Consider the following 72,089-nt stretch of genomic DNA (forward strand, 5'->3'; position numbering starts at 1 on the left):
AAAACTAATTTTTAAGTTTTCAGGGATTTTTCTAGTTAGAATTTAAAAACTGAACACTAATTTTTAAAACATAATCAATTTTGTCAAAAAAACTACATTTTTGATGTATTCTCATGCTGCAGGATTTTCAAAGATATTTGATTTTTTTTACATAAATCATGATCGTATACCAGCGGTAAGATTTGAACCCTTGCCTCCGAAGAGACTGGTGGCTAACACCAGCACCTTGGACCACTCGGCCACGCTGCTTCTCATAACTATATATGTGAATCCGGGTTACAGCAGTAGCTAGCAACCTAGTAAGAGACGATTTGTCCAATGTTAAGAAATATAAAACCCAGAACTCGTAAAAATAGAGTCAGATCAAAACAAAAGTACATCATTAGAACCACCTGGTCTGAAATTTATAATAAGGAATCCGGGTTGCAGCGGTAGCTAGCAACCTTGGAAGAGACGATCACGTCCAATGTTAAGAAACATAAGAACCCCTAACTCCTAAAAAAAAGAGTCAGATAAAAACAAGAAGTACCCAATTAGAACCGCCTTGCTCGAAAACCCTATAAAGGAAACTTACCGCCCTTTGGCTTGAATAACAAAGAAAATTACAGTAGAGAGCGAACCTTAGCCCATAATAAAATAATTTTAAAAGAAGATCATTAGAAGAACAAACCATTGCATACGTTGGACTTAGTTAGCTGCCTGATTCTTTGAGAGTCGTCTCTTACTACTTCAAAGAAGAAAAAGCAGTAGGCTGTTTCCTGTTTGTAGTCAGGTTATATTAAATCGGGGTTACAGCGGTAGCTAGCATCCAAGTAAGAGACGATCACGTCCAATGTTAAGAAATATAAAAACCCCTAAATTCTAAAAAAAGGGTCAGATCGAAACAAAAAGTACACCATTAGGACCGCCTTGTCCGAAACCCCTATAAGGGAAACTTACCGCCCTTTGGCTTGAATAACAAAGAAAAAATATTGGCTTGAAAATCAAGATACAATAAAGAACGACACCTAGCCCATGTTAACTGAAACATAAATAGGGATTAAATAATTTCCATCAGTATCAAGGCTGTAGAGATGGCTAAGACCTAGATCCGGGTTGCAGCGGTAGTTTACATTAAAAGACGATCATTGGAATAACAAACAATTGCATGCAATGGAATTAGTTAGCTACTTGATTGTTTGAGGTTCGTCTCTTACTATTTCAAAGAAGAAAAAGCCGTAGGCTTTTTCCTGTTTGCAATCAGTTTATTATCCGGGCTGCAGAGGTAGCTAGTTACATTAAGGAACTATCTGTAGCCCATAGTAATTGAAAAAAAGGGATAATGATGTAGATGATTATTTTAATCATATTTGTTAATCCGGGTTGCAGAGGTAGCTAGCAACCAAGTAAGAGAAGATCAAGTCCTATGTTAAGAAACATAATAACCAATAACTCCTAAAAATATCTGGATTGCAGTGGTAGGTAGCAAAAAAGTAAGAGAAGATCACGTCCTATGTTAAGATGTCCTATGTCCGGGTTGCAGCGGTAGCTAGCAACCTAGTAAGAGACGATCACGTCCAATGTTAAGAAATATAAAAACCCCTAACTCCTAAAAAAAGAGTCAGATCAAAACAAAAAGTACACCATTAGAACCGCCTTGTCCGAAACCCCCTATAAAGGAAACTTGCCGCCCTTTGGCTTGAATAACAAAGAAAATATATTTGCTTGAAAATCAAGAAAACTGACTTCAACCACGTTATTCTCCACAAATGGGATTTTTTTTTCTTTCTTTCTTCTTTTCCACAGATAGCTTGGCACTGGAACATCGTAGAGAGTTGTTCAATGACTCATTTTAAAGGAAATCTCTAGATCTAGTGCTATTTGTGCTCAATTTTTTTTTAATTAATTATTTTTTACGAAAAACTTAATTTTTTATATACAATATTGATCAATGACGTCATAGTCGTTGGATTTAGTTAGTATTACATAAAGGCTCGATCATCGAATTTAAGCTGAAACTAAGTAAAGGACAATTATGCCTCCATATATTCACAGTGATGTATAAGATTTCCCATTACATCTGTTAACTGTTCCACAGTTGCCGGTCCATACCTTGGAAGCTTTTCACTAAACATGCAACATTTCTTTTGGATATTTACTATGAAGTTTTGCGAAAGCATCTCTAGCTGATCCGGGTTGCAGCGGTAGCTAGCAACCTAGTAAGAGACGATCACGTCCAATGTTAAGAAATATAAAAACCCCTGGATGATAAAAAAAAAGAGTCAGATCAAAACAAAAAGTACACCATTAGAACCGCCTTGTCCGAAATCCCTATAAAGGAAACTTACCGTCCTTTGGCTTGAATAATTACATAAAGGCTCGATCATCGAATTTAAGCTGAAACTAAGTAAAGGACAATTATGCCTCCATATATTCACAGTGATGTATATGATTTCCCATTACATCTGTAAACTGTTCCACAGTTGCCGGTCCATACCTTGGAAGCTTTTCACTAAACATGCAACATTTCTTTTGGATATTACTATGAAGTTTTGCGAAAGCATCTGTAGCTGACTTTTCAACAAAATCTATTCTTTCAGAGATAATTAATTGTTTTTTACGAAAACTTAATTTTTTATATACAATATTGATCAATGACGTCATAGTCGTTGGATGTAGTTAGTATTACATAAAGGCTCGATCATCGAATTTAAGCTGAAACTAAGTAAAGGACAATTATGCCTCCATATATTCACAGTGATGTATAAGATTTCCCATTATATCTGTAAACTGTTCCACAGTTGCCGGTCCATACCTTGGAAGCTTTTCACTAAACATGCAACATTTCTTTTGGATATTACTATGAAGTTTTGCGAAAGCATCTCTAGCTGACTTTTCAACAAAATTTATTCTTTCAGAGATAATTTTAATCTTTAATTTTGAATATTTTTCGTAATCCCGGTAAAACATTCATAAAATTTTTCTCAATTTACAAAGATCAGCCTGTGCGTTCTTTGCAGCTTGTGTAAACTGCAAAAACATCCATGGTATTCGAGCAATAGTTTGAATATTTCAATACAAGCTAGAAAAATACCTTAAAATGCTAAAATTAGTTTTATTTTTGGTTAGGTTCTAACTACCCGATGTGGGATTGACTATGTATTTTCAGACCAAAAAATTCCATTTTTTATATATTTTATTTTTCAGTTTAGAATCACTAAAGTTATTATGTAAACTGCAAAAATATTTGTGATATCTGAGCAATAATTTTAATCTTTTCATTCAAACTAACAAAATACCTGAAAATTTAAAAATTAGTTTTATTTTTTGTTAGGTTATGGATACTCGATACGAGTTATAAGAAGTGTTAATTAGATAAAAATATTATTTCTTGTTTTGTAAGAAGATGCCTTCTAAGCGAGTTATACGTAATTTAAAAAAACAGTACTATACAAAAAACGGAGACAACATCTTGAAAAGAGAAAAGCAAAGGTATTCAACTGACAAGGTGTATCGAGATGCGAAAATTGATAGTGACAAACAGCGTTATTATAATGATGTAGTTTATAGACATGCGAAAATTGTGACAGCCAATTACATAAAGGCTCGATCATCGAATTTAACCTGAAACTAAGTAAAGGACAATTATGCCTCCATATATTCACAGTGATGTATAAGATATCCCATTACATGATCATGCCCCACAGTAAAAACTAAAATAACCCATAACTCATAAAAATAGAGTCAGATCATTACATTAAAACAGGATCATTTGAATAACAAACCATTGCATACATTGGACTCATTTAGCTACTTGACTGTTTGAGGTAAGTCTCTTACTTTTTCAAAGAAGAAAAAGCCATAGGCTTTTTCCTGTTTGTAATCATATAGTGTAGAACATTACTACTTAACTATAGTATAAATTTACATTAAAAGACGATCACTGAAATAACAAACCATTCCATACATTGGACTTAGTTAGCTACTTGATTGTTTGATTTTCGTCTCTTACTATTTAAAAGAAGAAAAAGCCATAGGCTTTTTCCTGTTTGCATTTATAGTTAAAAAACGAACTCAAGTCCAAAGAAACTGAACCCTGTGGTTCATTCATATTATCTTCATTATTTTAGCTAGAATGTAAATAAACAAGTTTCTTTCTTAAATTTTAAAATGAAAAGATAGTGCTTTTATTTCAGCATATTAAAAGTTCTCCCCGACGGGGAATCGAACCCCCTTCTCCCAGGACACAAGTGGCCATGCTTACCATTCGAAGACTTATAAAATTATAATGAAGAACAAACTCTTGCCTGTACTAACTATACAGTTATATAAACGATCGGTATAGTTAATTCTAAATTAAAAAACGCTCCACCGAGATTTGAACTCAGATTAAAGGATTTAAAGTCCTAAGTGCTAACCATTGCACCATGATCTGGATTGCAGCGGGAGCGGTAGCATTCAGTTCAGAATCGCTAATGTTATTGTGTAAGCTGCAAAAACATTTACGGTGCTTGAGCAAAAGTTTTAATGTTTTAATTCAAACTAGAATCCGGGTTGCAGCGGTAGCTAGCAACCTAGTAAGAGACGATCACGTCCAATGTTAAGAAATATAAAAACCCCTAACTCCTAGAAAAATAGTCAGATCAAAACAAAAAGTACACCAATAGAACCGCCTTGTCGGAAACCCTTATAAAGGAAACTTACCACCCTTTGGCTTGAATAACAAAGAAAATATATTGGCTTGAAAATCAAGAAAATTGACTTTAACCACGTTATTCTGCACAAACGGGATATTTTTTTTCTTTCTTTTGTTTTCAGAGATAGCTTGGCACTGGAACATCGTAGAGAGTTGTTCAATGGCTCATTTTAAAGGAAATCTCTAGATCTAACGCCTTTTGCACTTAATTTTTTTTATTAATTATTTTTCACGAAAAACTTAATTTTGTATATACAATATTGATCAATGACGTCATAGTCGTTGGATGTAGTATATAAAGGCTCGATCATCGAATTTAAGCTGAAACTAAGTAAAGGACAATTATGCCTCCATATATTCACAGTGATGTATAAGATTTCCCATTACATCTGCAAACTGTTCCACAGTTGCCGGTCCATACCTTGGAAGCTTTTCACTGAACATGCAACATTTCTTTTGGATATTACTATGAAGTTTTGCGAATCCGGGTTGCAGCGGTAGCTAGCAACCTAGTAAGAGACGATCACGTCCAATGTTAAGAAATATAAAAACCCATAGCTCCTAAAAAAAGAGTCAGATCAAAACAAAAAGTACACCATTAGAACCGCCTTGTCCGAAACCCCTGCATAGTAAAATTTCTGTCCCTTGGATTGAACAGCAAGGGAAATATATTGGCTTTAAAATCAAGAAAAGTGGCAGCTATTACAACATTCTGCCCAAACGGGATATTTTTTTCTTTTTTTTTTCTTTTCTTTTTTTCTTTTTTTTTATACAGATATAGCTTGGCACTGGAACATCGTGGAGGGTTGTTAAATAGCTAATTTTAAAGGAAATTAATTTGATTAAAAATATATATTAACTAAAATAAATTATTTCTAAAAGAGAATAAATTTTTCCACCAAAAACTGCATTTTGATGTCTTTTCACACTGCAGTCCTTCAAACATAATCGTATACCAGCGGTAAGAATTGAACCCACGCCTCTGAAGAGACTGGTGGCTAACACCAGTGCCTTGGACCACTCGGCCAGGCTGCCTCTCATAAATAAATATATATGTGAATTTGGGTTGCAGCAGTAGCTAGCAACCTAGTAATAGACGATCAGTCCAATGCTAAGAAATATAAAAACCCAAAACTCCTAAAAATAGAGTCAGATCAAAACAAAAGTACATCATTAGAAATACCTTGTCTGAAACCCTACTAGATAAATAATGAACGTCATCATAGTTTTATATTAGAGTTATGACGTGAATAGAGTGACGTCATAATTAGTATATAAGGAAAGTCAAAACTGAAAATTCTTTCATTCTTGATTAGAATAATGGTTAGATCAAAGCAGGCTATACGCAAGTTGAATAAAGAGTACTAAACAAACAACAGATATATTAACTTTAAAATAAAAAAGCAAAGGTATTCAACCGACCAGGTGTATCGAGAAGTAATAATTGAGAGAGCAAAACAAAGGTATTCAACCGACCAGGCGTATCGAGAAGTAATAATTGAGAGAGCAAAACAAAACAGCAAGATGTGTTATCACAATGATGAAGATTATAGACATGCAAAAATTGAGACAGCCAAACAAAAGATCAAGGAACGGTATGGTAATGATGAACATTACAGAGAAGCAAGAATTGAGCAGGCTAAACAAAAGATCAGGGAGCGTTATCACAATGATCAACTTTATAGAGAATCAACAATTGAGCATTCTAGACAAAAGATCAGTGAAAGTTATCAAAATTAGGAATATTAACGAAAATCACAACTTTAGAAATACAAACAAAATATCAAGGAACTGTATTGTAATGATGAACATTACAGAGAAGCAAGAATTGAGCATGCTAGACAAAAGATCAAGGAGCGTTATCACAATGATAAACTTTATAGAGAAGCAACAATTGAGCAGGCTAGACAAAAGAGCAGGGAACGGTATGATAATGATGAAGATTACCGAAACAAACATAAGAAAAAAGTTGCTACCAGAATAATGGGTAGATACTGGGGTGACAAAAGCTATAATGAAAAAATTAAATTCTCTGCGAGGTTGTACCGAAGAACGCATAAGGACAAACGGAAAAATTACATTCAGAAATACAAGAAGATGGCAAAAATGCAGGCTGATCTTCGTAAATTGAGAAACATTTTACGCATGTTTTACCAGGATCACGAAAAGTATTCAAAATTACAGATTAAAATTCTCTTTGAAAGAGCGGATGCTGTTGAAAAGTCGGCTAGAAATTCCTTGGCAAAGCTTCATAGTAATATCCAAAAGAAATGTTGTCAGTTTAATGAAAAGCTTCCAAGGTATTGATTGGCAACTGCGGAACAGTTTACAGATGCAATGGAAAATGTTCGACAACACAGTGAATATACGGAGGCGTACTTCTTTGAAAATTCGTATATTAATTTTGGAAGGAGCAATTGCAGTTTATGTAGCAGCAATAAAAACATATACAAGCATACCTATCAACAGCGAAGGAAAAGCAATGTTTTTCAATTATGGCGAAAACGAGCCTGTTAGGGTTATTAGTAAATGTGTTTGTAAGACTAATGATTTAGAACAAATTCCTGGAGCACCGACTCAAGAAAAAAGCATTTCTAACTGTGTTTTAAACAGTTCTTTTAGTTCTACTGAATATTTGGCAAAAAATTCTCTGTGTAGTCCGGGTTGCAGCTGTAGCTAGCAACCTAGTAAGATTATAATAAAGAACGACCTCTTGCCTATACTAAATTATATAGGCCACTTAACTATAGTATAGGTTAGTAAATCACTGAAATAACAAACCATTCCATACATTGGACTTAGTTAGCTACTTGATTGTTTGAGTTTCGTCTCTTACTATTTAAAAGAAGAAAAAGCCGTAGGCTTTTTCCTGTTTGTATTTATAGTTAAAAAAAGAACTCAAATCCAAAGAAACTGAATCCTGTGGTTCATTCATATTATCTTCATTATTTTAGCTAGTATAATAAAGAACGACTTCGTGCCTATACTAAATTTTATACGCAACTGAATTATAGTATAGGTTAGTAATTCCACAGCTAGCTTGGCACTGGAACATCGTAGAGAGTTGTTCAATGACTCATTTTAAAGAAAATTAATGGGTTAAAAATATTATATTAAAAGACGATCATTAGCAGAACAAACCATTGCATACATTGGACTTAGTTAGCTCCCTTATTCTTTGAGAGTCGTCTCTTACTACTCCAAAGAAGAAAAAGCCGTAGGCTTTTTCCTGTTTGTAATCAGCCGGGTTGCAGCGGTAGCTAGCAACCTAGTAAGAGACGATCACCTCCAATGTTAAGAAATATAAAACCCCCCAACTCCTAAAAAAAGAGTCAGATCAAAACAAAAAGTACACCATTAGAACCGCCTTGTCCGAATCCTCTATAAAGGAAACTTACCGCCCTTTGGCTTGAATAAAAAAGAAAATATATTGGCTTGAAAATCAAGAAAATTTATTTTTACAACGTTATTCTCCACAAAAAGGATATTTTTTTCTTTCCGCTTGATTTTCCTCCTCAGCTAGCTGGGCACTGGTTACATTAAAAGACGATCACTGAAATAACAAACTATTCCATACATTGGACTTAGTTAGCTACTTGATTGTTTGAGTTTCGTCTCTTACTATTTAAAAGAAGAAAAAGCCTACGGCTTTTTCCTGTTTGTATTCATTTATAATAAAGAACGACCTCTTGCCTATACTATCCACAGAGAGCTTGGCACTGGAACATCTTAGAGACTTGTTCAATGGCTCATTTTGAAGGAAATTAATGGGGTTAAAAACTTTTTGTAATTAAAACAAATTATTTTTAAAAAAGAATCAGTTTTTTACGAAAAACTGCATATTTCATATTAAAGATAGATCAATGACGGCATAATCGTATACCAGGGGTAGTATTAGAACCCGCGCCTCCGAAGAGACTGGTGACTAACACCAGCGCCTTAGACCACTCGGACAAGCTGCCTCTCATAACTATATATGTGATTCCGGGTTGCAGAAGTAGCTAGGAAACTAGTAAGAGACGATCACGCCCAATGCTAAGAAATATAAAAACCCAGAACTCCGAAAAATAGAGTCAGATCAAAACAAAAGTACATCATTAGAACCACATTTTCTGAAACCCTACTAGATAAATAATGAATGTCGTCATAGTTTTGTTAGAACTATGAGGTGAATAGAAAAACACAACATTATGTTGTTATTCCTGAAGACGTCATGAAATAATATCATCTCGCCATGAAGTCATGAAATAACATCATTAAACCATGACATCATGAGTACTATATAAAAGGCCCCAATAGAACAATGGTTTCATTCCAACTAATGGTTACATACTGGTTTCGTCCAAGCAATCCGGGTTGCAGCGGTAGCTAGCAACCTAGTAAGAGACGATCACGTCCAATGTTAAGAAATATAAAAACCCATAGTTCCTAAAAAAAAAAGTCAGATCAAAACAAAAAGTACACCATTAGAACCGCCTTGTCCAAAACCCCTGTATAAGAAACTTTCTGTCCCTTGGCTTGAACAGCAAGGGAAATAGATTGGCTTGAAAATCAAGAAAAGTGGCAGCTACTACAACATTCTGCCTAAACGGGATATTTTTTTCTTTTTTTTCTTTTTTTGTATCCAGAGATAGCTTGGCACTGGAACATCGTAGAGGGTTGTTCAATAGCTCATTTTAAAGGAAATTAATTGGGTTAAAAATCTATAGTAACTAAAATAAATTATTTCTAAAAGAGAATAAATTTTTCCACCAAAAACTGCATTTTTGATGTCTTTTCACACTGCAGTCTTTCAAACATAATCGTATACCAGCGGTAAGATTTGAACCCACGCCTCCGAAGAGAGTGGTGGCTAACACCAGTGACTTGAACCACTCGGCCAGGCTGCCTTTTTTAATTTGGGTTGCATTATATCCAGGTTGCAGCGGTAGCTAGCAACCTAGTAAGAGACGATCACGTCCAATGTTAAGAAATATAAAAACCCATAGCTCCTAACAAAGGAGTCAGATCAAAACAAAAAATACACCATCAGAGCCGCCTTGTCCGAAACCCCTGTATAGGAAACTTTCTGTCCCTTGGCTTGAACAGCAAGGGAAATATATTAGCTTGAAAATCAAGAAAAGTGGCAGCTACTACAGCATTCTGACTAAACGAGATATTTTTTTCTTTTTTTCTTTTTTTCTTTTCCACAGATAGCTTGGCACTGGAACATCGTAGAGAGTTGTTCAATAGCTCATTTTAAAGGAAATTAATTGGGTTAAAAATATATAGTAACTAAAATAAATTATTTCTAAAAGAGAATAAATTTTTCCACCAAAAACTGCATTTTTGATGTCTTCTCACACTGCAGTCTTTCAAACATAATCGTATACCAGCGGTAAGATTTGAACCCACGCCTCCGAAGAGACTGGTGGCTAACATTATAATACCGATTATCTACTAATAACCATATATGACGTAATAAGTGACATGACGTAATATCTAAAACCTATTGTGTACTAATAACCATATATGACTTAATGAGCGACATGACGTAAAAATTGAAAAAATTAATTTTTATTTTATTTTCGTTTTTAGTTCAGAATCGCTAAAGTTATAAACTGCAAAAATATTTATGGTGTCTGAACAATAGTTTTAATCTTTTAATTTAGACTAGAAAAATACCTGAAAATTTAAAAATTAGTTTAATTTTTTGTTAGGTTCTTGATACTTGATACGGGACATAAAAATTCAACTAATGGTTACATAATGATTTCAATCAAGCAAGCTACACGCAAGTTAAAAAAAGAGTAATACCAAAAAAACAGAGATAGCATCTTGAAAATAGAAAAGCAAAGGTATTCAACCGACCAGGCATATCGAGATGCGAAAATTGATAGTGACAAACAGCGTTATTATAATGATGTAGTTTATAGACAAGCAAAAATTGAGACAGCCAAACAAAGGAGCATCCGGGTTGCAGCGGTAGCTAGCAACCTAGTAAGAGACGATCACGTCCAATGTTAAGAAATATAAAAACCCATAGCTCCTAAAAAAGGAGTCAGATCAAAACAAAAAGTACACCATTAGAACCGCCTTGTCCGAAACCCCTGTATAGGAAACTTTCTGTCCCTTGGCTTGAACAGCAAGGGAAATATATTGGCTTGAAAATCAAGAAAATTGACTTTAACCACGTTATTCTCCCCAAACGGGATATTTTTTTCTTTTTTTTTCTTTTTTTTTTCTTTTGTATCCAGAGATAGCTTGGCACTGGAACATCGTAGAGGGTAGTTCAATAGCTCATTTTAAAGGAAATTAATTGGGTTAAAAATCTATAGTAACTAAAATAAATTATTTCTAAAAGAGAATAAATTTTTCCAATAAAAACTGTATTTTTGATGCAGTGACGTCATAATTACTATATAAGAAACGTCAAAACTGTAAATGGTCTCATTCATGAATACATATTATAATAAAGATCGAACTCTTCCCTATACTAACTTGCATACGCAACTTCACTATAGTTAATATAGTTAAGATTACAGTATTTATATTATACATCATTATAAATTATAAAAGGTTCAAATATTCGAAGATTATAGAGTTAAAAATTTTCCCACACCGGGAATCGAACCCGAGCCTGTTTTACTATAGTAAAGAACGAACTCTTGCCCTTAGTTACCTATGTCTTGTCAAATTAGCTAATTAATTTCACCTGATTTTGTTTTAAAAATAATTCCCACACCGGGATTCGAACCCAAGCCAATTGGTTGAAAGCCTACTATCCTAAACCACTAGACCATATGAGATATGTGTAAAAAGCTAATTAATTGTCTTATGATACTATAATAAAGAACGACCTCTTGCCTATACTAAATTTTATACGCCACTTAATTATAGTATAGGTTAGTACTTCAACAGATAGCATGGCACTGGAACATCGTAGAGAGTTGTTCAATGGCTCATTTTAAAGGAAATTAATGGGGTTAAAAACCTTTTGTAATTAAAACAAATTATTTGTATTACATTAAGAAATTTTAATTATGTTCCTTAAGAAATCATCATAAGTAAAAATTTCCCAAACAGAAATTGAACTCAAGCCTACTGGGTGAGAGCTATCCCAACCTCTAGACCATATAGGATATATTAAAATATCCGATTAATGAAGTTTATGTTAAAGAACAAATTATAATCCTAGTTAGCTGCCTGATTATTTGAGGATCGTCTCTTACTATTCCAAAGAAGAAAAAGCCGTAGGTTTTTTCCTGTTTGTAATTTATTTCATCCGGGTTGCAGCGGTAGCTAGCAACCTAGTAAGAGACGATCACGTCCAATGTTAAGAAATATATAATAAAGAACGACTTGCCTATACTAAATTTTATGCGCCACTTAATTATAGTTAAGGTTTCCCGGGTTGTTACAATAATTATAATAAAGAACGAATATTTTTACCGATTATCTACTAATAACCATATATGACCTAATAAGTGACATAACGTAATATCTAAAACCTATTGTGTACTAATAACCATATATGACTTAATGAGCGACGTGACGAAAAAATTGAAAAAAATAATTTTTATTTTATTTTCGTTTTTAGTTCAGAATCGCTAAAGTTATAAACTGCAAAAATATTTATGGTGTCTGAACAATAGTTTTAATATTTTAATTTAGACTAGAAAAATACCATAAAATTTAAAAATTAGTTTAATTTTTTGTTAGGTTCTTGATACTTGATACGGGACATAAAAATCCAATTAATGGTTACATAATGGTTTCAATCAAGCAAGCTACACGCAAGTTAAAAATAGAGTACTACCAAAAAAACAGAGATAGCATCTTGAAATAAGAAAAGCAAAGGTATTCAACCGACCAGGCGTATCGAGATGCGAAAATTGATAGTGACAAACAGCGTTATTATAATGATGTAGTTTATAGACATGCGAAAATTGAGACAGCCAAAAAAAAGCAAGGAACGGTATGATAACGATATAGATTACCGAAACAAACATAAGAAAAAAGTTGCTACCAGAATAATGGTTAGATACTGGGGTGACAAAAGCTATAATGAAAAAATTAAATTCTCTGCGAGGTTGTACCGAAGAACGCATAAGGACAAAGGGAAAAATTACATTCAGAAATACAAGAAGATGGCAAAAATGCAGGCTGATCTTTGTAAATTGAGAAACATTTTGCGCATGTTTTATCGGGATCACGAAAAGTATTCAAAATTACAGATTAAAATTCTCTTTGAAAGAGCGGATGCTGTTGAAAATTGGCTAGAAATGCTTTGGCAAAGCTTCATAGTAATATCCAAAAGAAATGTTGTCAGTTTAACGAAAAGCTTCCAAGGTATGGATTGGCAACTGCGGAACAGTTTATAGATGCAATGGAAAATGTTCGACAACACAGTGAATATACGGAGGCGTACTTCTTAGAAAATTCGTATATTAATTTTGGAAGGAGCAATTGCAGTTTATGTAGCAGCAATAAAAATATATATACAAGCATACCTATCAACAGCGAAGGAAAAGCAATGTTTTTCAATTATGGCGAAAACGAGCCTGTTAGGCTTATTAGTAAATGTGTTTATAAGACTAATGATATAGAACAAATTCCTGGAACACCGACTCAAGAAAAAAAAAATTTAACTGTGTTTTAAACATTACATTAAAGAGCGAACTATAGTCTATAGTAACTGGAATCAGGGTTGCAGCGGTAGCTAGCAACCTAGTAAGACTGCAACTGCAACTCTGTAAACTGCAAAAATATTTAGAATGTTTGAGTAACAAATAATTTATTATTTTTTACTCGAAAATTTGTTATTTGTTTATTATGAAAGTATAATAAAGAATGACCTCTTGCCTATGCTAAATTTTATAGGCCCCTTAACTATAGTATAGGCTAGTGCAGTTATATTTTAAGTCAATATATTAAAAATTATAATAAAGATTACATAAAGGATTGATGTGGTTCATTATAAATTATGAAGATAAGGAGCTAATTTTCTCATTGATGTGAAGAAAAGTTCAAGTTCTTTTCCTAACTATCCCTGTGAAAAGAAATAAGTTAAAGATCAATTCTATTTTTCAAGAAAAAATAAAAATTTTCCACTTCAGTTGAGATTTTTCTCAAAGAGATGGAAAAATGTGAAATTACTGTTCTAAATTTTTCATAGAAGATAGAAAAAGTTATACGTTGATCATGAAAAGTTACTCAAGTCTGAATTTTATTAAAGAACTTACAGTTCAATTCTAATTTCTCCAGAGAAAAATAAAAATCTTCCACTTCAGGTCTTAATTTCACAAAGGCACAAAGAAATTTAAAGTTCTCTTCTGAATTTTCTTAGAGAAAAGAAAAAATTTATAGTTCAATTCTAATTTTTTTTTTCAAAGAAAATAAAAAATCTCCAACTTTTTAATAACATTCTAAGCGCTTAACATTCTAATATTTCCTAAGATAACAGAAATATAACAAAGTAATGCGTACAATATTTTTATTGAAGTAACTACATGTAGTAACAACATAAAAATATGTTACAGACATTATTTTACATTATTAACATCATTGAACAACATTGAACATTCTGAATCTGTTTACATTAAAGGACGAACTATAGCCCATAGTAATTGGAATCCGGGTTGCAGTGGTAGTCCAGGTTGCAGCGGTAGCTAGCAACCTAGTAAGAGACGATCACGTCCAATGTTAAGAAATATAAAAACCCATCCGGGCTGCAGCGGTAGCTAGCATTATATTTAAGGTCAATTAACAAAGGTATTTAAGGTCAGAGAACAACATTAAATAAAGATATTTAATTTTATTCTTCATTATTTTACTATTGTTATTATGCTATATTTATGATTATTGTTTTGCTATGAAGCTTTGCCAAAGCATTTCTAGCCGACTTTTCAACAGCATCCGCTCTTTCAAAGAGAATTTTAATCTGTAATTTTGAATACTTTTCGTGATCCCGATAAAACATGCGTAAAATGTTTCTCAATTTACATAGATCAGCTTTGCATTTTTGCCATCTTTTTGTATTTCTTAACGTAATTTTTCCCTTTGTCCTTATGCGTTCTTCGGTACAACCTCGCAGAGAATTTAATTTTTTCATTAGAGCTTTTGTCACCCCAGTATCTACCCATTATTCTGGTAGCAACTTTTTTCTTATGTTTGTTTCGGTAATCTATTTCGTTATCATACCGTTCCTTGCTCTTTTGTTTGGCTGTCTCAATTTTCCCTTCTCGATACCCCTGATCCGTAACATACCTCTGTTTTGCTCTGTCATATTTCATTTTCTTAAATTCTGGATCACAAGACATCTTAGTAGCAATCCTTACGCGTTCTCGAGCTTTATTGTGTTTGGTGGCATTTTTATCTCTTTTAAATAAACTTTTCATATATTTCAGGATGTTAGCTTTATTTTTTGTGTAGTAAAGTTTTCTATTAGTAGAAATTTGGATTGCTCTATTTTGATAGTTTTTTTTGGTTATTCTTTCTTTTTTTCCTTTCAAGCGAGACCATATTTTTTCAAGGTTTAAAATTATTAAGTTTATAATAAAGAACGACTTCTTCCCTATGCTAAATTTTATACGCCACTTAATTATTACATTAAAAGACGATTATTGGAATAACGAACAATTGTATACATTGAAAGAACGAACCTTAGCCCATAGTAGCGGAAATAAGAATATCTAGGTTGCAGTGGTAGCTAGCAACCTATTACATAATCCAGGTTTAAGTGGTAGCTAGCAATACATAAGGGCTCGATCATCGAATTTAAGCTGAAACTAAGTAAAGGACAATTATGTATCCATATATTCACAGTGATTTTTAAGATTTCCCATTACATCTGTAAACTGTTCCACAGTTGCCGGTCCATACCTTGGAAGCTTTTCACTAAACATGCAACATTTCTTTTGGATATTACTATGAAGTTTTGTGAAAGCATCTCTAGCTGACTTTTCAACAAAATCCATTGTTTCAGAGATAATTTTAATTTTGAATTTTTACAATAAAGAAGGACACTTAGCCCATGTTAACTGAGACATAAATAGGGATTATGTAATTTCTATCAGTATATGGCTGTAGAGATGGCTGAAACCTAGTAAAGAACAATCCGGGTTGCAGCGGTAGCTAGCAACCTAGTAAGAGACGATCACGTCCAATGTTAAGAAATATAAAGACCCCTAACTCCTAAAAAAAAGAGTCAGATCAAGACAAAAAGTTCACCATTATAACCACCTTGTCCGAAACTCCTATAAAGGAAACTTGCCGCCCTTTGGCTTGAATAACAAAGAAAATATATTGGCTTGAAAATCAAGAAAATTGACTTCAACCACATTATTCTCCGCAAACGGGATATTTGTTTTCTTTCTTTTTTCTTTTCCACATCCGGGTTGCAGCGGTAGCTAGCAACCTAGTAAGAGACGATCACGTCCAATGTTAAGAAATATAAAAACCCCTAGTTCCTAAAAAAGGAGTTAGATCAAAACAAAAAGGACACCATTAGAACCGCCTTGTCCGAAACCCCTGTATAGGAAACTTTCTGTCCCTTGGCTTGAACAGCAAGGGAAATATATTGGCTTGAAAATCAAGAAAATTGACTTTAACCACGTTATTCTTCCCCAAACGGGATATTTTTTTCTTTTTTTCTCTTGTTTTGTATCCAGAGATAGCTTGGCACTGGAACATCGTAGAGGGTTGTTCAATAGCTCATTTTAAAGGAAATTAATTGGGTTAAAAATCTATAGTAACTAAAATAAATTATTTCTAAAAGAGAATAAATTTTTCCACCAATTACATTAAAAGAAACCTAGTAAGAGACGATCACGTCCAATGTTAAGAAATATAAAAACCCTTAACTCCTAGAAAAATAGTCAGATCAAAACAAAAAGTACAACTATAGAACCATCTTGTCAGAAACCCTTAGAAAGAAAACGTATAGCCCTTTGGCTAGAATAACAAAGAAAATATATTGGCTTGAAAATAAATAAAATTGACTTTAACCACGTTATTCTGCACAAACAGGATATTTTTTTCTTTCTTTTGTTTCCAGAGATAGCTTGGCACTGGAACATCGTAGAGAGTTGTTCAATGGCTCATTTTAAAGGAAATCTCTAGATCTAGCGCCTTTTGCACTTAATTTTTTTTATTAATTATTTTTCACGAAAAAATTAATTTTGTATATACAATATTGATCAATGACGTCATAGTCGTTGGATGTAGTACATAAAGGCTCGATCATCGAATTTAAGCTGAAACTAAGTAAAGGACAATTATGCCTCCATATATTCACAGTGATGTATAAGATTTCCCATTACATCTGTAAACTGGTCCACAGTTGCCGGTCCATACCTTGGAAGCTTTTCACTAAACAAGCAACATTTCTTTTGGATATTACTAGGAAGTTTTGCGAAAGCATCTCTAGCTGACTTTTCAACAAAATCTATTCTTTCAGAGATAATTTTAATCTTTAATTTTGAATATTTTTCGTAATCCCGGTAAAACATTCGTAAAATTTTTCTCAGTTTACAAAGATCAGCCTGTGCGTTCTTTGCAGCTTGTGTAAACTGCAAAAATATCCATGGTATCCGAGCAATAGTTTGAATATTTCAATACAAGCTGGAAAAATACCTTAAAATGTTAAAATTAGTTTTATTTTTGGTTAGGTTCTAACTACCCGATGTGGGATTGACTATGTATTTTCAGACCAAAAACTTACATTTTTTAATATATATTTTATTTTTCTGTTTAGAATCGCTAAAGTTATTATGTAAACTGCAAAAATATTTATGATATCTGAGCAATAATTTTAATCTTTTCATTCAAACTAACAAAATACCTGAAAATTTAAAAATTAGTTTTATTTTTTGTTAGGTTATGGATACCTGATACGAGTTATAAGAAGTGTTAATTAGATGAAAATATTCTTTCTTGTTTTGTAATAAGATGCCTTCTAAGCGAGTTATTATACATAATTTAAAAAAACAGTACTATACAAAAAACAGAGACAACATCTTGGAAAGAAAAAAGCAAAGGTATTTAACTGACAAGGCGTATCGAGAAGTAATAATTGAGAGAGCAAAACAAAACAGCAAGATGTGTTATCACAATGATGAAGATTATAGACATGCGAAAATTGAGACAGCCAAACAAAAGAGTAAGGAACGGTATGATAATGATGAAGATTTCAGAAAAGCAACAATTGAGGCAGCCAAACAAAAGAGCAAGGAACGGTATGATAATAACGATAAAGATTACCGAAACGAACATAAGAAAAAAGTTGTTACCAGAATAATGGGTAGATACTGGGGTGGCAAAATCTATAATGAAAACATTAAATTCTCTGCAAGGTTGTACAGAAGAACACATAAGGACAAAGGGAAAAATTACATTCAGAAATACAAGAAGATGGCAAAAATGCAGGCTGATCTTCGTAAATTGAGAAACTTTTTACGCATGTTTTACTAGGATCACGAAAAGTATTCAAAATTACAGATTAAAATTCTCTTTCAAAGAGCAGATGCTGTTGAAAAGTCGGCTAGAAATGCTTTGGCAAAGCTTCATAGTAATGTCCAACAGAAATGTTGTCAGTTTAATGAAAAGCTTCCAAGGTATGGACTGGCAACTGTAGAACAGTTTATAGATATAATGGAAAATGTTCGACAACACAGTGAATATAAGGAGCCGTACTTCTTAGAAAATTCGTATATTAATTTTGGAAGGAGCAATTGCAGTTTATGTAGCAGCAATAAAAATATATATACAAGCATACCTATCAACAGCGAAGGAAAAGCAATGTTTTTCAATTATGGCGAAAACGAGCCTGTTAGGGTCGTTAGTAGATGTATTTGTAAGACTAATGATTTAGAACAAATTTCTGGAACACTGACTCAAGAAAAAAGTATTTCTAACAGTTTTAAACAGTTCTTTTAGTTCTACTGAATATTTGGCAAAATTACGTTAAAAGACAATCCTTGGAGTAATAAACCCTTGCATACATTGGAGTTAGTTAGCTTCTTGATTGTTTTAGGTTGGTCTTACCATTTCAAAGAAGAAAAAGCCGTGGGCTTTTCCTGTTTATAATCAGGTTATTATCCAGGATACAGCAGTAGCTAGCAACTTAGTAAGAGACGATCACATTCAATCCGGGTTGCAGCGGTAGCTAGCAACCTAGTAAGAGACGATCACGTCCAATGTTAAGAAATGTAAAAACCCCTAACTCCTAGAAAAATCGTCAGATCATTACATTAAAACAGGATCATTTGAATAACAAACCATTGCATACATTGGACTCATTTAGCTACTTGACTGTTTGAGGTAAGTCTCTTACTTTTTCAAAGAAGAAAAAGCCATAGGCTTTTTCCTGTTTGTAATCATATAGTGTAGAACATTACTACTTAACTATAGTATAAATTTACATTAAAAGACGATCACTGAAATAACAAACCATTCCATACATTGGACTTAGTTAGCTACTTGATTGTTTGATTTTCGTCTCTTACTATTTAAAAGAAGAAAAAGCCATAGGCTTTTTCCTGTTTGCATTTATAGTTAAAAAACGAACTCAAGTCCAAAGAAACTGAACCCTGTGGTTCATTCATATTATCTTCATTATTTTAGCTAGAATGTAAATAAACAAGTTTCTTTCTTAAATTTTAAAATGAAAAGATAGTGCTTTTATTTCAGCATATTAAAAGTTCTCCCCGACGGGGAATCGAACCCCCTTCTCCCAGGTAACAAGTGGCCATGCTTACCATTCGAAGACTTATAAAATTATAATGAAGAGCAAACTCTTGCCTGTACTAACTATACAGTTATATAAACGATCGGTATAGTTAATTCTAAAGTTCTTTTTTAAACAGTTCTTTTAGTTCTACTAAATATTTGGCAAAATGGACTGGCAACTGCGGAACAGTTTATAGATGTAATGGAAAATGTTCGACAACACAGTGAATATACGGAGCCGTACTTCTTAGAAAATTCGTATATTAATTTTGACAACACATAATGGAAAATGTTCGACAACACAGTGAATATACAGAGCCGTACTTCTTAGAAAATTCGTATATTAATTTTGGAAGGAGCAATTGCAGTTTATGTAGCAGCAATAAATAAATATATACAAGCACACCTATCAACAGCGAAGGACAAGCAATGTTTTTCAATTATGGCGAAAACGAGCCTGTTAGGGTTGTCAGTAGATGTATTTGTAAGACTAATGATTTAGAACAAATTCCTGGAACACCGACTCAAGAAAAAAGTATTTCTAACTGTTTTAAACAGTTCTTTTAGTTCTACTGAATATTTGGCAAAATTACGTTAAAAGACAATCCTTGGAGTAATAAACCCTTGCATACATTGGAGTTTGTTAGCTTCTTGATTGTTTTAGGTTTGTCTTACCATTTCAAAGAAGAAAAAGCCGTGGGCTTTTCCTGTTTATAATCAGGTTATTATCCAGGATACAGCAGTAGCTAGCAACTTAGTAAGAGACGATCACATTCAATCCGGGTTGCAGCGGTAGCTAGCAACCTAGTAAGAGACGATCACGTCCAATGTTAAGAAATGTAAGAACCCCTAACTCCTAGAAAAATCGTCAGATCATTACATTAAAACAGGATCATTTGAATAACAAACCATTGCATACATTGCATACATACAAAAAGTACACCATTAGAACCGCCTTGTCCGAAACCCCTATAAAGGAAACTTACCACCCTTTGGCTTGAATAACAAAGAAAATATATTGGCTTGAAAATCAAGAAAATTGACTTTAACCACGTTATTCTGCACAAACGGGATATTTTTTTCTTTCTTTTGTTTCCAGAGATAGCTTGGCACTTGAACATCGTAGAGAGTTGTTCAATTGCTCATTTTAAATGAAATCTCTAGATCTATCTCCTTTTTCAATTAATTTTTTTTATTAATTATTTTTCACGAAAAACTTAATTTTGTATATACAATATTGATCAATGACGTCATAGTCGTTGGATGTAGTACATAAAGGCTCGATCATCAAATTTAAGCTGAAACTAAGTAAAGGACAATTATGCCTCCATATATTCACAGTGATGTATAAGATTTCCCATTACATCTGTAAACTGTTCCACAGTTGCCGGTCCATACCTTGGAAGCTTTTCACTAAACATGCAACATTTCTTTTGGATATTACTATGAAGTTTTACGAAAGCATCTCTAGCTGACTTTTCAACAAAATCTATTCTTTCAGAGATAATTTTAATCTATAATTTTGAATATTTTTCGTAATCCCGGTAAAACATTCGTAAAATTTTTCTCAGTTTACAAAGATCAGCCTGTGCGTTCTTTGCAGCTTGTGTAAACTGCAAAAATATCCATGGTATCCGAGCAATAGTTTGAATATTTCAATACAAGCTGGAAAAATACCTTAAAATGTTAAAATTAGTTTTATTTTTGGTTAGGTTCTAACTACCCGATGTGGGATTGACTATGTATTTTCAGACCCAAAAATTACATTTTTTAATATATATTTTATTTTTCAGTTTAGACTCGCCAAAGTAATTATGTAAACTGCAAAAATATTTATGATATCTGAGCAATAATTTTAATCTTTTCATTCAAACTAACAAAATACCTGAAAATTTAAAAATTAGTTTTATTTTTTGTTAGGTTATGGATACCTGATACGAGTTATAAGAAGTGTTAATTAGATGAAAATATTATTTCTTGTTTTGTAATAAGATGCCTTCTAAGCGAGTTATTATACGTAATTTAAAAAAACAGTACTATACAAAAAACAGAGACAACGTCTTGGAAAGAAAAAAGCAAAGGTATTCAACTGACAAGGCGTATCGAGAAGTAATAATTGAGAGAGCAAAACAAAACAGCAAGATGTGTTATCACAATGATGAAGATTATAGACATGCGAAAATTGAGACAGCCAAACAAAAGAGTAAGGAACGGTATGATAATGATGAAGATTACCGAAACAAACATAAGAAAAAATTTGCTACCAGAATAATGGGTAGATACTGGGGTGACAAAAGCTATAATGAAAAAATTAAATTATCTGCGAGGTTGTACCGAAGAACGCATAAGGACAAAGGGAAAAATTACATTCAGAAATACAAGACGATGGCAAAAATGCAGGCTGATCTTTGTAAATTGAGAAACATTTTACGCATGTTTTATCGGGATCACGAAAAGTATTCAAAATTACAGATTAAAATTCTCTTTGAAAGAGCGGATGCTGTTGAAAAGTCGGCTAGAAATTCTTTGGCAAAGCTTCATAGTAATATCCAAAAGAAATGTTGTCAGTTAAAACGAAAAGCTTCCAAGGTATGGATTGGCAACTGCGGAACAGTTTATAGATGCAATGGAAAATGTTCGACAACACAGTGAATATACGGAGGCATACTTCTTAGAAAATTCGTATATTAATTTTGGAAGGAGAAATTGCAGTTTATGTAGCAGCAATAAAAATATATATACAAGCATACCTATCAACAGCGAAGGAAAAACAATGTTTTTCAATTATGGCAAAAACGAGCCTGTTAGGGTTATTAGTAAATGTGTTTGTAAGACTAATGATTTAGAACAAATTCCTGGAACACCGACTCAAGAAAAAAGCATTTCTAACTGTGTTTTAAACAGTTCGTTTAGTTCTACTGAATATTTGGCAAAAAATTCTCTGTGTAGTAGAACAAACTGTCCTGAAAAGTACGAGACAACTATTGAAAAATGCTCTAAAACTAGATCTGACAAGGAAATTATGATGGCTGAAGTCACCTATAACAATCTGAGTAAACATTCAAAACCAAAAATTGGGCAGCAGGTTACTTGGCAATGTCACCCTGATATCTGCAAGCTCTATCCGACGGATATTGAATTATGTCAAATTCTTTTTGATATCCTTTAAAATAATATAGCATTAAAATTTTCAACTGACAAAGTGGTTAATTTCTACCTTGGCGGCTTGGATTATTGTGAAATCAATTACAGGGACTCAAGAAAGCATGGGCATCATTATACTGTAGCCCAAATGAGGGATGTCAGAGCTATTTGCGTTCTCTAAGGGCACTAGCTCCACATTTTCCTGTCTTGAACTGTTTCATTAATAGCGTATATAAGGCAGTATCAAAATGTAAGATTATACAACATATTAATCTACTAAAAGTCGAGGGCTCGTACAAGGAACTAAGTCATTACATAGAAGAAGTGTCAAGTAGACTCTGTCGTAATAATAGTCAAGACTTCATTTACGGTGACAGCAAAATTAGAGTTTCTGTGGATGAAAATACAATAATTACATAAAAGCTCGATTTAGTTCATTAAAACCGGTTTTACATTAAGAAACGATCTGAACCCAGTAGTAACTTAAGTAATAAAAGGATTCATTATATACATGATTATTTTATTTATATTACATGAAGATTCGATAAAGTTCATCACTAAGGGTGTCAAATAAGAGAATTTAATGTAGTAGTTATTAATAGTAGTTTTGTTTAGACTTTGAATTTTCAAATGTGTAATAATTGCTTATCCGGGTTGCAGCGGTAGCTAGCAACCTAGTAAGAGACGATCACGTCCAATGTTAAGAAATATAAAAACCCATAGTTCTTAAAAAAAGAGTCAGATCAAAACAAAAAGTACACCATTAGAACCGCCTTGTCCGAAACCCCTGCATAGTAAAATTTCTGTCCCTTGGCTTGAACAGCAAGGGAAATATATTGGCTTGAAAATCAAGAAAAGTGGCAGCTACTACAACATTCTGCCTAAACGGGATATTTTTTTCTTTTTTTTTTCTTTTTTTTCTTTTTTTGTATCCAGAGATAGCTTGGCACTGGAACATCGTGGAGGGTTGTTCAATAGCTCATTTTAAAGGAAATTAATTGGGTTAAAAATCTATAGTAACTAAAATAAATTATTTCTAAAAGAGAATAAATTTTTCCACCAAAAACTGCATTTTGATGTCTTTTCACACTGCAGTCTTTCAAACATAATCGTATACCAGCGGTAAGAATTGAACCCACGCCTCTGAAGAGACTGGTGGCTAACACCAGTGCCTTGGACCACTCGGCCAGGCTGCCTCTCATAAATAAATATATATGTGAATTTGGGTTGCAGCAGTAGCTAGCAACCTAGTAATAGTTTAGTAAAAGGCGATACAAAATGCAGTTATGTTTTTAGGTTTTTTTTTAATTAAATTTTGACAAGGGATTACAACAGTTCATGTGTTTTAAAAACATGAATAAAGATTGTAAACATTTTTAAGTTTAGTTTAGAATCGCTAAAGTTAGTATGTAAACTGCAAAAAATATTTACGGTGCCTGGGAAATCATTTGAATGTTTTAATTTAAAGTAGAAAAAAACCTGGAAATTTTGAAGTTAGTTGGTTTTTTTGTTAGATATAAGAAGATTGAACAGACAATGTTATTCGTTTGAATAAAGTATCTCTTAAGCAAAACATGTTAATTTTTAAAACTACTGCATATGGGATTCCAATTTCATGCGCTGGAATAACAGTTTGTTGGGCCATTAAAAAATACATGGAATCCCAAACAACTGAATGTTCAAGCGAAGGTGCAGAAGTACAGAACTCTGAACCCAGCAAGGAAAGTGTACCAAAACCACCTGCTGTAGAAATGGCAAAGAATCAACACGACAGTTACACTTGTAAAGAAGAAGAAACTCCATTACAAAAAGCTTTAGATGAGGTTTCATACTTTCCTGTATCTGTTGCTGGATCCTACAGTATACCAATGAAGCTTGAGTATACCAATGAGAATTTACCAATGAAGAAAAATCAAGGAATAAGAGATAAATTCTGGAAAAAAGTGGGTTCTTTCTGCAAGAGTGCAGTCTCTATTTGCAAGACTGTTATGGATAAAGGTTTAAAGAGTGAATCACAACCAGTCAATGAGGTTCAGAGTTTTAGTGTTCCCGCATTAAAGGAGCCTGTTCAAATCCGAAAAGAAACTAAAATTAACAGTTATACTCTTACTGACAAAAGCAACGACAATGGTGCAAGCAGTAAGACACCTGCGGTAGAAAAAACTGTTGAGGCTGAAGACCACAACGACGGAAGACCGAACCCAAAATTCAGGAGGCTTCTGGCTCCTAACTGGCTTAACAGGATCACTAGATTAACTTACTCAAACAGCAAGTTTTTCTACCACTGGGTGACAAATGGTATACCTATTACCTCTCAAATACTAATTTGCAAAGAGGAATTGATCAGACGTGTAACCATGGCTTTGTGGTATCATTTAGCCTCAAAAGAGCCAGTTCAAATCCAAAAAGAAATTGAAGTTAACACTGATGCTTTGACTGACAAAAGCAAAGATAAAGGTGCAAATAGTAAGAGTTGTGAAAGTATATTACCTGCGATAGAAAAGATTGTTGAGGCCGAAGACAAAAGCAAAGATAATGGTGCAAGCAGTAAGAGTTGTGAAAATATATCACCTTCGATAGAAAAGACTATTGAGGCCGCAGACAAAAGCAAAGATAATGTTGCAAGCAGTAAGAGTTGTGAAATTATATCTCCTACGATAGAAAAGACTGTTGAGGCCAAATTATAATAAAGAACGACCTCTTGCCTATTCTAAATTTTTTGCGCCACTTAATTATAGCATAGGTTAGTAATTCTACAGATAGCTAGGCACTGGAACATCGTAGAAAGTTTTTCAATGGCTCATCCGGGTTGCAGCGGTAGCTAGCAACCTAGTAAGAGATGATCACGTCCAATGTTAAGAAATATAAAAACCCATAGTTCTTAAAAAAAGAGTCAGATCAAAACAAAAAGTACACCATTAGAACCGCCTTGTCCGAAACCCCTGCATAGTAAAATTTCTGTCCCTTGGCTTGAACAGCAAGGGAAATATATTGGCTTGAAAATCAAGAAAAGTGGCAGCTACTACAACATTCTGCCTAAACGGGATATTTTTTTCTTTTTTTTTCTTTTCTTTTTTCTTTTTTTGTATCCAGAGATAGCTTGGCACTGGAACATCGTGGAGGGTTGTTCAATAGCTCATTTTAAAGGAAATTAATTGGGTTAAAAATCTATAGTAACTAAAATAAATTATTTCTAAAAGAGAATAAATTTTTCCACCAAAAACTGCATTTTGATGTCTTTTCACATTACAATAAAGAACGATCTCTCGCCCACAGTAACTGATATACGACTGTACAATCGGAGACTTGAAATTATATCCGGATTGCACCGGTATTTTTGATAGAGAACGAACTCTTGCCTATAATAGATTTGATACTCAAATTAATAATAGTTGATGATATAGTAATGATATGGTTTTATTGATAGCTGAATAACTAATTAAAAAAACGACCCCGGTGGAATTTGAACCACCAAGTTTCAGTTAACGGTCGATCGTGCTTGCCACTTTGACTATGACGTGACTAATTAAAGTTTACATCAAAGTAAATGTGTCAGAACAAAACAAGAAGTACACTATCAAAACTGTCTTGTCTGAAACCCATATATAGAAAAATTACAGTCCCTTGGCTTGAACAACAAAGCAATTCCATTGTTTGAAAAAAAAGAAAAGTGGCTGCAACAATGCTATTCTTTATTGAAGACAGCTTTTTCTGTTTTATCTGGGTTGCAGCGGTAGCTAGCAACCTAGTAAGAGACGATCACGTCCAATGTTAAGAAATATAAAAACCCATAGTTCCTAACAGAGGAGTCAGATCAAAACAAAAAGTACACCATTAGAACCGCCTTGTCCGAAACCCCTGTATAGAAAACTTTCTGTCCCTTGGCTTGAACAGCAAGGGAAATATATTGGCTTGAAAATCAAGAAAAGTGGCAGCTACTACAACATTCTGCCTAACCGAGATATTTTTTTCTTTTTTTTTCTTTTTTTCTTTTCCACAGATAGCTTGGCACTGGAACATCGTAGAGAGTTGTTCAATAGCTCATTTTAAAGGAAATTAATTGGGTTAAAAATCTATAGTAACTAAAAATAAATTATTTCTAAAAGAGAATAAATTTTTCCACCAAAAACTGCATTTTTGATGTCTTTTCACACTGCAGTCTTTCAAACATAATCGTATACCAGCGGTAAGATTTGAACCCACGCCTCCGAAGAGACTGGTGGCTAACACCAGTGTCTTGGACCTCTTGGCCAGGCTGCCTCTTATAATTTGGGTTGCAGCAGTAGCTAGCAACCTAGTAAGAGACGATCAGTCCCATGCTAAGAAATATAAAAACCCAAAACTCCTAAAAATAGAGTAATATCAAAACAAAAGTACATCATTAGAACTACCGTGTCTGAAACCCTACTAGATAAATAATGAATGTCGTCATAGCTTTATATTAGAGCTATGACGTGAATAGAAAAACACGAAATTATGTTGTGGTTTCTGAAGACGTCATGAAATAATATCATTGCGCCATGACGTCATCATGAATCCGGGTTGCAGCGGTAGCTAGCAACCTAGTAAGAGACGATCACCTCCAATGTTAAGAAATATAAAACCCCCCAACTCCTAAAAAAAGATTCAGATCAAAACAAAAAGTACACCATTAGAACCGCCTTGTCCGAATCCTCTATAAAGGAAACTTACCGCCCTTTTGGCTTGAATAACAAAGAAAATATATTGGCTTGAAAATCAAGAAAATTGACTTTTACCACGTTATTCTCCACAAACGGGATATTTTTTTCTTTCCGCTTTTTTTCCTGCTCAGCTAGCTGGGCACTGGAAAATCATAGAGAGCTGTATAATAGCTCATTTTAAAGGAAATTGCAACATCTAGTCACTTTTTTAATTAAAAATAAAATACTTTTTGAAGTAGAATCAATTTTGTCGAAAAAATTGCATTTTTGATGTATTTTCTTACTGCAGTCTTTTCAAAGATATTTGAATTTTGAAGCAATCAAACAGTTCATGGTAATGAACTCTTTAGTAATAATAGCTACTTGTCTCAATAGTAACCGAAACTCCTGGAAACAGAATTTTCTTTTTTGTCTTAATCGCTAAAATTATTATTTAAACTTCAAAAATATCTATGATGCCTAATCAGTAATAGTAAGTTTTTAATTTAAACAACAAAAATACATGAAAATTTTATAATTAGTTTTACTTTTTGTCTCCTGGAAGAAAATTTTTTTTCATCTCAGTTCAAAGTTATTATTGTATCCTGGAACTAAACTTTTTTTGGTTTGTAACCCGTAAAGTAGGTATCTCTATATTATTGTCTTATAATTGCAATTATTTTAGTTTTCAGTCCAGAATCGCTAAACTTATTATGTAAACTGCAAAAATATTTATGGTGTCTAACCAACAATACTAATTTTGTAATTCAAACAAGATAAATACCTGAAAATTTAAAAATTAGTTTTTTTTATGCTAGGTTTTAGATACTCGACACGGGGTATTGTGTACTTAATATTTTAAACGTTGAAAAAATATGGTCTCACGCGAGTGGAAAAATATAGTAAAGATCGACCTCTAACATATTTAAATTTTAAATTAAACGATTTTAATTCAACATAATAAAGTTTATAATAAAGAACGACCTCTTGCCTATACTAAATTTTATTAACGAACATTGAAATAACCAACACTGCATACAATTTAATTAGTTAGCTACTTGATTGTTTGAGGTTCATCTCTTGCTATTTCAATGAAAAAAAAGCCGTAGGCTTTTTCCTGTTTGTAATCAGTTTATTATCCGGGTTGCAGCGGTAGCTAGCAACGTACATAAAGGACCTATATAGTACATTATAAATGGTATAATATCCGGGTTGTAGCGGTAGCTAGCAACCTAATAAGAGACGATCGCCTCTAATGTTAAGAAATATAAAAACCCCCAACTCCTAAAAAAAGAGTCAGATCAAAACAAAAAGTACACCATTAGAACCGCCTTGTCCGAATCCTGAATCCGCATCCGCTTGAATAACAAAGAATATATATTGGCTTGAAAATCAAGAAAATAGACTTTTACCACGTTATTCTCCACAAACGGGATATTTTTTTCTTTCCGCTTGATTTTTCTCCTCAGCTAGCTGGGCACTGGAAAATCATAGAGAGCTGTATAATAGCTCATTTTAAAGGAAATTGCAACATCTAGTCACTTTTGTAATTAAAAATAAAATACTTTTTAAATTAGAATCAATTTTGTCAAAAAAATTGCATTTTTGATGTATTTTCATACTGCAGTCTTTTCAAAGATATTTGAATTTTGAAGCAATAAAACAGTTCATGGTAATGAACTCTATAGTAATAATAGCTACTTGTCTCAATAGTAACCAAAACTCCTGGAACCAAAATTTTCTTTTTTGGCTTAATCGCTAAAATTATTATGTAAACTGCAAAAATATTTATGATGCCTAATCAGTAATAGTAATTTTTTAATTTAAACAACAAAAATACATGAAAATTCTAAAATTAGTTTTGCTTTTTGTCTCCTGGAAGAAAACTTTTTTTCATCTCAGTTCAAATTTATTATTGTATTCTGGAACCAAACTTTTTTTGGTTTGTATCCGGGTTGCAGCGGTAGCTAGCAACCTAGTAAGAGACGATCACCTCCAATGTTAAGAAATATAAAACCCCCCAACTCCTAAAAAAAGAGTCAGATCAAAACAAAAAGTACACCATTAGAACCGCCTTGTCCGAATTCTCTATAAAGGAAACTTACCGCCCTTTGGCTTGAATAACAAAGAAAATATATTGGCTTGAAAATCAAGAAAATAGACTTTTACCACGTTATTCTCCACAAACGGGATATTTTTTTCTTTTTTCTTTTTTCTTTTCCACACATAGCTTGGCACTGGAACATCGTAGAGGGTTGTTCAATAGCTCATTTTAAAGAAAATTAATTGGGTTAAAAATCTATAGTAACTAAAATAAATTATTTCTAAAAGAGAATAAATTTTTCCACCAAAAACTGCATTTTTGATGTCTTTTCACACTGCAGTCTTTCAAACATAATCGTATACCAGCGGTAAGATTTGAACCCACGCCTCCGAAGAGACTGGTGGCTAACACCAGTGTCTTGGACCACTCGGCCAGGCTGCCTCTTATAATTTGGGTTGCAGCAGTAGCTAGCAACCTAATAAGAGACGATCAGTCCCATGCTAAGAAATATAAAAACCCAAAACTCCTAAAAATAGAGTAAGATCAAAACAAAAGTACATCATTAGAACTACCTTGTCTGAAACCCTACTAGATAAATAATGAATGTCGTCATAGCTTTATATTAGAGCTATGACGTGAATAGAAAAACACGAATTTATATCTATTGTTGTTTCTGATGACGTCATGAAATAATATCATTGCGCCATGACGTCAATAAAATCATTACGCCGTGACGTCATAATTATTACTACTTAAGAACGACAAAGATGTAAATTCTCTCATTCTTGATTAGAATAATGGTTAGATCGAAGCAAGCTATACGCAATTTGAAAAAAACAGTACTACACAAATATCCGGGTTGCAGCGGTAGCTAGGAACCTAGTTAGAGACGATCACGTCCAATGTTAAGAAATATGAAAACCCATAGTTCCTAACAGAGGAGTCAGATCAAAACAAAAAGTACACCATTAGAACCGCCTTGTCCGAAACCCCTGTATAGGAAACTTTCTGTCCCTTGGCTTGAACAGCAAGGGGAATATATTGGCTTGAAAATCAAAAAAAGTGGCAGCTACTACAACATTCTGCCTAAACGGGATATTTTTTTTTCTTTTTTTCTTTTGTATCCAGAGATAGCTTGGCACTGGAACATCGTAGAGAGTTGTTCAATGGCTCATTTTAAAGGAAATTAATTGGGTTAAAAACCTTTTGTAACTAAAATAAATTATTTCTAAAAGTGAATAAATTTTTCCACCAAAAACTGCATTTTTGATGTCTTTTCATACTGCAGTATTTCAAACATAATCGTATACCAGCGGTAAGATTTGAACCCACGCCTCCGAAGAGACTGGTGGCTAACACCAGTGCCTTGGACCACTCAGCCAGGCTGCCTCTCATAAATAATATATATGTGAATTTGGGTTGCAGCAGTAGCTAGCAACCTAGTAAGAGACGATCAGTCCAATGCTAATAAATATAACAAAACTCCTAAAAATAGAGTCAGATCAAAACAAAAGTACATCATTAGAATTACCTTGTCTGAAACCCTACTAGATAAATAATGAATGTCGTCATAGCTTTATATTAGAGCTATGACGTGAATAGAAAAACACGATATTATGTTGTGGTTTCTGAAGACGTCATGAAATAATATCATTGTGCCATGACGTCCATAAACAACGAATATCATGTGCCATAAACAACAAAAACACATGAAAATTTTATAATTAGTTTTACTTTTTGTCTCCTGGGAGAAAAATTTTTTTTAATCTCAGTTCAAAGTTATTATTGTATCCTGGAACCAAACTTTTTTTGGTATGTAACCCGTAAAGTACTTATCTCCATATTATTGTCTTATAATTGCAATTATTTTAGTTTTCAGTCCAGAATTGCTAAACTTATTATGTAAACTGCAAAAATATTTATGGTGTCTAACCAATAATACTAATTTTGTAATTCAAACAAGATAAATACCTGAAAATTTAAAAATTAGTTTTTTTTATGCTAGGTTTTAGATACTCGACACGGGGTATTGTGTACTTAATAATTTTAAACCTTGAAAAAATATGGTCTCGCTTGAAAGGAAAAAAAGAAAAAATAACAAAAAATTATAATAAAGATCAAACTCTTCCCTATACTAACTTGCATACGCAACTTCACTATAGTTAAGATTACAGTATTTACATTTTTACATTAAAAGACGATCACTGAAATAACAAACCATTCCATACATTGGACTTAGTTAGCTACTTGATTGTTTGAGTTTCGTCTCTTACTATTTAAAGAAGAAAAAGCCGTAGGCTTTTTCCTGTTTGTATTTATAGTTAAAAAACGAACTCAAGTTCAAAGAAATTGAACACTGTGGTTCATTCATATTATCTTCATTATTTTAGCTAGAATGTAAATAAACAAGTTTCTTTTTTAAATTTTAATCCGGGGTGCAGCGGTAGCTAGCAATCCGGGTTGCAGCGGTAGCTAGCAACCTAGTAAGAGACGATCACGTCCAATGTTAAGATCCGGGTTGCAGCGGTAGCTAGCAACCTAGTAAGAGACGATCACGTCCAATGTTAAGAAATATAAAAACCCCTAACTCCTAGAAAAATAGTCAGATCAAAACAAAAAATACACCATTAGAACCGCCTTGTCCGAAACCCCTATAAAAGAAACTTACCACCCTTTGGCTTGAATAACAAAGAAAATATATTGGCTTGAAAATCAAGAAAATTGACATTAACCACGTTATTCTGCACAAACGGGATATTTTTTTCTTTCTTTTGTTTCCAGAGATAGCTTGGCACTGGAACATCGTAGAGAGTTGTTCAATGGCTCATTTTAAATGAAATCTCCATATAGGATATATTAAAATATCCGATTAATAAAGTTTATGTTAAAGTTATGTTAAAGAACAAATTATAATCCTAGTTAGCTGCCTGATTATTTGAGGATCGTCTCTTACTATTCCAAAGAAGAAAAAGCCGTAGGCTTTTTCCTGTTTGTAATTTATTTCATAATAAAGTATCCGGGTTGCAGCGGTAGCTAGCAACCTAGTAAGAGACGATCACGTCCAATGTTAAGAAATATAGAAACCCCTAACTCCTAAAAACATAGTCAGATCAAAACAAAAAGTACACCAATAGAACCGCCTAGTCGGAAACCCTTATACAGGAAACTTACCACCATTTGGCATGAATAACAAAGAAAATATATTGGCTTGAAAATCAAGAAAATTGACTTTAACCACGTTATTCTGCACAAACGGGATATTTTTTTCTTTCTTTTGTTTCCAGAGATAGCTTGGCACTGGAACATCGTAGAGAGCTGTTCAATGGCTCATTTTAAAGTAAATCTCTAGATCTAGCGCCTTTTGCACTTAATTTTTTTTATTAATTATTTTTCACGAAAAACTTAATTTTGTATATATAATATTGATCAATGACTTCATAGTCGTTGGATGTAGTACATAAAGGCTCGATCATCGAATTTAAGCTGAAACTAAGTAAAGGACAATCATGCCTCCATATATTCACAGTGATGTATAAGATTTCCCATTACATCTATAAACTGTTCCACAGTTGCCGGTCCATACCTTGGAAGCATTTCTTTTGGATATTACTATGAAGTTTTGCGAAAGCATCTCTAGCTGACTTTTCAACAAAATCTATTCTTTCAGAGATAATTTTAATCTTTAATTTTGAATATTTTTCGTAATCCCGGTAAAACATTCGTAAAATTTTTCTCAGTTTACAAAGATCAGCCTGTGCGTTCTTTGCAGCTTGTGTAAACTGCAAAAATATCCATGGTATCCGAGCAATAGTTTGAATATTTCAATACAAGCTGGAAAAATACCTTAAAATGTTAAAATTAGTTCTATTTTTGGTTAGGTTCTAACTACCCAATGTGGGATTGACTATGTATTTTCAGACCAAAAAATTACATTTTTTAATATATATTTTATTTTTCAGTTTATATCCAGGTTGCAGCGGTAGCTAGCAACCTAGTAAGAGACGATCACGTCCAATGTTAAGAAATATAAAAACCCATAGTTCTTAAAAAAAGAGTCAGATCAAAACAAAAAGTACACCATTAGAACCGCCTTGTCCGAAACCCTTGCATAGTAAAATTTCTGTCCCTTGGCTTGAACAGCAAGGTAAATATATTGGCTTGAAAATCAAGAAAAGTGGCAGCTACTACAACATTCTGCCTAAACGGGATATTTTTTTCTTTTTTTCTTTTTTTTTCTTTTTTTGTATCCAGAGATAGCTTGGCACTGGAACATCGTAGAGGGTTGTTCAATAGCTCATTTTAAAGGAAATTAATTGGGTTAAAAATCTATAGTAACTAAAATAAATTATTTCTAAAAGAGAATAAATTTTTCCACCAAAAACTGCATTTTGATGTCTTTTCACACTGCAGTCTTTCAAACATAATCGTATACCAGCGGTAAGAATTGAACCCACGCCTCTGAAGAGACTGGTGGCTAACACCAGTGCCTTGGACCACTCGGCCAGGCTGCCTCTCATAAATAAATATATATGTGAATTTGGGTTGCAGCAGTAGCTAGCAACCTAGTAATAGACGATCAGTCCAATGCTAAGAAATATAAAAACCCAAAACTCCTAAAAATAGAGTCAGATCAAAACAAAAGTACATCATTAGAAATACCTTGTCTGAAACCCTACTAGATAAATAATGAACGTCATCATAGTTTTATATTAGAGCTATGACGTGAATAGAGTGACGTCATAATTAGTATATAAGGAAAGTCAAAACTGAAAATTCTTTCATTCTTGATTAGAATAATGGTTAGATCAAAGCAGGCTATACGCAAGTTGAAGAAAGAGTACTACACAAACAACAGAGACAGTAACTTGAAAAGAAAAAAGCAAAGGTATTCAACCGACCAGGTGTATCGAGAAGTAATAATTGAGAGAGCAAAACAAAGGTATTCAACCGACCAGGCGTATCGAGAAGTAATAATTGAGAGAGCAACAGAAAACAGCAAGATGTGTTATCACAATGATGAAGATTATAGACATGCAAAAATTGAGACAGCCAAACAAAAGATCAAGGAACGGTATGGTAATGATGAACATTACAGAGAAGCAAGAATTGAGCAGGCTAAACAACAGATCAAGGAGCGTTATCACAATGATAAACTTTACAGAGAAGCAACAATTGAGCAGGCTAGACAAAAGAGCAGGGAACGTTATCACAATGATGAAGATTATAGACATGCAAAAATTGAGACAGCCAAACAAAAGATCAAGGAACGGTATGGTAATGATGAACATTACAGAGAAGCAAGAATTGAGCAGGCTAGACAAAAGAGCAGGGAACGGTATGATAATGATGAATTATAATAAAGAACGACCTCTTGCCTATACTAAATTTTATACGCCACTTAATTATCGTATAAGTTAGTAATTCCACAGATAGCTTGGCACTGGAACATCGTAGAGAGTTGTTTAATGGCTCATTGTAAAGCAAATTAATGGGGTTAAAAACTTTTTGTAGTTATAAAACAAATTATTTTTAAATAGAATAATTTTTCTTAAGAAATTACATTAAAAGAAGATCATTACAATAACAAACTATTGCATACATTGGACTTAGTTAGCTACTTGATTGTTTGAGGTTCGTCTCTTACTATTTGTAATTCGTACTGTTACTGTTTGTCTTACTGTTTGTAATTCGGGTTGCAGTGGTAGCTAGCAACCTAGTCCAGGTTGCAGCGGTAGCTATCAACCTAGTAAGAGACGATCACGTCCAATGTTAAGAAATATAAAAACCCATAACTCCTAAAAAAAGTTAGATCAAAAGCTTATTTTAAAGAACGAACTCTTGCCCTTAGTTACCTATGTTTTGTCAAATTAGCTAATTAATTTCACTGGATTTTGTTTTAAAAATAATTCCCACACCGGGATTCGAACCCAAGCTAATTGGTTGAAAGCCAACTATCCTAAGCCACTGGACCATATGAGTTACGTGTAGAAAGCTATTAATTGTTTTATGATATCTTATAGCATAAATTTCATCGGATATAGCTGAAACCTAGTAAAGAACAAACCAAGGCACATAGTAACTAAAACTTTTATCCGGGTTGCAGCGGTAGCTAGCAACCTAGTAAGAGACGATCACGTCCAATGTTAAGAAATATACAAACCCATAGTTCCTAACAAAGGAGTCAGATCAAAACAAAAAGTACACCATTAGAACCGCCTTGTCCGAAACCCCTGTATAGGAAACTTTATGTCCCTTGGCTTGAACAGCAAGGGAAATATATTGGCTTGAAAATAAAGAAAAGTGGCAGCTACTACAACATTCTGCCTAAACGGGATATTTTTTTCTTTCTTTTTTTCTTTTCCACAGATAGCTTGGCACTGGAACATCGTAGAGGGTTGTTCAATAGCTCATTTTAAAGGAAATAATTGGGTTAAAAACCTTTTGTAACTAAAATAAATTATTTCTAAAAGAGAATAAATTTTTCCACTAAAAACTGCATTTTTGATGTCTTTTCACACTGCAGTCTTTCAAACATAATCGTATACCAGCGGTAAGATTTGAACCCACGCATCCGAAGAGACTGGTGGCTAACACCAGTGCCTTGGACCACTCGGCCAGGCTGCCTCTCATAAATAACTATATATGTGAATCTGGGTTGCAGCAGTAGCTAGCAATCTAGTAAGAGACGATCATTCCAATGATAAGAAGTATAACAAAACTCCTAAAAATACAGTCAAATCAAAACAAAAGTACATCATTAGAATTACCTTGTCTGAAACCCTACTAGATAAATAATGAATGTCGTCATAGTTTTATATTAGAGCAATGACGTGAATAGAAAAACACGAAATTATATTGTTGTTTCTGAAGACGTCATGTTATAATTATAATAAGAGACTAACCTCAAAGAATCATCCGGGTTGCAGCGGTAGCTAGTAACCTAGTAAGAGACGATCACCTCCAATGTTAAGAAATATAAAACCCCCAACTCCTAAAAAAAGAGTCAGATCAAAACAAAAAGTACACCATTAGAACCGCCTTGTCCGAATCCTCTATAAAGGAAACTTACCGCCCTTTGGCTTGAATAACAAAGAAAATATATTGGCTTGAAAATCAAGAAAATTGACTTTTACCACGTTACTCTCCACAAACGGGATATTTTTTCTTTCCGCTTTTTTTCCTGCTCAGCTAGCTGGGCACTGGAAAATCATAGAGAGCTGTATAATAGCTCATTTTAAAGGAAATTGCAACATCTAGTCACTTTTGTATTTAAAAATAAAATACTTTTTAAAGTAGAATCAATTTTGTCAAAAAAATTGCATTTTTGATGTAATTTCATACTGCAGTCTTTTCAAAGATATTTGAATTTTGAAGCAATAAAACAGTCCATGGTAATGAACTCTATAGTAATAATAGCTAGTTGTCTCAATAGTAACCGAAACTCCTGGAACCAAAATTTTCTTTTTTGGCTTAATCGCTAAAATTATTATGTAAACTGCAAAAATATTTATGATGCCTAATCAGTAATAGTAATTTTTAATTTAAACAACAAAAATACATGAAAATTCTAAAATTAGTTTTGCTTTTTGTCTCCTGGAAGAAAAAATTTTTTTCATCTCAGTTCAAATTTATTAGTGTATCCTGGAACCAAACTTTTTTTGGTTTTTAACCCGTAAAGTACATATCTCCATATTATTGTCTCATCATTGCAATTATTTTAGTTTTAAGTCCAGAATCGCTAAACTTATTATGTAAACTGCAAAAATATTTATGGTGTCTAACCAATAATACTAATTTTGTAATTCAAACAAGATAAATACCTTAAAATTTTAAAATTAGTTTTGTTTTATGCTAGGTTTTAGATACTCGACACGGGATTTTGTGTACTTAATAATTTTAAACCTTGAAAAAATATGGTATCACGCGAGTGGAAAAAAAGAAAGAATAACCAAAAACAATATCAAAATAGAGCTATCAAAATTTCTACTAATAAAAAACTTTACTACACGAAAAAAAAGCTAACATCCTGAAATATCAATAAAGTTTAAAAGAGATAAAAATGCCACCAAACGCAATAAAGCTCGAGCACGCGTAAGGATTGCTACTAAGATGTCTTGCGATCCAGGATTTAAGAAAATGATTATAATAAAGAACGACCTATTACCTATACTAAATTTTATACGCCACTTAATTATAGTATAGGTTAGTAATTCAACAGATACCATGGCACTGGAACATTGTAGAGAGTTGTTCAATGGCTCATTTTGAAGGAAATTAATAGGGTTAAAAACTTTTTGTAATTAAAACAATAATTTTTATTAAATTAAGAAATTTTATATGTTATAATAAAGAACAACCTTTTGCCTATACTAAATTTTATACACCGCTTAATTATAGTATAGGTTAGTAATTCCACAGATAGCTTGGCATTGGAACATGGTAGAGAGTTGTTCAATGGCTAATTTTAAAGCAAATTAACGGAGTTAAAAATATTTTGTAATGAAATCCGGGTTGCAGCGGTAGCTAGCAACCTAGTAAGAGACGATCACGTCCAATGTTAAGAAATATAAAAACCCATAGTTCTTAAAAAAAGAGTCAGATCAAAACAAAAAGTACACCATTAGAACCGCCTTGTCCGAAACCCCTGCATAGTAAAATTTCTGTCCCTTGGCTTGAACAGCAAGGGAAATATATTGGCTTGAAAATCAAGAAAAGTGGCAGCTACTACAACATTCTGCCTAAACGGGATATTTTTTTCTTTTTTTTTTTTTTTTTTTTTCTTTTTTTTTATACAGAGATAGATTGGCACTGGAAAATCGTGGAGGGTTGTTAAATAGCTCATTTTAAATGAAATTAATTGGGTTAAAAATCTATAGTAACTAAAATAAATTATTTCTAAAAGAGAATAAATTTTTCCACCAAAAACTGCATTTTGATGTCTTTTCACACTGCAGTCTTTCAAACATAATCGTATACCAGCGGTAAGAATTGAACCCACGCCTCTGAAGAGACTGGTGGCTAACACAAGTGCCTTGGACCACTCGGCCAGGCTGCCTCTCATAAATAAATATATATGTGAATTTGGGTTGCAGCAGTATCCGGGTTGCAGCGGTAGCTAGCAACCTAGTAAGAGACGATCACGTCCAATGTTAAGAAATATAAAAACCCATAGTTCTTAAAAAAAGAGTCAGATCAAAACAAAAAGTACACCATTAGAACCGCCTTGTCCGAAACTTCTGCATAGTAAAATTTATGTCCCTTGGCTTGAACAGCAAGGGAAATATATTGGCTTGAAAATCAAGAAAAGTGGCAGCTACTACAACATTCTGCCTAAACGGGATATTTTTTTTCTTTTTTTGAATCCAGAGATAGCTTGGCACTGGAACATCGTGGAGGGTTGTTCAATAGCTCATTTTAAAGGAATTTAATTGGGTTAAAAATCTATAGTAACTAAAATAAATTATTTCTAAAAGAGAATAAATTTTTCCACCAAAAACTGTTTTTTGATGTCTTTTCACACTGCAGTCTTTCAAACATAATCGTATACCAGCGTACAGTAACGAACGACCTCTTGCCTATACTAAATTTTTATAGGCCACTTACGTATAGTATTGTCTAGTACAGTTATATTTAAGGTCAATGTATTAAAATTTTCCATTAAAAGACGATCATTGGAATAAAAACCAATTACATACATTGGATTTAGTTTGCTACTTGATTATTTGAGGCTAGTCTCTTACTATTTCAAAGAAGAAAAAGCCGTAGGCTTTTTCCTGTTTGTAATCATCCGGGCTGCAGCGGTAGCTAGCAACCTAGTAAGAGACGATCACGCCCTATAGTAAATACTAAAGTAACCCATAACTCCTGAAAAAAGATTCAGATCAAAACAAAAAGTATACTATTAGAACTGCCTTGTCCAAAACTTCTACATGACAAACTTTACATTCAAAGACGATCATTGGAATAACATACCACTGCATACATTAGACTTAGTTAGCTACTTGATTACCTGAGGATCATCTCTTACAATTTCAAAGAAGAAAAAGCCGTAGGTTTTTTCCTGTTTGTAATGATATAGCATAAAACGAAACCCAAGTTGTAACTGACGTCATCTTGGTTGTTATAGCAAAGAATTATAATAAAGATTACATTAAAAGTCGATCATTGGAGTAATTCGGGTTGCAGTGGTAGCTAGCAACCTAGTAAGAGACGATCACGTCCAATGTTAAGAAACATAAAAACCCATAATTACTAAAAAAGAGTCAGATCAAAACAAAAAGTACACCATTAGAGCCGCCATCTCTGAAACCTCTGTATAGGAAACTTTCTGTCATTTGGCTTGAAAATCAAGAAAAGTGGCAGATACTACAGCTTCCTGCCTAAACGTTATCTTTTTTTCTTTCTTCTTCTTTCTTTTCCACACATAGCTTGGCATTGGAACATCGCAGAGAGTTGTTTAATGGCTCATTTTAAAGGAAATCTCTAGATATGGTACCATTTGTACTTAATTTTTTTTTTAAATATATTAAATTTTTTACAAAAAACATAATTTTTTATTTACAATATTGATCAATGACGCCATAATCGTTGGATGTAGTTAGTACATAAAGGCTCGATCATCGAATAAAGCTGAAACTAAGTAAAGGACAATTATGCCTCTATATATTCACAGTGATTCTAATATTTCACATTACATCTGTAAACTGTTCCACAGTTGCCGGTTCATACCTTGGAAGCTTTTCATTAAACGTGCAACATTTCTTTTGGATATTACTGGAAAGTTTTGTGAAAGCATTTCTAGCCGACTTTTCAACAAAATCCGCTCTTTCAGAAGTACATAAAGGACCGATATAGTTCATCATAAATGGTATTTGTCAATTTGGTTTTTTTTATAAAATTATCCATTATTATGTAAAATGCAGTAATTTTTGGGGGGTTTTAACAAACAATTTATTTGTTAAATTACAGTAAAGAACGATCTCTCTCCCATAGTAAATGACATGTTACATTAAAAGACGATCATTGGAATTTACAATAAAGAACGACACCTTGCCCATATTAACTGAAACATAAATAGGGATTATGTAATTTCCATCAGTAGCATGGCTGTAGAGATGGCTGAATAACAGTTAAGAGCGGGGTGTCCCAGCATATAGCTATAACAGTTAACAGCGGGCATTCCACCCATATAGCTACAATGCTTACAAGCGGACAGTCCCCCCATATAGCTATAATGATAAGTAGCGGACAGTCACCCTATATAGCTACAATGCTTTCAAGCGGACAGTCCCCCCATATAGCTACATTGCTTACAAGCGGACAGTACTCCTTTATAATGTTAATTAGAGGAAGCGGTCAGTACTCCCTTACTGTGTCAATGAAAGAGAGCAGAAAGGTAGCCAATGTAGCTATAAAAGTTCCGAGCAGACAGGTGGCCGATGTAGCTATAATATCTCCAAGCAGACAGTACTCCTTTATAATGTTAATCTAAGGTAGCAGACAGCTAGGACATTACTGTATGAATTAAAGAGAGAAGACAGGTATATGGATGTTTTATGTTTAAAATAAAGAACGATCCGGGTTGCAGCGGTAGCTAGCAACCTAGTAAGAGACGATCACGTCCAATGTTAAGAAATATAAAAGCCCATAGTTCCTAACAAAGGAGTCAGATCAAAACAAAAAGTACACCATTAGAACCGCCTTGTCTGAAACCCCTGTATAGGAAACTTTCTGTCCCTTGGCTTGAACAGCAAGGGAAATATATTGTCTTGAAAATCAAGAAAATTGACTTGAACCACGTTATTCTCCACAAACGGGATATTTTTTTCTTTTTTTCTTTTTTTATTTTTTTGTATCAAGAGATAGCTTGGCACTGGAACATCGTAGAGGGTTGTTCAATAGCTCATTTTAAAGGAAATTAATTGGGTTAAAAATCTATAGTAACTAAAATTAATTATTTCTAAAAGAGAATAAATTTTTCCACCAAAAACTGCATTTTTGATGTCTTTTCACACTGCAGTCTTTCAAACATAATCGTATACCAGCGGTAAGATTTGAACCCACGCCTCCGAAGAGACTGGTGGGTAACACGAGTGCCTTGGACCACTCCAAAAACTGCATTTTGATGTCTTTTCACACTGCAGTCTTTCAAACATAATCGTATACCAGCGGTAAGAATTGAACCCACGCCTCTGAAGAGACTGGTGGCTAACACCAGTGCCTTGGACCACTCGGCCAGGCTGCCTCTCATAAATAAATATATATGTGAATTTGGGTTGCAGCAGTAGCTAGCAACCTAGTAATAGACGATCAGTCCAATGCTAAGAAATATAAAAACCCAAAACTCCTAAAAATAGAGTCAGATCAAAACAAAAGTACATCATTAGAAATACCTTGTCTGAAACCCTACTAGATAAATAATGAACGTCATCATAGTTTTATATTAGAGCTATGACGTGAATAGAGTGACGTCATAATTAGTATATAAGGAAAGTCAAAACTGAAAATTCTCTCATTCTTGATTAGAATAATGGTTAGATCAAAGCAGGCTATACGCAAGTTGAAGAAAGAGTACTACACAAACAACAGAGATATTAACTTGAAAAGAAAAAAGCAAAGGTATTCAACCGACAAGGTGTATCTAGAAGTAATAATTGAGAGAGCAAAACAAAGGTATTCAACCGACCAGGCGTATCGCGAAGTAATAATTGAGAGAGCAAAAGAAAACAGCAAGATGTGTTATCACAATGATGAAGATTATAGACATGCCAAAATTGAGACAGCCAAACAAAAAGTTTTCCAGTTTAATTATTTTTCTTTCTTTTCCACAGATAGCTTGGCACTGGAACACGTAGAGAGTTTTTCAATAGCTCATTTTAAAGGAAATTAATTCGGTTAAAAATCATTAGTAACTAAAATAAATTTTACAGTAAAGAACGGACTTTCAACCCCTAGTAACTAAAATAAATTATAATTTCATGTTATTACAATAAAGAACGACACCTAGCCCATGTTAACTGAAACATAAATAGGGATTACGTAATTTTCATTTAAAATAAAGAACAACCTCTTGCCTATACTAAAGTTTATACGCCACTTAATTATAGTATAGGTTAGTCATTCATCAGATAGCTTGGCACTGGAACACAGTAGAGAGTTGTTCAATGGCTCATTTTAAAGAAAATTAAGGGGGTTAAAAACTTCTTGTAATTAAAATAAATTATTTTTATTACATTAAGAAATTTTAATTTTTATAATAAAGAACGACCTCTTGCCTATACTAAATTTTATACGCCACTTAATTATAGTATAGGTTAGTAATTCCACAGATAACTTGGCACTGGTACATCATAGAGAGTTTTTTAATGGCTCATTTTAAAGTAATATAAAGGACCGATATAGTTCATCATAAATATTATTTTTCAATTATTACAATAAAATACGATCATTGGAATAACAAACCATTGGAAGCATTGGACTTAGTTAGCTACTTGATTGTTTGATGTTCGTCTCTTACTATTTCAAAGAAGAAAATGCCGTAGGCTTTTTCCTGTTTGTGATCAGGTTATATATATCAGATACGTCGCTATATTTAATTTATTTCGGACAAAAAAAGCAAAAACTAATTTATAAAGTTACCCATTCCTAAATCAGCTTCAAATTAGGATTCTTCCTCAGTTGGCAGTTACTTTTTATATTTGTTTTTAAATGGGTTACTATTAGCTGGAGTTCGTTCTTTTCTAAACATTTTTTATCAAAACATATATGTTTTCTTATATAGTTTATTCTATAAAATAATAATTGAGCAGAAAAAGTTAATTGCTCCTAAATCGTATGGGATAATTTTCACACTTTTTTATTAAATCTTAGACACCACATACTGAATGATATATTTGGAATAGCAGTTACCACTGTCCTGTGGAGATTGATTTGTCATTCTGCTAAGAAGAATTTGAGTTCAAAACACTGTGGTGGTAACGGTTTGTTTATCTAAAAAGTGGAAAATTCTACATAACATCATCTTATATTTTACTATAAAGGATATACTTTATGTTGTCCCTGAACAATTTAATGTCTTTTTGAATGAAATTAAAAAGGGGAAAATTAACAAAAAAATTATCAAATTCAATTGAAACACCTAAAAAACAGAATAAATTTCTATTTTATAGTAAAGATCCGGGTTGCAGCGGTAGCTAGCAACCTAGTAATAGATGATCCCGTCCAATGTTAAGAAATATAAAAACCCATAGTTCCTAAAAAAGGAGTCAGATCAAAACAAAATGTACACCATTAGAACCGCCTTGTCCGAAACCCCTGTATAGGAAACTTTCTGTCCCTTGGCTTGAACAGCAAGGGAAATATATTGGCTTGAAAATCAAGAAAATTGACTTTAACCACGTTATTCTCCCCAAACGGGATATTTTATTCTTTTTTTTTCTTTTCCACAGATAGCTTGGCACTGGAACATCGTAGAGGGTTGTTCAATAGCTCATTTTAAAGGAAATTAATTGGGTTAAAATCTATAGTAACTAAAATAAATTATTTCTAAAAGAGAATAAATTTTTCCACCAAAAACTGCATTTTTGATGTCTTTTCACACTGCAGTCTTTCAAACATAATCGTATACCAGCGGTAAGATTTGAACCCACGCCTCAAAAGAGACTGGTGGCTAACACCAGTGTCTTGGACCACTCGGCCAGGCTGCCTCTCATAAATAAATATATATGTGAATTTGGGTTTCAGCAGTAGCTAGCAACCTAGTAAGAGACGATCAGTCCCATGCTAAGAAATATAACAAAACTCCTAAAAATAGAGTCAGATCAAAACAAAAGTACATCATTAGAACTACCTTGTCTGAAACCCTACTAGATAAATAATGAATGTCGTCATAGCTTTATATTAGAGCTATGATTTATAATAAAGAACGACCTCATGCCTATACTAAATTTTATATGCCACTGAATTATAGTATAGGTTAGCAATTCCACAGATAGCTTGGCACTAGATCCGGGTTGCAGCAGTAGCTAGCAACCTAGTAAGAGACGATCACGTCCAGTGTTAAGAAATATAAAAACCCATAGCTCCTAAAAAGGCAGTCAGATCAAAATAAAAAGTACACCATTTGAACCGCCTTGTCCGAAACCCCTGTATAGGAAACTTTCTGTCAATTGGCTTGACCAGCAAGGGATTTACAATAAAAGAGGATCACTGGAATAACAAAGAATTGCATACATTGGAATTAGCTAGCTACTTGATTGTTTGAGACTCGTCTCTTACTATTTCAAAGAAGAAAAAGCCATAGGCTTTTTCCTGTGTGTAATCAGTTTATTATCATAGGCCGCGCGCTAGCACTGCCTGAGTAAAGAACGATGTAGGCACAATGTGTTTTTTCTTATTCAGTCAGGCACTTCGTATCGAAGGAGTTGTCGTACCCGGTTTGCAGCGATTTTACAGTGAAGAACGAACCTTAGCTCATAGTAACAGAAATACGAATATCTAGGTTGAAGCAGTAGCTAGCAACCTAGCTACCGGTAGCTAGCAACCTAGCTATTAATTACATAATACGGGTTGCAGCGGTAGAAATACGGGTTGCAGTGGTGGAAAAACCAAATTAAAAGATGATCATTAGAAGCACAAACCATTGCTTATATTGGATTTAGTTTTACAATAGGGATTCGGGTTGCACCGGTAGTCCGGGTTGCAGCGGTAGCTAGCAACCTAGTAAGAGACGATCACCTCCAATGTTAAGAAATATAAAACCCCCTAACTCCTAAAAAAAGAGTCAGATCAAATCCGGGTTGCAGCGGTAGCTAGCAACCTAGTAAGAGACGATCACGTCCAATGTTAAGAAATATAAAAACCCATAGTTCTTAAAAAAAGAGTCAGATCAAAACAAAAAGTACACCATTAGAACCGCCTTGTCCGAAACCCCTGCATAGTAAAATTTCTGTCCCTTGGCTTGAACAGCAAGGGAAATATATTGGCTTGAAAATCAAGAAAAGTGGCAGCTACTACAACATTCTGCCTAAACGGGATATTTTTTTCTTTTTTCTTTTTTTTTCTTTTTTTGTATCCACAGATAGCTTGGCACTGGAACTTCGTAGAGAGTTGTTTAATGGCTCATTTTAAAGCAATTATAATAAAGATCGAACTCTTCCCTATACTAACTTGCATACACAACTTCACTATAGTTAATATAGTTAAGATTACAGTATTTATATTATACATCATTATAAATTATAAAAGGTTCAAATGTTCGAAGATTATAGAGTTAAAAATTTTCCCACCCCGGGAATCGAACCCGAGCCTGTTAAGTGAAAGTTAACTATCCTAGCCACTAGACCATATTGAACCATAAAGAAGTATGATTTAAGAGCCATATGCGTATTATTATTTCACCATACCAATTATAATAAGGCCAAAACAAAATCGTCGACTTGCAACCTTACTTTTGACACATTAGTTAAATCTTCATCAGACTTAAAAAATGTTTTGCTAGTTTTACATGAAAGAACGAACCTTAGTCCATATCCGGGTTGCAGCGGTAGCTAGCAACCTAGTAAGAGACGATCACGTCCAATGTTAAGAATACAATAAAGAACGACACCTTGCCCATGTTAACTAAAACATAAATAGGGATTATGTAGTTTCCAATATTATATTAAAGGACGATCATTAGAAGAGCAATATAATAAAGATCAAACTCTTCCCTATACTAACTTGCATACGCAACTTCACTATAGTTAAGATTACAGTATTTATATTTTTTTTATATTAAAAGACGATCACTGAAATAACAAACCATTCCATACATTGGACTGAGTTAGCTACTTGATTGTTTGAGTTTCGTCTCTTACTATTTAAAAGAAGAAAAAGCCGTATGCTTTTTCCTGTTTGTATTTAAAGTTAAAAAACGAACTCAAGTCCAAAGAAACTGAACACTGTGGTTCATTCATATTATCTTCATTATTTTAGCTAGAATGTAAATAAACAAGTTTCTTTTTTAAATTTTAAATTGAAAAGATAGTGCTTTTAATTCAACATATTAAAAGTTCTCTCCGACGGGGAATCGAACCCCCTTCTCCCAGGTAACAAGTGGGCATACTTACCATTAGACTATCGAAGACTTATAAAAAAAAAGTTACATATAAGTTTTACAATAAAGAGTGACACCTAGCCCATGTTAACTGAAACATAAATAGGGATTATGTAATTTCCATCAATATCATGGCTTTAGAGATTGCTGAAAGCTAGAAAAGAACAAACCATTACAGTAAAGAACATTTCATGTTAAAGATTGATCAATGATGTCATAGTCATAGTTTGTAGCCAGGTCGTCTCTTACTATTCCAATTAAGAAAAAGCCATAGAGTTTTTCTTGTTTGTAATTTCACATCAGACAAAGAAAAGATTTCATCCGGGTTGCAGCAGTAGCTAGCAACTTAGTAATCCGGGTTGCATCGGTATATCCGGGTTGCAGTGGTAGCTAGCAACCTAGTAAGAGACAATCACGTCCAATGTTAAGAAATATAAAAACCCATAGTTCCTAACAAAGGAGTCAGATCAAAACAAAAAGTACACCATTAGAACCACCTTGTACGAAACCCCTGTATAGGAAACTTTCTGTCCCTTGGCTTGAACAGCGAGGGAAATATATTGGCTTGAAAATCAAGAAAAGTGGCAGCTACTACAACATTCTGCCTAAACAGGATATTTTTTTTTTTTTTCTTTCTTTTCCACAGATAGCTTGGCACTGGAACATCGTAGAGGGTTGTTCAATAGCTCATTTTAAAGGAAATTAATTGGGTTAAAAATCTATAGTAACTTAAATAAATTATTTCTAAAAGAGAATAAATTTTTCCACCAAAAACTGCATTTTTGATGTCTTTTCACACTGCAGTCTTTCAAACATAATCTTATACCAGCGGTAAGAATTGAACCCACGCCTCCGAAGAGACTGGTGGCTAACACCAGTGCCTTGGACCACTCGGCCAGGCTGCCTCTCATAATTTGGGTTGCAGCAGTAGCTAGCAACCTAGTAAGAGATGATCAGTTTTTACAGTAAAGAACGAACCTTAGCCCATAGTAGCAGAATTAAGAATATCTAGGTTGCAGCGGTATCTAGCAACCTATTAATTACATATATAATAAAGAACGACCTCTTGCCTATACTAAATTTTATTGTATAAGATTTCCCATTACATCTGTAAACTGTTCCACAGTTGCCGGTCCATACCTTGGAAGCTTTTCACTAAACATGCAACATTTCTTTTGGATATTATCCGGGTTGCAGCGGTAGCTAGCAACCAGTAAGAGACGATCACGTCCAATGTTAAGAAATATAGAAACCCATAGTTCCTAACAAAGGAGTCAGATCAAAACAAAAAGTACACCATTAGAACTGCCTTGTCCGAAACCCCTGTATAGGAAACTTTCTGTCCCTTGGCTTGAACAGCAAGGGAAATATATTGGCTTGAAAATCAAGAAAATTGACTTTAACCACGTTATTCTCCCCAAACGGGATATTTTTTCTCTTTTCTTTTTTTCTTTTCCACAGATAGCTTGGCACTGGAACATCGTAGAGGGTTGTTCAATAGCTCATTTTAAAGGAAATTAATTGGGTTAAAAATCTATAGTAGCTAAAATAAATTATTTCTAAAAGAGAATAAATTTTTCAACCAAAAACTGCATTTTTGATGTCTTTTCACACTGCAGTCTTTCAAACATAATCGTATACCAGCGGTAAGATTTGAAACCACGCCTCCGAAGAGACTGGTGGCTAACACCAGTGTCTTGGACCACTCGGCCAGGCTGCCTCTCATAAATAAATATATATATGTGAATTCGGGTTGCAGCAGTATACAATAAAGAACGACACCTAGCCCATGTTAACTGAAAGTTTTTTCTTTCTCCTCAGCTAGCTGGGCACTGGAAAATCATAGAGAGCTGTATAATAGCTCAGTTTAAATATAATAAGGATCAAACTCTTCCCTATACTAACTTCCATACGCAACTTCACTATAGTTAAGATTAAAGTATTTATATTTTTACATTAAAAGACGATCACTGAAATAACAAACCATTCCATACATTGGACTTAGTTAGCTACTTGAATGTTTGAGTTTCGTCTCTTACTATTTAAAAGAAAAAAAGCCGTAGGCTTTTTCCTGTTTTATCCGGGTTGCAGCGGTAGCTAGCAATCTAGTAAGAGACGATCACGTCCAATGTTAAGAAATATAAAAACCCCTAACTCCTAGAAAAATAGTCAGATCAAAAAAAAAAGTACACCATTAGAACCGCCTTGTCCAAAACCCCTAGAAAGAAAACTTACCACCCTTTGGCTTGAATAACAAAGAAAATATATTGGCTTGAAAATCAAGAAAATTGACTTTAACTACGTTATTCTGCACAAACGAGATATTTTTTTCTTTCTTTTGTTTCCAGAGATAGCTTGGCACTGGAACATCGTAGAGAGTTGTTCAATGGCTCATTTTAAAGGAAATCTCTAGATCTAGCGCCTTTTGTACCTAATTTTTTTTATTAATTATTTTTCACGAAAAACTTAATTTTGTATATACAATATTGATCAATGACGTCATAGTCGTTGGATGTAGTACATAAAGGCTCGATCATCGAATTTAAGCTGAAACTAAGTAAAGGACAATTATGCCTCCATATATTCACAGTGATGTATAAGATTTCCCATTACATCTGTAAACTGTTCCACAGTTGCCGGTCCATACCTTGGAAGCTTTTCACTAAACATGCAACATTTCTTTTGGATATTACTACGAAGTTTTGCGAAAGCATCTCTAGCTGACTTTTCAACAAAATCTATTCTTTCAGAGATAATTTTAATCTTTAATTTTGAATATTTTTCGTAATCCCGGTAAAACATTCGTAAAATTTTTCTCAGTTTACAAAGATCAGCCTGTGCGTTCTTTGCAGCTTGTGTAAACTGCAAAAATATCCATGGTATCCGAGCAATAGTTAGAATATTTCAATAAAAGCTGGAAAAATACCTTAAAATGTTAAAATTAGTTTTATTTTTGGTTAGGTTCTAACTACCCAATGTGGGATTGACTATGTATTTTCAGACCAAAAAATTACATTTTTTAATATATATTTTATTTTTCAGTTTATCCGGGTTGCAGCGGTAGCTAGTCCGGGTTGCAGCGGTAGCTAGTCCGGGTTGCAGCGGTAGCTAGCAACCTAGTAAGAGACGATCCCGTCCAATGTTAAGAAATATAAAAAACCCTAACTCCTAGAAAAATAGTCAGATCAAAACAAAAAGTACACCATTAGAACCGCCTTGTCCGAAACCCCTATAAAGGAAACTTACCACCCTTTGGCTTGAATAACAAAGAAAATATATTGGCTTGAAAATCAAGAAAATTGACTTTAACCACGTTATTCTGCACAAACGGGATATTTTTTTCTTTCTTTTGTTTCCAGAGATAGCTTGGCACTGGAACATCGTAGAGAGTTGTTCAATGGCTCATTTTAAAGGGAATCTCTAGATCTAGCGCCTTCTGCACTTAATTTTTTTTAATAATTATTTTTCACGAAAAACTTAATTTTGCATATACAATATTGATCAATGACGTCATAGTCGTTGGATGTAGTACATAAAGGCTCGATCATCGAATTTAAGCTGAAACTAAGTAAAGAACAATTATGCCTCCATATATTCACAGTGATGTATAAGATTTCCCATTACATCTGTAAACTGTTCCACAGTTGCTGGTCCATACCTTGGAAGCTTTTCACTAAACAAGCAACATTTCTTTTGGATATTACTATGAAGTTCTGCGAAAGCATCTCTAGCTGACTTTTCAACAAAATCTATTCTTTTAGAGATAATTTTAATCTTTAATTTTGAATATTTTTCGTAATCCCGGTAAAACATTCGTAAAATTTTTCTCAGTTTACAAAGATCAGCCTGTGCGTTCTTTGCAGCTTGTGTAAACTGCAAAAATATCCATGGTATCCGAGCAATAGTTTGAATATTTCAATACAAGCTGGAAAAATACCTTAAAATGTTATAAGCTTAAGGATAAAGAGAAGGACACGTGAAACCTCAGTCAATTATTAATATAAAAAATTAGTAAGCTACCGACCTGGATGCAGAATCATGTGAAAAAGACACAGATAGTAGACAGAAATGACAAGGACGAGATATTGAAGCAGAATTTGAACAATCCCTTCAAGATGTTGATGTTTCTGAGGGTCTCCCGGGAGCTGCAAAGCAAGATCTTGAACGCATAGATTTTTCTGCACAAGAGGATACATTCGGTGCTAAAGATTATAGAAATGAGATGACACTCAAGCCAGATCATGAAGCGTGTCCTTTATGGGTGTTGCCATATGGTCACATTTTCCTCGAGTCTGTCTCTCCAGTGTACAAACACGCCCATGACTTTTTGGTTGCCATTATTGAACCTGTTTCGCGACCGAAGTATATCCACGAGTACAAGTTGACAGTATATGCGCTGTACGCAGCCGTTAGCGTCGGACTGGAGACTAAAGACATTATTGAATATTTGAAAAGGCTGAGTAAGACAACAGTGCCTAAAGGAATTGAGGAGTTTATTACCCTCTGTACACTATCCTACGTCAAGGTCAAATTACCGCTTAAGCAGAATCGTTATTTTGTGGAGTCTCATCATGTTGACGTCAGTAAGAATCTTTTGAAAGACACCGCATAAAATTAAACCCATGCACCTCATGGCTCAGCAGATGAGGTACTTAGAAGTAGTCAGGGAAGGGTGGCAGCCGTGACTTTTGGATCAAAGGCTGCCGCGGCTGGACCAAGTAATGATGCTGTCATTACCGGCACTGGAACTGGGTCGGACGCCCCTCCGTTGGTCAGTACTGCAGATATTCCTGAAGATATTTCGAATTTCTACGCCAAAATTGATAAAGATGACGATGACGACGAGTATTTATCCAAAGAAATCATATCGTTCGAAATAGATCAAAATCATTTGAAATCCTTGCAGATGAGATGCATCACGTTGAAATATCCTCTTTTGGCCGAGTATGACTTTAAAAAAGATACACGGAATCCGGATATCCCCATTGATTTAAAGCCAGGTGCAGTCCTCCGTCCATATCAAGAAAAGGCTCTGAGGACAATATTTGGCAACGGTCGTGCTCGTTCGGGTCTTATTGTCTTACCGTGCGGCGCTGGAAAGAGTCTAGTCGGAGTTACAGCCGTATGTACAGTTCGGAAGAAGGCCCTGGTGTTGTGCAATTAAACTGTTTCGGTGGAGCAGTGTAATGCCCAGTTTAAGATGTGGAGCACTGCCACTGAAAATATAATCTGCCGATTTACGTCCTATGATCAGTAAAAACCAACGAACGCAAGTATTTTGAATACCACATAACCTCTGATAGCGTATGGCCAAAAAAGAGCATATTAAGGAGACCATAAACAGAAGTGGATTCAGTACCAAGACTGGGGCAGTATGGTTCTTGATGAAGTTCACACAAGTCCAGCCAAAATTTTTCGTCGTGTTTTAACAATCGTCCAGGCTCACTGTACACTTGGATTGACGGCTACTGTAGTGCGTGAAGATGACAAAATTGCTGATCTGAATTTTCTGATTGGTCCCAAAATGTATGAGGCCAATTGGCTTGAACTTCAAGAGAAGGGCTACATAGCTAAAGTTCAATGTGCCGAAGTGTGGTGTGACATGGCACCGGAATTCTACAAGGAATATCTATCAGCCAAGTCTGCTAAGCAATTGCTACTGTATGTGATGAACCCAAACAAGTTCCGGACTTGTGAATTTCTGATTAAATACCACGAGAGGAGGCAAGACAAAATTATTGTTTTCTCAGACAACGTGTATGCACTCAAATACTACGCCACTACTCTTAGAAAGCCCTTCCTCTGTGGTTCTACTTCACAGGCTGAACGACTCGAAGTTCTTCAAGTGTTTAAGAACAACCCATCAGTAAATACAATATTCGTCAGTAAAATTGATGACACTTCTTTCGACTTGCCGGATGCAAATGTCCTTATCCAGATATCCGCCCATGGTGGCTCTAGACGTCAGGAGGCACAAAGGTTAGGAAGAATTTTTATAATAAAGAACGACCTCTTGCCTATACTAAATTTTATACGCCACTTAATTATAGTATAGGTTAGTAATTCCACAGATAGCTTGGCACTGGAACATCGTAGAGAGTTGTTTAATGGCTCATTTTAAAGCAAGTTAATGGGCTTAAAAACTTTTGTAGTTATAAAACAAATTATTTTTAAATAGAATCATTTTTCTTATGAAATTACATTAAAAGAAGATCATTACAATAACAAACCATTGCATACATTGGACTTAGTTAGCTACTTGATTGTTTGAGGTTCGTCTCTTACTATTTCACAGAAGAAAAAGCCGTAGGCTTTTTCCTGATTGTAATTCGGGTTGCAGTGGTAGCTAGCAACCTAGTCCAGGTTGCAGCGGTAGCTATCAACCTAGTAAGAGACGATCACGTCCAATGTTAAGAAATATAAAAACCCATAACTCCTAAAAAAAAGTTAGATCAAAAGCAAAAAGTACACCATTAGAACCTCCATGTCTGAAACCCCTGTATAGGAAACTTTCAGTCATTTGACTTTAACAGTAAGGGAAATATATTGGCTTGAAAATCAAGAAAAGTGGCGGCTACTACAACATTCTGCCAAAATGGCATATTTTTTTTCTTTCTTTTTTTTCCACAGATAGCTTGGCACTGGAACATCGTAGAGAGTTGTTCAATGACTCATTTTAAAGACAATTAATTGAGTTAATAATCTTTTATAACTAATCCGGGTTGCAGCAGTAGCTAGCAACGTAGTAAGACTACAGTAATCCGGGTTGCAGCGGTAGCTAGCAACCTAGTAAGAGACGATCACGTCCAATGTTAAGAAATACAAAAACCCATAGTTCCTAAAAAAGGAGTCAGATCAAAACAAAAACTACACCATTAGAACCGCCTTGTCCGAAACCCCTGTATAGGAAACTTTCTGTCCCTTGGCTTTAACAGCAAGGGAAATATATTGGCTTGAAAATCAAGAAAAGTGGCAGCTACTACAACATTCTGCCTAAACGGGATATTTTTTTCTCTTTTCTTTTTTTCTCTTTTCTTTTGTATCCAGAGATAGCTTGGTACTGGAACATCGTAGAGGGTTGTTCAATAGCTCATTTTAAAGGAAATTAATTGGGTTAAAAGTCTATAGTAACTAAATAAATTATTTCTAAAAGAAAAAAAATTTTTCCACCAAAAACTGCATTTTCGATGTCTTTTCACACTGCAGTCTTTCAAACATAATTGCATACCAGCGGTAAGATTTGAACCCACCCCTCCGAAGAGACTGGTGGCTAACACCAGTGCCTTGGACCACTCGGCCAGGCTGCCTCTCATAAATAATCCGGGGTGCAGCGGTAGCTAGCAACCTCCGGGTTGCAGTGGTAGCTAGCAACCTAGTAAGAGACGATCACGTCCAATGTTAAGAAATATAAAAACCCATAGTTCCTAAAAAAGGTCTCAGATCAAATTCAAAAGTACACCACTAGAACCGCCTTGTCCGAAACCCCTGTATAGTAAACTTTCTGTCCCTTAGCTTGAACAGCAAGGGAAATATATTGGCTTGAAAATCAAGAAAAGTGGCAGCTACTACAACATTCGGCCTAAACGGGATATTTTTCTTTTTTTTTTCTTTTGTATCCAGAGATAGCTTGGCACTGGAACATCGTAGAGGGTTGTTCAATAGCTCATTTTAAAGGAAATTAATTGGGTTAAAAACCTTTTGTAACTAAAATAAATAATTTTTAAAAGAGAATAAATTTTTCCACCAAAAACTGCATTTTTGATGTCTTTTCACACTGCAGTCTTTCAAACATAATCGTATACCAGCGGTAAGATTTGAACCCACGCCTCCGAAGAGACTGGTGGCTAACACCAGTGCCTTAGATCACTCGGCCAGGCTGCTTCTCATAATTTGGGTTGCAGCAGTAGCTAGCAACCTAGCAAGAGACGATCAGTCCAATGCTAAGAAATATAAAAACCCAAAACTCCCAAAAATACAGTCAGATCAAAACAAAGGTGCATCATTAGAATTACCTTGTCTTAAACCCTACTAGATAAATTAGAGCTATGAATTGAATAGAAAAACACGTTATCCGGGTCGCAGCGGTAGCTAGCAACCTAGTAAGAGACGATCACGTCCAATGTTAAGAAATATAAAAGCCCATAGTTCCTAACAAAGGAGTCAGATCAAAACAAAAAGTACACCATTAGAACCGCCTTGTCTGAAACCCCTGTATAGGAAACTTTCTGTCCCTTGGCTTGAACAGCAAGGGAAATATATTGTCTTGAAAATCAAGAAAATTGACTTGAACCACGTTATTCTCCACAAACGGGATATTTTTTTCTTTTTTCTTTTTTTCTTTTTTGTATCCAGAGATAGCTTGGCACTGGAACATCGTAGAGGGTTGTTCAATAGCTCATTTTAAAGGAAATTAATTGGGTTAAAAATCTATAGTAACTAAAATTAATTATTTCTAAAAGAGAATAAATTTTTCCACCAAAAACTGCATTTTTGATGTCTTTTCACACTGCAGTCTTTCAAACATAATCGTATACCAGCGGTAAGATTTGAACCCACGCCTCCGAAGAGACTGGTGGGTAACACGAGTGCCTTGGACCACTCCAAAAACTGCATTTTGATGTCTTTTCACACTGCAGTCTTTCAAACATAATCGTATACCAGCGGTAAGAATTGAACCCACGCCTCTGAAGAGACTGGTGGCTAACACCAGTGCCTTGGACCACTCGGCCAGGCTGCCTCTCATAAATAAATATATATGTGAATTTGGGTTGCAGCAGTAGCTAGCAACCTAGTAATAGACGATCAGTCCAATGCTAAGAAATATAAAAACCCAAAACTCCTAAAAATAGAGTCAGATCAAAACAAAAGTACATCATTAGAAATACCTTGTCTGAAACCCTACTAGATAAATAATGAACGTCATCATAGTTTTATATTAGAGCTATGACGTGAATAGAGTGACGTCATAATTAGTATATAAGGAAAGTCAGAACTGAAAATTCTCTCATTCTTGATTAGAATAATGGTTAGATCAAAGCAGGCTATACGCAAGTTGAAGAAAGAGTACTACACAAACAACAGAGATAGTAACTTGAAAAGAAAAAAGCAAAGGTATTCAACCGACCAGGTGTATCGAAAAGTAATAATTGAGAGAGCAAAACAAAGGTATTCAACCGACCAGGCGTCTCGCGAAGTAATAATTGAGAGAGCAAAAGAAAACAGCAAGATGTGTTATCACAATGATGAAGATTATAGACATGCAAAAATTGAGACAGCCAAACAAAAAGTTTTCCAGTTTAATTATTTTTCTTTCTTTTCCACAGATAGCTTAGCACTGGAACACGTAGAGAGTTTTTCAATAGCTCATTTTAAAGGAAATTAATTCGGTTAAAAATCATTAGTAACTAAAATAAATTTTACAGTAAAGAACGGACTTTCAACCCCTAGTAACTAAAATAAATTATAATTTCATGTTATTACAATAAAGAACGACACCTAGCCCCATGTTAACTGAAACATAAATAGGGATTACGTAATTTTCATTTAAAATAAAGAACAACCTCTTGCCTATACTAAAGTTTATACGCCACTTAATTATAGTATAGGTTAGTCATTCATCAGATAGCTTGGCACTGGAACACAGTAGAGAGTTGTTCAATGGCTCATTTTAAAGAAAATTAAGGGGGTTAAAAACTTCTTGTAATTAAAATAAATTATTTTTATTACATTAAGAAATTTTAATTTTTATAATAAAGAACAACCTCTTGCCTATACTAAATTTTATACGCCACTTAATTATAGTATAGGTTAGTAATTCCACAGATAACTTGGCACTGGTACATCACAGAGAGTTTTTTAATGGCTCATTTTAAAGTTATATAAAGGACCGATATAGTTCATCATAAATATTATTTGTCAATTATTACAATAAAATTCGATCATAGGAATAACAAACCATTGGAAGCATTGGACTTAGTTAGCTACTTGATTGTTTGATGTTCGTCTCTTACTATTTCAAAGAAGATTATAATAAAGAACGACCTATTACCTATACTAAATTTTATACGCCACTTAATTATAGTATAGGTTAGTAATTCAACAGATACCATGGCACTGGAACATTGTAGAGAGTTGTTCAATGGCTCATTTTGAAGGAAATTAATGGGGTTAAAAACTTTTTGTAATTAAAACAATAATTTTTATTAAATTAAGAAATTTTATATGTTATAATAAAGAACAACCTCTTGCCTATACTAAATTTTATACACCACTTAATTATAGTATAGGTTAGTAATTCCACAGATAGCTTGGCATTGGAACATGGTAGAGAGTTGTTCAATGGCTAATTTTAAAGCAAATTAACGGGGTTAAAAATATTTTGTAATTAAATTATAATAAAGAACGACCTCTTGCCTATACTAAATTTTATACGCCACTTAATTATAGTATAGGTTAGTAATTCCACAGATAGCTTGGCACTAGAACATCGTAGAGAGTTGTTTAATGGCTCATTTTAAAGCAAGTTAATGGGCTTAAAAACTTTTTGTAGTTATAAAACAAATTATTTTTAAATAGAATCATTTTTCTTACGAAATTACATTAAAAGAAGATCATTACAATAACAAACCATTGCATACATTGGACTTAGTTAGCTACTTGATTGTTTGAGGTTCGTCTCTTACTATTTCACAGAAGAAAAAGCCGTAGGGTTTTTCCTGATTGTAATTCGGGTTGCAGTGGTAGCTAGCAACCTAGTCCAGGTTGCAGCGGTAGCTATCAACCTAGTAAGAGACGATCACGTCCAATGTTAAGAAATATAAAAACCCATAACTCCTAAGAAAAAGTTAGATCAAAAGCAAAAAGTACACCATTAGAACCTCCATGTCTGAAACCCCTGTATAGGAAACTTTCTGTCATTTGACTTTAACAGTAAGGGATATATATTGGCTTGAAAGTCAAGAAAAGTGGCGGCTACTACAACATTCTGCCTAAATGGCATATTTTTTTTCTTTCTTTTTTTTCCACAGATAGCTTGGCACTGGAACATCGTAGAGAGTTGTTCAATGACTCATTTTAAAGACAATTAATTGAGTTAATAATCTTTTATAACTAATCCGGGCTGCAGCAGTAGCTAGCAACCTAGTAAGACTACAGTAATAAGGGTTGCAGCAGTAGCTAGCAACCTAGTAAGAGACGATCACGTCCAATGTTAAGAAATATAAAAACCCATAGTTCCTAAAAAAGGAGTCAGATCAAAACAAAAACTACACGATTAGAACCGCCTTGTCCGAAACCCCTGTATAGGAAAGTTTCTGTCCCTTGGCTTTAACAGCAAGGGAAATATATTGGCTTGAAAATCAAGAAAAGTGGCAGCTACGACAACATTCTGCCTAAACGAGATATTTTTTTCTTTTTTCCTTTTTTTCTCTTTTCTTTTGTATCCAGAGATAGCTTGGCACTGGAATATCGTAGAGGGTTGTTCAATAGCTCATTTTAAAGGAAATTAATTGGGTTAAAAGTCTATAGTAACTAAAATAAAATATTTCTAAAAGAGAATAAATTTTTCCACCAAAAACTGCATTTTCGATGTCTTTTCACACTGCAGTCTTTCAAACATAATCGCATACCAGCGGTAAGATTTGAACCCACCCCTCCGAAGAGACTGGTGGCTAACACCAGTGCCTTGGACCACTCGTCCAGGCTGCCTCTCATAAATAATCCGGGGTGCAGCGGTAGCTAGCAACCTCCGGGTTGCAGCGGTAGCTAGCAACCTAGTAAGAGACGATCACGTCCAATGTTAAGAAATATAAAAACCCATAGTTCCTAAAAAAGGTCTCAGATCAATATAATAAAGAACGAATATTTTACCGATTATCTACTAATAACCATATATGACGTAATAAGTGACATGACTTAATATCTAGAACCTATTGTCCACTAATAAACATAAATGACTTAATGAGCGACGTGACGTAAAAATTAATTTTTATTTTATTTTCGTTTTAAGTTCAGAATCGCTAAAGTTATAAACTACAAAAATATTTAAGGTGTCTGAACTTATAATAAAGAACGAATATTTTACCGATTATCTACTAATAACCATATATGACGTAATAAGTGACATGACGTAATATCTAAAACCTATTGTGTACTATTAACCATATATGAATTAATTACCGACGTGACGTAAAAATTGAAAAATTTTATTTTATTTTATTTTCGTTTTTAGTTCAGAATCGCTAAAGTTATAAACTGCAAAAATATTTATGGTGTCTGAACAATAGTTTTAATCTTTTAATGTAGACTAGAAAAGTACCTGAAAATTTAAAATTTAGTTTAATTTTTTGTTAGGTTCTTGATACTTGATATCCGGGTTGCAGTGGTAGCTAGCAACCTAGTAAGAGACGATCACCTCCAATGTTAAGAAATATAAAACCCCCCAACTCCTAAGAAAAGAGTCAGATCAAAACAAAAAGTACACCATTAGAGCCGCCTTGTCCGAATCCTGTATAAAGGAAACTTACCGCCCTTTGGCTTGAATAACAAAGAAAATATATTGGTTTGAAAATCAAGAAAATTGACTTTTACCACGTTATTCTCCACAAACGGGATATTTTTTCTTTCCGCTTGATTTTCCTCCTCAGCTAGCTGGGCACTGGAAAATCATAGAGAGCTGTATAACAGCTCATTTTAAAGGAATTACAATAATTTTTATTATATTAAGAAATTTTAATTATGTTCCGTAAGAAATCATCATAAGTTAATCCGGGTTGCAGCGGTAGCTAGCAACCTAGTAAGAGACGATCACGTCCAATGTTAAGAAATATAAAAACCCATAGTTCTTAAAAAAAGAGTAAGATCAAAACAAAAAGTACACCATTAGAACCGCCTTGTCCGAAACCCCTGCATCGTAAAATTTCGAGCCCTGGGCTTTAACAGCAATAGAAATATATTAGCTTTAAAAACAATAAAAGGGGAATCAACTACAACAGTCGGCCTAAACGGGTTTTTTTTTTCTTTTTTTTTTTTCTTTTTTTTTTCTTTTTTCTTTTCCACAGTTAGCTTGGCACTCGAAAATCGTAAAGGGTTGTTCAATAGCGCATTTTCAAGGAAATTAATTGGGTTAAATATCTATAGTAACTAAAATAAATTATTTCTAAAAGAGAATAAATTTTTCCACCAAAAACTGCATTTTTGATGTCTTTTCACACTGCAGTCTTTCAAACATAATCGTATACCAGCGGTAAGAATTGAACCCACGCCTCTGAAGAGACTGGTGGCTATTACCAGTGCCTTGGACCACTCGGCCAGGCTGCCTCTCATAAATAAATATAAATTTGAATTTGGGTTGCAGCAGTAGCTAGCAACCTAGTAATAGACGATCAGTCCAATGCTAAGAAATATAAAAACCCAAAACTCCTAAAAATAGAGTCAGATCAATATAATAAAGAACGACCTCTTCCCTATACTAAACTTTCTACGCCACTTAATTATAGTATAGCTTAGTAAAGTTTACATAAAAGACCGACATAGTTCATCATAAATGGCGTTTGTCAGTAATTTCATGTTAAAGATTGAACAATGATGTCATAATTGAGGTTATAGCCAGGTCGTCTCTTACTATTCCAATTAAGAAAAAGCCATAGACTTTTCCTGTTTGTATTACATTACATTAAAAGACGATCATTGGAGTAATCCGGGTTGCAGCGGTAGCTTGCAACCTAGTAAGAGACGATCACGTCCAATGTTAAGAAATATTTAGCTTGGCACTAGAACATCGTAAAGAGTTGTTCAATGGCTCATTTTAAAGGAAATTAATTGGATTAAAAACCTTTTGTAACTAAAACAAATTATTTTAAAACAGAATAAATTTTTCCACTAAAAACTGCATTTTTTAGGTCTTTTCATACTGCAGTCTTTTCAAAGATATTTGATTTTTGAAGCAATCAAACAGTTCGTGGTAAATTTATATTACTCCTAGTAAGAGACCATAGCTAAAGAACCTAGTAAGAGACGATCAATCTCGTCCAATGTTAAGAAATATAAAAACCCATAACTCCTGAAATTATTGTATAGTAAGAGTGACTCGTCTCGATAGTAACCGAAACTTCAAAAAACGGAATTTTTATATTTTTATGAGGATTTTAAATATGTAATCCGGGTTGCAGCGGTAGCTAGCAACCTAGTAAGAGACGATCACGTCCAATGTTAAGAAATATAAAAACCCATAGTTCCTAACAAAGGAGTCAGATCAAAACAAAAAGTACACCATTAGAACCGCCTTGTCCGAAACCCCTGTATAGGAAACTTTCTGTCCCTTGGCTTAAACAGCAAGGGAAATATATTGGCTTGAAAATCAAGAAAATTGACTTTAACCACGTTATTCTCCCCAAACGGGATATTTTTTTCTTTTTTCTTTTTTTTTTCTTTTCCACAGATAGCTTGGCACTGTAACATCGTAGAGGGTTGTTCAATAGCTCATTTTAAAGGAAATTAATTGGGTTAAAAATCTATAGTAACTAAAATAAATTATTTCTAAAAGAGAATAAATTTTTCCACCAAAAACTGCATTTTTGATGTCTTTTCACACTGCAGTCTTTCAAACATAATCGTATACCAGCGGTAAGATTTGAACCCACGCCTCCGAAGAGACTGGTGGCTAACACCAGTGTCTTGGACCACTCGGCCAGGCTGCCTCTCATAAATAAATATATATGTGAATTTGGGTTGCAGCAGTAGCTAGCAACCTAGTAAGAGACAATCAGTCCCATGCTAAGAAATATAACAAAACTCCTAAAAATAGAGAAAGATCAAAACGAAAGTACATCATTGAAACTACCTTGTCTGAAACCCTACTAGATGAATAATGAATGTCGTCATAGCTTTATATTAGATTAGAGCTATGACGTGAATAGAAAATTATATTAAAGAACGACCTTTAATCCATAATTATATCAAACAGTTCGTGGTAAATATGATAAAGAACAAACTCTTGCTTATACTATATTGCATACTCAGCTTATCCGGGTTGCAGCGGTAGCTAGCAACCTAGTAAGAGACGATCACGTCAAATTTTAAGAAATATAAAAACCCCTAACTCCTAAAAAAAGAGTCAGATCAAAACAAATAGTAAACCATTAGAACCGCCTTGTCCGAAACCCCTATAAAGGAAACTTACCGCCCTTTGGCTTGAATGACAAAGAAAATATAATAAAGATCGAACTCTTCCCTATACTAACTTGCATAGGCAACTTCACTATAGTTAAGATTACAGCATTTATATTATACATCATTATAAATTATAAAAGGTTCAAATGTTCGAAGATTATAGAGTTAAAAAGTTTCCCACACCGGGAATCGAACCCGGGCCTGTTAAGTGAAAGTTAACTATCCTAGCCACTAAACCATATGGGACCATAAAGAAGTATGATTTAAGAGCCATATGCATATTATTATTTCACCATACCAATTATAATAAGGCCAAAAAAAAATCGTCGACTTGCAACCTTACTTTTGACACATTAGTTAAATCTTCATCAGACTTAAAAAATGTTTTGCTAGTTTTACATGAAAGAACGAACCTTAAGCCCATAGTAGCAGAAATAAGAATATCTAGGTTGCAGCGGTAGCTAGCAACCTATTACATAATCCGGGTTTAAGTGGTAGCTATCAACCTAGTAAGAAACGCCAAATTAAAAGATGATCATTAGAAGAACAAATAATTGCTTATATTGGACTTAGTTAGCTACCTGATTCTTTGAGGTTTTATAATAAATAACAATCTCTTGCCTCTACTAAATTTTATAGGCCACTTAACTATAGTGTAGGCTAGTACAGTTATATTTAAGGCCAATATAATAAAATTTTCCATTAAAAGACGACCATTGGAATAAAAAACCCATTACATACATTTGATTTAGTTAGCTATTTGATTGCTTAAGGCTAGTCTCTTACTATTTCAAAGAAGAAAAAGCCGTAGGCTTTTTCCTGTTTGTAATCAATTTGAAAGATTTGTAATAAAGAACAAACTCTAGCCAATAGTAACTTAAATATTTTATATAAAGATGTTTAGTAAAGAATGGGCTCAAGTCCAAAGGATTATTTCCGGATTGCAGCGGTAGCTAGCAACCTAGTAAGAGATTATATTAAAAGACGATCATTAGAAGATCAAACCATCGCATGTATTTGACTTGTTTGCTAGTAGATATAGTTGTTTAAAATGTAATCCGGGTTGCAGCGGTAGCTAGCAACCTAGTAAGAGACGATCACGTCTAATGTTAAGAAATATAATTATCCGGGTTGCAGCGGTAGCTAGCAATCCGGGTTGCAGCGGTAGCTAGCAACCTAGTAAGAGACGATCACGTCCAATGTTAAGAAATATAAAAACCCCTAACTCCTATAAAAAGAAGTCAGGTCAACACAAAAAGTACACCATTAGAACCGCCTTGTCCGAAACCCCTGTATAGGAGAATTTCTGTCCCTTGGCTTGAACAGCAAGGGAAGTATATTGGCTTGAAAATAAAGAAAAGTGGCAGCTAATACAACATTGTGCCTAAACGGGATATTTTTTTTTCTTTTCCACAGATAGCTTGGCACTGGAACATCGTAGAAAGTTGTTCAATGGCTCATTTTAAAAGAAATTAATTGGGTTAAAAATCTTTTGTAACTAAAATAAATTATTTCTAAGAGAGAATAAATTTTTTAATTAGAAACTGCATTTTTGATGTCTTTTCATACTGCAGTCTTTTCAAAGATATTTGATTTTTGTACATAAATCATAATCGTATACCAGCGGTAAGATTTGAACCCACGCCTCCGAAGAGACTTGTGGCTAACACCAGTGCCTTGGACCACTCGGCCAATCTGCCTCTCATAACTATATATGTGAATTTGGGTTGCAGCAGTAGCTAGCAACCTAGTAAGAGACGATCAGTCCAATGCTAATTATACATTAAAAGACGATCATTGGAATAAAAAACATTGCATACATCAGATTTAGTTAGCTACTTAATTATTTGAGGTTCGTCTCTTTCTTTTTCAAAGAAGAATCCGGGTTGCAGCGGTAGCTAGCAACCTAGTAAGAGACGATCACGTCCAATGTTAAGAAATATAATAACCCATAACTCTTAAAAAGGAGTCAGATCGAAACAAAATGTAAACCATTAGAACTGCCTTGTCCGAAACCCCTTTATAGGAAACTTTCTGTCCCTCGGCTTGAACAGCAAGGGAATATATTGGCTTGAAAATAAAAAAAAGTGGCAGCTACTACAACATTCTGCCTAAACGGCATATTTTTTTCTTTTTTGTTTTTTTTTTCTTTTCCACAGATAGCTTGACACCGGAACATCTTAGAGAGTTGTTCAATGGCTCATTTTTAAGGAAATTAATTGGGTTAAAAATCTTTTGTAACTAAAATAAATTATTTCTAAAAGAAAATAAATTTTTCCACTAAAAACTGCATTTTTGATGTCTTTTCATACTGCAGTCTTTTCAAATATATTTGATTTTTGTACATAAATCATAATCGTATAGCAGCAGTAAGATTTGAACCCACGCCTCCGAAGAGACTGGTGGCTAACACCAGCACCTTGGACTGCTCAGCCACGCTGCCTCTCATAACTATATATGTGAATCTGGGTTGCAGCAGTATCCGGGTTGCAGTGGTAGCGAGCAACCTAGTAAGAGACGATCACGTCCAATGTTAAGAAATATAAAAACCCATAACTCCTAAAAAAGAGTCAGATCAAAATAAAAAGTACACCATTAGGACCGCCTTGTCCGAAACCCCTATATAATTATAATAAAGAACGAATATAAAATCAGAAATATCCGAAACATAGTAAACAAAAAACTAGGGCACATAGTAGCTAATCAGTCAAGATGATCCGGGTTGCAGGTTGCAGCGGGTTGGTTGCAGCGTCGATCCGGGTTGCAGTGCAATGAGTGGCTGGCCCCCAGCCCCTCATTGCACTTCCTGGCTGAAGGGCCACGAAACGGAGATCAGCACCGCCGGTTTGGACCTTAAGGGTCTAGTGCCGCATCCTTTACCTTTTTTACCATAGTAAGAACTAATGTAAAACGTAACTCCTCAAAAAGATTCAGGTCAAAACAAAAAGTACACTATTAGAACCGCCTTGTCCAAAACTTCTATAAAATAAAACCCATTACATACATTTGATTTAGTTAGCTACTTGATTGTTTTAGGCTAGTCTCTTACTGTTTCAAAGAAGAAAAAATCCGTAGGTTTTTTCTTTTCTTTGAAAAAGTGATTATACGGAACTCCTATCTGATATAACAGGGATTATATCCCTATTATACATCTCTTACTAGGTTGGTAGCTATCGCTGCAACCTAGTAAGAGACGATCACGTCCAATGTTAAGAAATATAAAAACCCATAACTCCTAAAAGAGTCAGATACAAACAAAAAGTACACCATTAGAACCGCCTTGTCCGAAACCCCTGTATAGGACAATTAACAGGGGTTTTACAGGGGAAATTAATTGGGTTAAAAATCTGTTGTAACTAAAATAAATTATTTCTTGGAGAGAATACATTTTTCAATTAAAAACTACATTTTTGATGTCTATTGATACTGCAGTCTTTTCAAAGATATTTGATTTTTGTACATAGATCATAATCGTATACCACTGGTAAGATTTGAAGCCACGCCTCCGAAGAGACTGCTGGCTAACACCAGCGCCTTGGACCACTTGGCCACGCTGCCCCTCATAACTATATATGTGAATCTGGGTTGCAGCAGTAGCTAACAACCTAGTAAGAGACGATCAGTCCAATGCTAAGAAATATAAAAACCCAGAACTCCTAATTATAGAGTCAGATCAAAACAAAAGTTCATCATTAGAACCACCTTGTCTGAAACCCTACTAGATAAATAATGAATGTCGTCATAGTTTTATATTATTATAATATAGGTTAGTAATAGAGAGTTGTTCAATGGCTCATTTTATAGGAAATTAATGGGGCTAAAAACCTTTTGTAATTAAAACAAATTATTTTTATTACATTAAGGAAATTTAATTATGTTCCTTAAGAAATCATCATAAGTAAAAAAATTTCAATACGGAAATTGAACTCAAGCCAACTGGGTGAGAGCTATCCCAACCTCTAGACCATACAGGATATATTAAAATATCCGATTAATGAAGTTTATGTTAAAGAACAAATTATAAACCTAGTTAGCTGTCTGATTATTTCAGGATCGTCTCTTACTATTCCAAAGAAGAAAAAGCCGTAGGCTTTTTCCTGTTTGTAATTTATAATCCGAGTTCAAGCGGTAGTTCGGGTTGCAGCGGTAGCTAGCAACCTAGTAAGAGACGATCACGTCCAATGTTAAGAAATAAACAAACCCATAGCTCCTAAAAAAAAGTCAGATCAAAACAAAAAGTACACCATTAGAAACGCCTTGTCTGAAACCTGTATATAGGTAACTTTCTGCCCCTTGGCTTGAACAGCAAGGGAAATATATTGGCTTGAAAATCAAGAAAAGTGGCAGCTGCTACAATATTCTGCCTAAACGGGAATATTTTTTTTTTCTTTTCCACAGATAGCTTGGCCCTGGAACATCGTAGAGAGTTGTTCAATGGCTCATTTTAAAGGAAATTAATTGGGTTAAAAATCTTTTGTAACTAAAATAAATTATTTCTAAGAGAGAATAAATTTTTCCACTAAAAACTGCATTTTTGATGTCCTCATACTGTAGTCTTTTCAAAGATATTTGATTTTTGTACATTATAACCACAGATAGCTTGACACTGGAACATCGTAGAGAGTTGTTCAATGGCTCATTTTAAAGGAATTTAATTGGGTTAAAAATCTTTTGTAACTAAAATAAATTATTTCTAAGAGAGAATTACATAAAAGATCGATGTCAGTCAAGAGAATCTAATGTAGTTAATAGTAAAGAATTTTAGTAAAGTTATAATAAAGAACGAACTCTTGCCTATAATAGATTAGATACTCAAATTAATTATAGTTAATGATATAGTAATGATATGGTTTTATTTATAGCTGAATTACATATTAAAAGAAATTATATTAAAAGACGATCATTAGAAGAACAAACCAATGCATACATTGGACTTAGTTTGCTGCCTGATTCTTTGAGAGTCGTCTCTTACTACTCCAAAAAAGAAAAAGCATTAGGCTTTTTCCTGTTTGTAATCAGGGTTTATATCCGGGTTGCAGCGGTAGCTAGAAACCTAGTAAGAGACAATCACGTCCAATGTTAAGAAATAAATATAAAAACCAATAACTCCTAAAAAAGGAGTCGGATCGAAACAAAATGTACACCATTAGAACCGCCTTGTCCAAAACCCCTGTACAGGAATCTTTCTGTCCCTTGGCTTGAACGGCAAGGGAAATATATTGGCATGAAAATCAAGAAAAGTGGCAGCTACTACAACATTCTTCCTAAACGGGATATTTTTTTTCTTTTTTCTTTTCCACAGATAGCTTGGTACTGGAACATCCTAGAGAGTTGTTCAATGGCTCATTTTAAAGGAAATTAATTGGGTTAAAAATCTTTTGTAACTAAAATAAATTATTTCTAAGAGAGAATATATAATAAAGAACGACCTCATGCCTATACTGAATTTTATACGCCACTGAATTATAGTTTAGGTTAGTAATTCCACAGATAGCTTGGCACTGAAACATCGTAGAGAGTTGTTCAATGGCTCATTTTAAAGGAAATTAATGGGGTTAAAAATATTATATTAAAATACGATCAGTAGAAGAACAAACCATTGCATACGTTGGACTTAGTTGGCTGCCTTATTCTTTGAGAGTCGTCTCTTACTACTCCAAAGAAGAAAAAGCCGTAGGCTTTTTCCTGTTTGTAATCAGGGTTTACATAATCTGGGTTGTCAATCCGGGTTGCATTACAGTTCATCCGGGTTGCAGCGGTAGCTAGCAACCTAGTAAGAGACGATCACGTCTAATGTTAAGAAATATAAAAACCCAACAGAGGAGTCAGATCAAAACAAAAAGTACACCATTAGAACCGCCTTGTCCAAAATCCCTGTATAGGAAACTTTCTGTCCCTTGGCTTGAACAGCAAGTAAAATATATTGGCTTGAAAATCAAGAAAAGTGGCAGCTACTACAACATTCTGCCTAAACGAGATATTTTTTATTTTTTTCTTTTTTCTTTTCCACAGATAGCTTGGCACTGGAACATCGTAGAGAGTTGTTCAATAGCTCATTTTAAAGGAAATTAATTGGGTTAAAAATCTATAGTAACTAAAATAAATTATTTCTAAAAGAGAATAAATTTTTCCACCAAAAACTACATTTTTGATGTCTTTTCACACTGCAGTCTTTCAAACATAATCGTATACCAGCGGTAAGATTCGAACCCACGCCTCCGAAGAGACGGGTGGCTAACACCAGTGTCTTGGACCACTCGGCCAGGCTGCCTCTTATAATTTGGGTTGCAGCAGTTGCTAGCAACCTAGTAAGAGACGATCAGTCCCATGCTAAGAAATATAAAAACCCAAAACTCCTAAAAATAGAGTAAGATCAACACAAAAGTACATCATTAGAGCTAACTTGTCTGAAATCCTACTAGATAAATAATGAATGTCGTCATAGCTTTATATTAGAGCTATGACGTGAATAGAAAAACACAACATTATGTTGTGGTTTCTGAAGACGTCATGAAATATCCGGGTTGCAGCGGTAGCTAGCAACCTAGTAAGAGACGAACACGTCCAATGTAAAAAAATATAAAAAACCCCAACTCCTAAAAAAAGAGTCAGATCAAAACAAAAAGTACACCATTAGAACCGTCTTGTCCGAAACCTCTATAAAGGAAACTTACCGCCCTTTGGCTTGAATAACAAAGAAAATATATTGGCTTGAAAATCAAGCAAATTGACTTTTACCACGTTATTCTCCACAAACGGGATATTTTTTTCTCTTTTCTTTTATATCCAGAGATAGCTTGGCACTGGAACATCGTAGAGGGTTGTTCAATAGCTCATTTTAAAGGAAATTAATTGGGTTAAAAATCTATAGTAACTAAAATAAATTATTTCTAAAAGAGAATAAATTTTTCCACCAAAAACTGCATTTTCGATGTCTTTTCACACTGCAGTCTTTCAAACATAATCGCATACCAGCGGTAAGATTTGAACCCACGCCTCCGAGGAGACTGGTGGCTAACACCAGTGCCTTGGACCAATCGGCCAGGCTGCCTCTCATAAATAAATATATATGTGAATTTGGGTTGCAGCAGTTTACAGTAAAGAACGAACCTTAGCCCTTATTAGGAGAAATAAGGCGTTGAGGAGGGGACAGGTCCTTTCATATATGGAATAATTTCTGTTTATTTTAAGTTTTAATGTCGCTTCTTACTTTCAAGTAGAGGGGGAGGTGCTACTCCGATCACGCACCCCTGCTGCCATCTACAACTTTTTTGCACCCCATATAAAGGCATAGCCTCCCTAGGGAGAACACGTGGTTAATGGGGTCAATGACCTCTTTTTCCAAGGTCGATTTACTTGATGTTTCTATGTGTAATAACTCCGGAACGAAGGTTGCACATGCGCATTGAATTCTAACGGGAACAATGTTATTGATCTAGGACTCGAGGGGGAAGTGAATTTCCGAGAAATTGATTGCGTAATCGTTCGTGTGTCAACAACAACAACATCGACCTTGACATTCGCTGAGAGCGTGCACTTACAACAACAACAACATCGACCTTGGAACACCTGTGCTGTCGACCTCAATTCACCTATCGTGAATCAATAATTCCCCTTAGAAACAACAAATTAATTTCCCCTTTCTTGACAGATCAATCAATCAATGACATCATCTGTCAGACTTTAAAAATTTTCGCCTAGAAACATTTCTCCAGGAATAGATCCAAATCATTAATGTCTTTGCCTCGGGAACAGTTCTACTGGTCGAACTCCAAAGGATATTAATAACCAAAGGCCATGGAAACAATTAGGCAAGAAACATCTTAGCGATGAATTGTTTTAGCGCGCGAAAAGGTTTCTTATTAATTTGAAATGCGTTAGCGCAGAGATGCCAATAACAAAGGAACACGTTGAATTTACGTTTAGGGATTATTTGGGCGAAACCGTTTTAGACAGGTTATGGAACTATTTCGGCGAAACAGATAGAGACATTTTAAAAGAAGATTTTAAAAGAAGATTTTTGAAGAGATTTTGGAAGAGGTTTTGAGTGTGGTCGCTATAATACACAAGTTTCATTTGAACAGTGTTGTGAGGTCCTCTAACCCAACCCCAAAGGGTTCCAATCCTCCTACCCAACCCCGAAGGAAGCCCCCGGTCCTCAAAGGCCCCCCAAGCTCCCAAAGGCCCTCCACCGGTCCCCAAATGTCCCCCAGGCCCCCAACTGCCCCCCCCCCCCGGACACTCAAAGGCCCCCCAAGCTCCCAAAGGGCCACCGGCGCCCCAAAGGCCCACCCAGACCCCCAAATGCCATCCCCGAGCCCCCCAAAGGCCCATCGAGCTCCCAAAGGACCAACGGGGTCCCAAAGGCCCTCCACCGGTCCCCAAATGTCCCCCAGGCACCCAAAGGCCCTCCCGGCGCCCCAAAGGCCCTCCCTATGCCCCAAAGGCCCTCCCCCCGGCCCCCAAAGGTCCCCCGGACCAGAGAAGCACTGCCGGGATGCGCCGGGGGCCAGGAAAGCGCCGCAGGATGCGCCGCAGGATGCATCGCAGGGATGCGCCGCAAAAAAAAAAGTAAACTAAAAAGTAAAAATTTCGAAATGTTATCCCCCAAACGCCCTCCTCAGACCCCCAAAGGCCCTCCCCCGGTACCCCAATGTCCCCCCGCGCTCCCCAAGGACGACCGACCCACACGGGACCCGCAGACCCTCAAAGGTGCTCCCCGAGCACCCGGCTTTTGTTGATGTGTGTTGTCTGAAACCTATGATTTGGGATGTGTAGTTTGCTACTTCAGGCTATTCTGAGCTAAGGTTTCCTAGTATTTCCTAGGTGAATGTTGTCTGAAACCAATAGTTTGGGATGAGTAGTTTGCTATTTCAGGCTTTTATGAGCTAGGTTTCTTAGCCTTTCGTTGGTGTGTGTTGACTGAAACTTATGATTTAGGATATGTAGTTTGCTATTTTTGACTTTTCTGAGCTAAGGTTTTTTAGTATTTCGTAGGTGAATGCTGTCTGAAACTTATGATTTGGGATATGTAAATTACTATTTCGGGCTTTTCTGAGTTAGATTTCTTAGTCTTTCATAGGTGTGTAGTGTCTGAAACCTATGATTTGGGACGTGTAGTTTTATATTTTCGACTTTTCTGAGCTAAGGTTTTCTAGTATTTATTAGGTGAATGTTGTCTGAAACCAATAGTTTGGGATGTGTAGTTTTCTATTTTTGACTTTTCTGAGCTAGGTTTCTTAGTCTTTCTTTGGTGTGTGTTGACTGAAACCGATGATTTGGGATATGTAGTTTGCTATTTTTGACTTTTCGGAGCTGGATTTCTTAGTCTTTCATAGGTGTGTGTTGTCTGAAACCTATGATTTGGGATGGGTGGATTGCTACTTTTGACCTTTCTGAGCTGGATTTCTTAGCCTTTCATAGGTGTTTGTTGTCTCAAACCTATAGTTTGGGAAGACTAGTTTGCTATTTTTGACTTTTCTGAGCTAGGTTTCTTAGCCGTTCATAGGTGAGTGTTGTCTGAAACCTATGATTTGGGATATGTAATTTGCTATTTCCGACTTTTCATAACCGGATTTCTTAGTCTTTCGTGGGTGTGTGGTGTCTGAAACCTATGATTTGGGATGTGTGGGTTGCTATTTTTTTTGACTTTTCTGAGCTGGATTTCTTAGCCGTTCATAGGTGAGTGCTGTCTGAAACTTATGATTTGGGATGGTTAATTTGCTATTTTTGACTTTTCTGAGCTAGATTTCTTAGCCTATCATATGTGTGTCCTTTCAGAAAATTATGATTTGGGAGGTGTAGTTTGCTTTTTGGACTTTTCAGAGCTAGGATTCTTAGTCACTCATAGGTGTTTTTTGTCTGAAACTTCGAGTTTGGGATGAGTAGTTGGCTATTTCAGACTTTTCTGAGCTAAGGTTTCTTAGTATATAGTAGTTGAATGCTGTATGAAACTTATGATTTGGGATATGTAAATTACTATTTCGGGCTTTTCTGATTTGGATTTCTTAGTCTTTCATAGGTGTGTAGTGTCTGAAACCTATGATTTGGGATGTGTAGTTTGCTATTTTCGACTTTTCTGAGCTAGGTTTCTTAGCCTTTCATATGTATGTGTTGTCAGAACATTATGATTTGGGATGTGTAGTTTGCTATTTCAGGCATTTCTGAGCTAAGGTTGTCTAGTATTTCGTAGGTGTATGTTGTCTGAAAACAATAGTTTGGGATGAGTAGTTTGCTATTTTTGACTGTTCTGAGCTAGGTTTCTTAGTCTTTCGTTGGTGTGTGTTGACTGAAACCTATGATTTGGGATATGTAGTTTGCTATTTTTGACTTTTCTGAGCTGGATTTCTTAGTCTTTCATTGGTGTGTGTTGTCTGAAACCTATGATTTGGGATGGGTGGATTGCTACTTTTGACTTTTCTGAGCTGGATTTCTTAGCCTTTCATAGGGGTTTATTGTCTGAAACCTATAGTTTGGGATGACTAGTTTGCTATTTTTGACTTTTCTGAGCTAGGTTTCTTAGCCGTTCATAGGTGAGTGTTGTCTGAAACCTATGATTTGGGATATGTAATTTACTATTTTTGACTTTTCTTA

At 34.5% G+C, this 72,089-nt stretch overlaps 1 pseudogene; it reads left to right on the plus strand.

The window, feature by feature from the left end:
- Positions 1 to 24,102: 24,102 nt before the first annotated feature.
- Positions 24,103 to 52,383, plus strand: LOC148948327 (general transcription and DNA repair factor IIH helicase/translocase subunit XPB pseudogene; annotated as a pseudogene).
- Positions 52,384 to 72,089: the final 19,706 nt, after the last annotated feature.

This window comes from Artemia sp. Qi Xiang Cuo, chromosome 9 (genome assembly GCF_049724085.1).
Source record: "Artemia sp. Qi Xiang Cuo chromosome 9, ASM4972408v1, whole genome shotgun sequence".
NCBI lineage: Eukaryota > Metazoa > Arthropoda > Branchiopoda > Anostraca > Artemiidae > Artemia > Artemia sp. Qi Xiang Cuo.